The 62,577-nt window shown below is 45.9% G+C and overlaps 6 protein-coding genes across 6 annotated transcripts; 2 read left to right on the top strand and 4 right to left on the bottom strand.

The window, feature by feature from the left end:
- The first annotated feature begins 3,461 nt into the window (after positions 1-3,461).
- On the top strand, positions 3,462-29,010 carry igsf9b (immunoglobulin superfamily, member 9b). The gene is given in 23 exon segments (XM_030104483.1): positions 3,462-4,053; positions 9,356-9,451; positions 11,035-11,241; positions 18,232-18,378; positions 19,227-19,378; positions 19,584-19,701; positions 20,035-20,176; positions 20,625-20,770; positions 20,859-21,001; positions 21,108-21,248; positions 21,329-21,454; positions 21,549-21,699; positions 21,773-21,884; positions 21,962-22,137; positions 22,233-22,471; positions 22,642-22,726; positions 22,878-23,048; positions 23,166-23,202; positions 23,347-24,735; positions 24,737-26,701; positions 26,855-27,000; positions 27,333-27,529; positions 27,729-29,010. Coding segments are annotated over 21 exon segments (6,039 nt in total). The 5' UTR covers positions 3,462-4,053; positions 9,356-9,390; the 3' UTR covers positions 27,518-27,529; positions 27,729-29,010.
- A 753-nt stretch (positions 29,011-29,763) lies between these two features.
- Positions 29,764-31,835, bottom strand: gatd3l (glutamine amidotransferase class 1 domain containing 3, like). Its single transcript, XM_030104475.1, has 6 exons — positions 31,804-31,835; positions 31,609-31,722; positions 31,334-31,465; positions 31,158-31,250; positions 30,073-30,238; positions 29,764-29,977 (listed from the first exon to the last, which is right to left on the bottom strand). The coding sequence occupies exons 2-6, from the start codon at positions 31,716-31,718 to the stop codon at positions 29,843-29,845; spliced, it is 636 nt and encodes a 211-aa protein (XP_029960335.1). The 5' UTR covers positions 31,719-31,722; positions 31,804-31,835; the 3' UTR covers positions 29,764-29,842.
- Positions 31,836-32,766: 931 nt separating this feature from the next.
- Positions 32,767-35,847, bottom strand: tmem127 (transmembrane protein 127). Its single transcript, XM_030104472.1, has 3 exons — positions 35,121-35,847; positions 34,278-34,442; positions 32,767-34,190 (listed from the first exon to the last, which is right to left on the bottom strand). Exons 1-3 carry the CDS (start codon positions 35,362-35,364, stop codon positions 33,880-33,882), a joined length of 720 nt encoding a protein of 239 aa, XP_029960332.1. The 5' UTR covers positions 35,365-35,847; the 3' UTR covers positions 32,767-33,879.
- A 713-nt stretch (positions 35,848-36,560) lies between these two features.
- On the top strand, positions 36,561-39,014 carry ciao1 (cytosolic iron-sulfur assembly component 1). The gene is made up of 7 exons (XM_030104466.1): positions 36,561-36,936; positions 37,313-37,461; positions 37,553-37,664; positions 37,745-37,833; positions 37,923-38,124; positions 38,235-38,304; positions 38,632-39,014. The coding sequence occupies exons 1-7, from the start codon at positions 36,798-36,800 to the stop codon at positions 38,864-38,866; spliced, it is 996 nt and encodes a 331-aa protein (XP_029960326.1). The 5' UTR covers positions 36,561-36,797; the 3' UTR covers positions 38,867-39,014.
- A 28-nt stretch (positions 39,015-39,042) lies between these two features.
- Positions 39,043-51,187, bottom strand: snrnp200 (small nuclear ribonucleoprotein 200 (U5)). Its single transcript, XM_030104424.1, has 44 exons — positions 50,916-51,187; positions 50,565-50,728; positions 49,631-49,802; positions 49,344-49,536; positions 49,203-49,258; positions 49,004-49,102; positions 48,755-48,907; positions 48,569-48,668; positions 48,328-48,464; positions 48,159-48,236; positions 47,844-48,017; positions 47,598-47,735; positions 47,354-47,509; positions 47,085-47,255; positions 46,802-46,995; positions 46,548-46,671; positions 46,276-46,425; positions 45,934-46,176; positions 45,655-45,843; positions 45,372-45,569; positions 45,112-45,264; positions 44,930-45,010; positions 44,731-44,814; positions 44,426-44,532; positions 44,223-44,341; positions 43,981-44,135; positions 43,706-43,895; positions 43,443-43,616; positions 43,195-43,355; positions 42,855-43,082; positions 42,571-42,762; positions 42,295-42,473; positions 42,064-42,215; positions 41,854-41,962; positions 41,653-41,761; positions 41,381-41,570; positions 41,136-41,300; positions 40,929-41,050; positions 40,694-40,837; positions 40,431-40,607; positions 40,182-40,342; positions 39,822-39,903; positions 39,645-39,737; positions 39,043-39,560 (listed from the first exon to the last, which is right to left on the bottom strand). The coding sequence occupies exons 1-44, from the start codon at positions 50,958-50,960 to the stop codon at positions 39,411-39,413; spliced, it is 6,411 nt and encodes a 2,136-aa protein (XP_029960284.1). The 5' UTR covers positions 50,961-51,187; the 3' UTR covers positions 39,043-39,410.
- A 3,310-nt stretch (positions 51,188-54,497) lies between these two features.
- Positions 54,498-62,230, bottom strand: zfand5a (zinc finger, AN1-type domain 5a). The gene is made up of 6 exons (XM_030104476.1): positions 61,987-62,230; positions 58,426-58,587; positions 57,516-57,618; positions 57,294-57,379; positions 56,688-56,816; positions 54,498-56,510 (listed from the first exon to the last, which is right to left on the bottom strand). The coding sequence occupies exons 2-6, from the start codon at positions 58,583-58,585 to the stop codon at positions 56,362-56,364; spliced, it is 627 nt and encodes a 208-aa protein (XP_029960336.1). The 5' UTR covers positions 58,586-58,587; positions 61,987-62,230; the 3' UTR covers positions 54,498-56,361.
- Positions 62,231-62,577: the final 347 nt, after the last annotated feature.

The following is a 62,577-nucleotide window of genomic DNA, read 5'->3' as shown; positions in this document are numbered from 1 at the left end:
ACACAGTGACTCACAATTAGATCGATTTCTGGATAACATTGCCTGCCGCGCTCTCCAATTAATGCCTCCTTAACTCTGTGGAGTTGATATTTCTTGAAGGATTTCGTGTGACTAATTCCAATCCTCTGATCTCCATATGGTGCATCTGGCCTGTGAGAGTAAACATTGTTAAACAGGGTGAAACGCAAGCAATTAAGACCTGACGCCCTTTTCACCTGCATCAACAAACCTTCCCCCTTTTAATTTCCGCCATCAACACGGCAATTTCAACCTTATTTGAGAGCAAGCTGGTGAAAGATGAGGCCACCACCTCAATATCCCTTCCAGGATAATGTCATATGTAAAACAGTCTCCCAGTAAAGACTGGACCTCCATAATCCCTTCAGATGCCTGGCAACCCGCTGTGGATATCTGTTCTCTTTGCTTAAATTTTTCCTCTTTGCAAATGTACATACTTAATCCAGTTTCAGTCATGAGCTACCTGGTATTAGTTGGATCAGATTACACTTAAAATCAGCTTTTCCCTCTAAATGCCGCCTGTCTTTTTATGGAAAAAAGACACAAAACCTCTTAAAGAAGACGGAGATCATTCCTGGTAGCCATTATATTTCAACATATAATTTCCAGGAAGAATATTAACACCATAATGCATGCCTGATAATGACCATTGGCTTTAAATATTGCAGTGACAGATATTTACCCTGCTCCTAATTATAGACAGTCACATGATCTAAGTGCTGCTGAGCAGACACTTAATAACACATGCAGTAGCAGAGATATTGTGGACATAGTTTAACTACAGGTAAGGTCCCAAACCTGACTGTACCGGGCAAGACATAAAAAAAGACTATCGATGAATTTACTAAGGTTTTAAAGCTTTTTATTTTGTGACAAAGTTATGTTGAACCAGATTAAAAAAAAGCTTTGTGCATTTAAGGGAGTGTGGCTTCTGGATTTGCTGATTCAAATGAAAACCTGAACACAAGACCCTCCCCCTTAATAAAAAAACAAACCCTGGAGCACATAGGAGCTGATCTGAGAGGTTATTCATTTGAAGAAGGAATGCAAAGGTAAGACGATAAAATAATGAAAATATTAGTGATCTCTACTTGAAGAAATATGTCTTTATATTAGTATTAATAATAAAGATGTTAGAAGGGATTTTTTACTGTTACAAGTCAAGCATCAACTTATAAAACACAAGTGAAACAGTTTCAGTTTGTTTTTGAGAAAATTAGTGAAGGGATGGGCTATAGTAAATTTTAGCATTAGCAATTAGCACTATTTTCCAAAGTAAGTTTAAAAATTTAATTTAATGAATTCAAGCAAATATATTCAGAGAGTGGTAAAACAATGGTGTCAGGTTGTTTTAGAAAACAAATATTTTCCCCGGCTAGCAAACATGCTAACACTACTAGCCATTCTGACACTGCAACATGGGATCTTTTAGCTAAAACCTGTTTGACATTTAATCTAAAGGCTTAGCCCTGTCTGAAATACATTTTTAGATTCATAAAAGTGTGATTATGTTTTCCTGGGTTAATTTTGTTTGAATATAAACCAGACTGGACCAGCTCCAAAGTGACAATATTACATATTCAGCCTGTTTTTAAATCTGGGACAAATCAGACAGATCCAAAACTGTGTAAATATTCTGATATTTGCCAACATGCAAATACTCACACATATAAATCCATATTGGACTCTTTCCATGATGTAAACAGCTAGACTCAGCCTGCGTGAACCTGTTGCCACAGAGGATAAAAACTCTTTAAAATGTCTTTAATGTGGAGAATGTCTAATCTCTGTTGAAACACTCCCAGACTGGGTCAGTATCAACAGGTTTTCGGTGTGATGCAGTCTCTGTGGTTTGATTTTATATCCACTACAAGTCAGAATAGAAAATTGTCCTAATCATACTCTATTTTTTGAATGTGGGTTAATGTGGCAGCAGTCATGATGAAGTGTATTTGTTGGATATTTGCGGGAAAATGAAACTGTGTGTGTGTGTGTGTGTGTGTGTGTGTGTGTTTGTGTGTCTTTTGTTTCCCACGCTTTTGTCTGAAGCGCTAAAAGCAGAACGTTCGTCAAGTGACGCAGAGACAGAACACAAGTTCACCGGAAGTACCCAGGACACCTTCAACATAAGAGCTGCGTCACTGTTATGTTTGGTCAATTTCTGAGCTAAAATACTCTTTCAGCATCACGAACATGAATATTTTCAATTTTCAGATGATTGTAATAGTTTTAAAATGTTTGAAACTTAAAATGTTTGAAAAACTGAAAGGGAAACACACCCAACAGGTTTTGCTTTTGTTATATATGTATATATTAACAATATCCAACAATATTAGGTTTAAAAATATCACCCAAACTATGGTTGTTAAACATAAGAATAAAACAAGCAACTTTAAGTGCACAAACTGCATTTGAATTAATATGATAATGTGTATCTATTTAATTTAAACGAAACACTGATAGTTTCACTTAGAGGACCAGTCATTAAACCTCTTGCCTCATATTGAGATTGTCATGGCTTCAAATACCGGTCAGGCATTTTTGTATAGAGTCTCTATGTCCTCCCCTCGTGTGTTTGTGTGTGTGTGTGTGTGTGTTTTCTCTGGGCGCCACGTTCCACATGGTGAAAATCATGCCTGTGAAGTTAATTGTTGATCCTAAATTGCTCCTTGGTGTCAGAGCCGGCTGTAACATTATGCAATATAGGCAAATGTTAAGGGTGCTGTGGCCTCCAGGAGACGGAAAAAAAAAAAATCTTTTACATAATTTTATACATATAAAAAAACAGTGCTGCTATTTCTTGAAATGGAAAAACTCACATTGATGTAAATGCAAAGCATTGCTCAGTTAATATCAGGACAAATGATAATATGAAATAATTCTTTTTGAAGGTAGTTACTTTATATAGTCATTGCACAGTGTAAATGTAGCTTATGTATAGGGTTACTTTGTGCAAACTGTAGTTTTTTTAATTGTTTGATTTTGATTGTTGTGTTTATAATTCATTATTATCGTTATTATATATTCACATATTTACAGGATATTTATTTTGTGGTTAGATTCTTCATACTGTATTTCAGAGGTTTTTTGTGTATTTTGTTGGTAATTTGTTAAGCGTGAATAATTGATGACATGTTTTCTTATAAATCCAAGAAAATGGAAGCGTCAGCTCTGCTTACTGTGTGTCTGAGTGTGTGTGAGTGTGTGTGGATGTCTGCCTCTGTGTGTTTGGACTGGTTTGTCCAGGGTGGATCCCGGAAGATGGATGGATGGATATTTGTGCATCTCATTGCAGTGAGAGCTTTATTGTGATAGGTGGGTCAGGAAGTGTAGTGGGTGTGCTGTTTGTGACTTGATGTGTCTAGTAGTAAGAGGAGGAGGAGGAGGAGGAGGAGGAGGGACCATGGTAGTAGGAGGAGGGACGCCACGGGGAGAGTATCAACAGCGGGGTCACAACTAAGCGTGCAGTCTGCGCTCTTTCTGCGTGTTTCTTCATAAATGCGCACTGGATCGACTCCACAGTTATTTCTCTATATTTATAATCTCATCCATGAACTGTTAAAGGGACTTCCGGAAAGTTTACAGTAAGAAGATTGCGCACTAAAAAAAAAAAAAAAAGAAAAGAAGAAGAAGAAGAAGAAGAAGAAGAAATCCAAATCGTGGAAAGTTTAAATGGACTCTAAATGGTGTCGGCTGATTTAAAGTGAGCTGGATTAATGGGTGTTTCTGAAGCCAAAAAGAAGTTTTTAGGAGGTCCGCCATCCATGGATCTCCAGGATTAATCTCATTTTCTTTCGCTCCATCCACGTAAAGACTGAGAAGAAAACATGTGACCACCTGCGCTGTGATCAACACCTCCTTTTTTTTGTTTTTGAAGTCGTTTTTTGTTTCCATCCCTTCTATCCACGCTTTTTTTTTATATCCAGAAAGGAAAAAGAAATGGAGAGTTGAAACTGGAAGAGGAGTCTAAAAGAAGAGCATCCATGGATTGAAAGACTGGACTTTGAGCTCCAAGTGAAAAGTGCCTGAAGCAAGGTAAGGAGAGAGAAACCTCCTCCACAGGACGCTCTACTTCAGTCTGGTAGAACATATTCATAATAATATTATTATCACTTGCCAAAATCCATTTGGACACACCGCTGTGATTTTCTTTTGTGTCCTGTTTTCTGATTTTATTAATAATTCAGGACCCCATAATTTAATCTGTGGCGTTAGAGTAGTTTCTTTGTGAAGCACGTAAATAATAGCAGCTTCCTCTTTTTTTTTTCTTTGCATCATGTGTTTTTGTTGTGGTGTCACATGCGCCACATGACTGTGTTTTTTGTTTTCATTAAAATGTAATGTAAAAAAAAAAAAAAACACCCTGAATCAGTAAAGTCCCCCTAGATTAAAGTAGTTGTAAAAAATAGTGTATTCTGCCTGTTTTTTTTAGGATTCCCTCATCTGGGCTGGCATCATACTGCTGGTGTCAGACAAAAGATGCACCTGTTATGTTTTATAAGCCATCCGGGTGGTGACAGGGAGGGATGTGCATCATAATTCACTGTAGGGGGTGCATGAAGAAAAGGATCAGGGTTTGTTTGGTGTGAACCAGACAGTTCATCAATCTGCTGCTCTGCATGGTGCAATGTGCCGAAAGGAAAACAGCTCATTTTATTCTATTTTATTCTATTTGTGCAGAGCAGTGCAGCCGTCCCGTGTTTCTGCCTCATGTGTAGTTCTTCCTCTGCTGTCCCCTCTCCTTTGTTTTTGTTGTGCTTTTTAATGCTGATCCATGAGAAGGGGGGGTGCATAGAGCCCCACATCATGATGCCTGTAATCCCCTGTGTTGGAGAGACCCTCCACCTCACCGCTTTCATCACTGTAAACATGCCTGTCTGACCCTCTTTCCCCCCCCCACTTTCATTTGACATCCTTAAAATATCATGAAACATGGAGGGAAAGATGATTTTCTTTTCATAGTGAATATTTTCAAGAAAAAAAAAACATAACGAGTGTTTTTCAAAATTGTTTTTGCAGTATTCAAGTCTGAAAGCACTTCTGCATTTTTCTCAGAATATCTTTGAAGTTGATATTGAGCAGTGACGCCCAGACTTCACAAAGTGACAGATACCAGGGGTTATATTACACAGTGGTATCCCTTGTTACTTGATACTTAAAAGGCCTTTACGTTTCGCTGGCGTCTGCTGCGTTATTGCAAAAGCTCCGTGGTAAGATGTCCTCTGACTGCAGACTGACGTGCTGGGGGAAATTGATGGCGCTGCAACACAAATTATTAATGAGCTGAAAGTGGTTTCTCCAAATTGCTGTGTCAGTTTTAGTGCTTAGATATTGAATGTACCAGCAGAGCTCTTTGGGTACTAAATAAAGATCTACATGTAAATTAAGAGATGTGGTTGAGAATAGCTTATTGCCATTCCATCCATTGTATGTTTTGAAATGATTGCACGAGCCATTTGCGTCTCGGTTGCTTCATTGAGGATGATATCAGTAAAAGCTGACTGTCTGTTCAGCTCAGGTCCTCTGGGCCTTATTTTCAAATAAATCCGGAGCCATTCTTCCACGGCGGACTCGTGAGTTCGCGACCTTGTCTCGAAAGTAGCTTTATGGGCCTGACCTGCCCCTCAGAGCCGGGGCCACGGAAGGACAGACACCCGGCACTTAGATGAACAATGTTAGCAGCTTTGTTTTCATTAGACACTTGTAATTCCCCTCTCCCCTGGGACGTCTGAGTTATATGAGAGTGGATCGTACTGAGAAAAGGGACATTTAATCAGTCCACTCATGCGTGAGGCACATAGGTGATTTATTTGTGTAATTTGTGTCCGATTTTAATGGCTGAAAATGTGTGCCGTCAAGGTAGCCCATTCAGAGAGCGTGTGAGTATTCTAAAAGCACTCAGCCTTTACTCACAGTCAATATATTCATACCCGGTAGTTGTGTGTGTTAGCTTGCCAACAATCACTGTGTTAATCCATATCCAGTAGGTTTTCCCCACCAGACGAGGACTCCGCCGTTGTCGCGTGCCCAGTGCGTGCCCGCCTCATTTCCTTTAGTGAAAGTTAATGTCAATAGAGTCCCTAAACTAGGTTGCTGTGCCACAAACAAAATCCATGAATTGACTGCTGAGCTGCGCAGACTGGTCCAACCAGTCAAAGGCTGGATTGATGGTTTTCAGCTCATTCCAGTGTCAATAACAGTGTTTCTCGCTTCCTCTCTGCACAGATATGCTACCTCTTCTGTCGTGGGTTTGTGTGCGTTTTTTTTTTTTAATCTCGTGTGAGAGTTTTCTGTGCACCTGTCAAAGATTTTGGCCCACAGACACTTGGAGTTCCTGCTTCAGGCTGGTTTGTGCAGAGGCTACAGCCTCTTGGGATTAACAGGGATTACTAAGAGAGTAATGCTACTGCTTATCAGGCCTGTATCTGTCGCCAGCATCACTGATGGATCTGCTCAGGTCCTGAAGGGTAACACTCACACACACTGAGTCAAAAGTTCACTTTTTGTGTGAGTTTTAAAACGGGCCACAATAAACCACTGCTTTTCTCTCGGCGGCTGTTGTCCAGTGTTACTGCTTGTTAACTTATGTATTATTCAGGTATGGCTGAATAATGTAATGCTGTGATACAGAGATGCATATGGAGGCTTCAGGCTGACCAGCTGTTTCAGCTGACAGGGAGAAATCAGCTTTTCAGACACATTTGATTAAAAAAAAGAAAACATTAAGAAACCGCTGATGTTACTGGACCATGTGTTCATTCTTTTGGAAACTCATTTGTTGCCGGTCAAATATGTATTTAGGCGTTCTAAGAGTATTTGATTTTGTGTTGCATAGATTGCTGTAATCACACTCGTCTCTAAAGCTAATGCAACTCTTCAAAGATTTCTTATCCAGAGTGTGCAAATTAATCATGTTGGAAGGACTTTTTTGGGTTATTTGCTGCGTTTATTGTATTGTGTGAAAACACAAGCTCCTCGCTTTCACCAAGTGATTCATTCCTGTCGCTCCCACCAGCACAAAGTGACGAATCCCTGATTTGATTTCAGCGGCAATTCATCACATCGCCGCGCCGCTGAACGACAGAGTGTCCTTGATTTGTCTCACCAATTTGATCTCTAATTCAATTACACTATTAACACTCGAAGCAGCAGGGCGGGATTAGACTGGGTGTTACAAATGTACTGTCCAGAAGGCTAAGTCATGACTAGATCCAAAGCAATTTGTGTCACTGGAATCCAGTGAAATGCTCGACTGATAGATCCATTCATATGAGTGTTATGGAGTGAGCTGCCTTGTGCTGAAATAAGATTTTCATGTTTTAATCCAGTTTTCCAGTCCATCCTTCACCTCTGCAAACTCAAAAAGTCCTTTTCTTCTCAGTCATATTCAGTTCACCTTGCTTGTGAAGTGGCAATTTTTCAGCGTTGAGACCGTTTAGCTTTGAAAATGGCCTGTTCACCTTCCCTCAGATACCCTTGTGAGTAGATTAGTGTGCAGAAGTAAGCCCCCCTGACCTCTCAAGCACATGAGTAGATATGGTGCACGTCCTCAATTTTGGAAAGAAGCTTCTCTGCTCACCCCCCCCCCCCCCCCCCCCCCCCCCTTTAAGTTAATTATGATATGTCAGTCACAGTCGCATCGAGTGTTTGTTGCAGTCAGATAAATAAAGCAGAAGATGCTGGTAAATGTTGTTACAGATTAAGTGTTCTAAAATGAGCGCTCCATCTGAGTGCCTCTGCGTGCACATGCCAATTATGAAGGCCTAGCTGTGCTCGACTGCCTGAGGAAATAACCTGCTTGTCCTTTCCTGCACCTGCAGACAAAAAAAACCCCTCCTCCGGGCTTTCTCTGTCTGTGTCCAGGAGACGCTCATATCTGTATGGGGAGAGGCACGGCGGGGCAGACGGGAGCAGGTCGGGAGATTTGCGCTGTCCTCAGGCTGTCAGGAGTGACTTACTGTTGAGTTATGAGCTGAAGTCATGGATATGATACAGGACTGGCTCGTCACGTTCGGGCTGTTGAAATGACTGTGAAGATGGCGGGCGAGGTGATGCAGTGATCTGCAGTCTTCTCCATCATTTCTTTGACTGCTGGAGGTGACAGACAAATGATTGGACTGAACAGACTCCTTCCTTCCCCTCTGAATCCATTGTTACAGTTAATAGAGTGTTGCTTATTCCAGCGTCTCTACTGAGTGAACATTATTTGCACAACAGGAACGGCCCCTCACCCTGTTGGCAAACACTGTACTGAAATGAGTCTGCCCCGCCACCCACCATCTTTTTCATTAGCTTTTATTGTAAAACCAATGTGTTTTTGTCCCACTTCTCTTTAGAGGCTGTTTAACCTTGCTCTCTTCTTCTGTGCCTGTTACGGCGCAACGCAAAATTCCAGACAGTGCTTCTCTATTCCGGCCAACACAGACAGTACCTGTCGAGTCAACTGTGAGGAGACAGATTCATCTTTCTGCTGAGGTTTCGCTAAGAGAATAAACAGTTTGTGAAGACATTTGTCTTTCACTTCAGGAGGACGTCATGCACTACGTGAGAAACTCTTATCAAACACCGATCTGCTCTCTGAGAACAGCCGCCGTCCCGTATTCCACCAGAATTGAATGGGAGTGACTTCAGGAAAGGGTGTGAGGGCTTTCTTTATGTTTGAAGGGCACGCGACTTAAAGTTGTGCCTCCGATTCAATTTGAGGTGGAGGGCCTCACGAGTTCCTGCAGCTGTTGGTGTCACTCGGGCGCCGGTCTCCTGAAAACGAGCGGGTTTGTGTTGGTGCCTGTGTTGGTAGAACAATAACATCTGGAGTTGGGAGACACACCTTCCAGTGTCGCTCATGCCGGCTGTCAATCGCCGTTAGCCTATTTAACATGATGGAGAGACCTTATGGATGAGCTGGACCAATCACAAGCATCAGGATAATCTGTATGTTCTCTTAGAGCCTAGTAGAGGTCTTCACTGTGGCCCCACACACACACACACACACACACACACATACAAACACTTCCACAGGGTGCATACTTTAAAACAGTCTCACACCCCACGGTCTCTTCGCAGCACTTGTTGGAGTACCTTATTTCACTTAATCCAGCGACAGCTCAGACATGCAATTTTCCGAGGGATTATGCGTTTTCAAAGAATACAGTTATTTATTAACCCAAGAAGCATCTGGAATGTGGTGTAGTTGTTGGATAATGAGTTGATGTTAACTCGAGGGATTACATTTGTCTGAGGGGGGATGTGAGGGATGTCCCAGTGCAGCGGCGAGTCTGTGTGTGGCACAGCATCACTCTGCCGGGGAGTAAACGGGATGTGTGCGCTTGGTTTTCAGGTTGGGAGATGTGTGAAGGAGTGTGACGGACGGCCATGGGACTGGGGACACGGTGGCTTCAGGCTGTCACCGCTGTTGTAGCCATCTGTCTGCTAAGTAAGTATGCTAATACAAATATGGATCCATTGCATATTTTAAGACTGTATTTTAGCTTCTTGCAAATGGTTCAGACATTTCTCAGCGTTTCTCTGCAAATTAAACATAATAGTGAAGTGACTTTATGGCAAATTTATTGAATGCATTAGTAAAAAGAGCTCAGAATTGAATCACTGAGTTGCAAATGAAACCGAAACCAACAAATTAAAAGTGTAAAAGAGACATCATCATATCACACTGCCTTAAAACTAGTCAAACTGTTGGCAAATGGAGCTCATTCAGTGAAAATTAGCGACAAAGTCATCTCTTTTCTCATTATCACGATTAAAGAGTCACAGTTTCATTGTATGCTTTTTGTTTCTGAAAGTTGACATCATTTTTACATTACATTGTGTCGTGTGTGAATATTCATATGAAAGTAAACGTTATTTTCAAACAATTGATCTATTTGTGGAAAAAAATTGTTTGAAAATGATCCTTCAAAAAGAGCAGAGGTCGCATTGAAAAGTGAGATAATCCACCCTGTATAACTTTTTGTGGTGTTTTTGGATTCTTTGAGCTAAATTGATATTTGCTTAGCATTTGTTTCTTTATTTTTTTCAGTAAATGTTTATATTTTCACCAGCATTGCCAAGAATTATCATACGTTGTGGTAAATCTGAGCAGAGCAGACATATGCCGTTCGGCTGCCTACAAACAGTCTACAGGACTCCATGATGAATTTGGCACAGATCCTCTTGCCTCACACAGGAGAGAGTGAAGAGGCGGGGTTGAAGCGCAGACGTGAGTGGACGCGGGAGAATGGGGCCAAAATCCAACTTAAATAATATTCTCTGGGTGTGGATTTAGATCAATCCTGGATTTATGCAACCCCCAACCCCAGGCACGCTTCAGTGTGTGCGTGTGCGTGTGTGTGTTTGTGAGGGGGGGGTGGTGGTGGTGGGATTGATTGTGCTGGTCCGCAGACCATGTGTGTACCCCAGGGGGTGGAGGGAGGGAGGTCGGGCTGGAGCGAGCACAGAGGGTCCTGCTGTCCTGCATCAGAGTATCACCACCATCACCACCACTCCCCCCCCACCCCCCCCCACCCCCTCCACCCCCAACCGTCTGAGATTAAAGTAATCACAAGGCCAGATGAGTAGCAGAGCAAACACTGGCACCCAATTGCGCACACACCCACGTGAGCACATGGCTGTGACGGTAAGAAAGGAGCAACTGCTCCAGGTGTCACTAATGGGATTGCGGTGTGTTTGCAGGATTTGCATCTATACGAGCCGGTTGCCAAATGGCACAAGACCGTTTTACATGTCCTCCGATGGCCCAGCTCTTTACAGCCTGCGACTCATATTCGCTTCTTAGTTCAGGATCTTTGTATGATATCCTGCAGTCTTCCCCTCTCACACCCTCTGCTTATCTCAAGTTTAGTAAACAATTTCCTCGGATATGTAACATTCCATAGACAGCTGTAGCTCTTTAAAGGCCTTATTAAAAGATAATTTGTCGTGTTTATTACCTTTTGGGTTATCAGGAATTGACCAAAGCAAACCCTTCGCTTTATCTGTGTCACGCTGATGTCTTTCCAGGTGTGTCTCGAGGCGCAGCGTCGTTGGTTCGGGCCAGAGTGGGGGGCGCCGCTGAGCTCAGCTGTAGTCTCAGTCCCACATCCAGAGAAGCCACCTCTCCAAACCTCTTTCCGTTGCACGTCGTGGAGTGGGTGCGTCTCGGCTACAACGTTCCCGTCCTGATCAAATTCGGGGTGTACGCCCCCCGTGTCCATCCGAACTATAAGGGTAAGAGTCATTCATTTGCTTTCAGTCATGCATTTCCTGCCAAAAACTGGACAGATACTTGATCCTAAATCAAGCAGATCTTGTTTCAACCTTAAAATGTCTTTTAAAATTATTTTTCAGGAGATAAAAGCAGATACTAAAGTTTGAGCTTGTATATGGACAGCCCTAACTGTCTACAACTCCTCTGGTCATGCTTGAGTACATTTTTGTGAGGGGAGCGGGACGCCTGTGTGGCAGGTATACTTTTCGTAGCTCTCCTGGCATGTGCACGCAAAGTTACTTAGAAGGAAGGTAAACTAGTATTTATGAAGATTCCAGGGAGGGGGCATTTAGAGGAAACAATACCCCGAATAGATAATCCATCCACAGTACAGTCCCTGTAATTACAGCTGCTGCTCAGTCTGTGTGATTTCTGTGCGCTGTTGTACTGCCGTGAAAAGGGGAAGGGCGAGAATGGATGTGTTTTAATGGAGGCAGTTAAAAGGGGGGGTGGGGTAGCCTAGCAAGAAGAAGGGGGATACCAGCAACGCTGCTCATAGGGGGATTAGAAGAGTAGGTGGGGGCCTGGTGGTCTGATGACAGTGTTTTATTAGTATGCTGAGGGGTGACCCAGTAAGGGGAGATTGTTGTTGTGCTGGAAGGAGGATGGATGAAGCATTGGGAATAATGGGAGTTTTCTTGCTGGAGACCTATAATCCCGTCATTGTCTACCGGAGGACAAAAGACAAAGAGGGGTATCACAACCTCCTTTCGCTTTTGCCAAAGCCAACAGCACCACTAAAGGACAACCAAAATCCCATACTGTCTCATCTGGGTCATTAAAATGTGCAGGGACCCTCTCCTCCAATCTCTCTGGGTCTGCAGCGTGACAGTACGGAGGAATTACTACCGAGATTGCTGCAGAAAGATGTTTTGCAAAAACTCCGGACTCTCACTGAAGGATTGCGCGGCCCACGCCATAAACAAGCTCCCCCTGCCACCACCAGCCAGTTGGGCTACATGTGTTTGGCGTGTTAACCCGGTTGTAGACGGTTAACCACGCCATTGTTTCGGAGCAGTCATCTGATGCATACGCTGCCATAATGATGTGAATAACACTGCGGCAGCGTCGCTGGAAACACAGCGCTGTTTTGGTTTTTCCCGGTGCTTTGCCATATCTCGTTCTTGTGCATACATGTCTGATGTGGGCTTTGCCCCCGTCTGTCTCAGATCCTCATATCTCCCTCCCAGTGGAAGCAGATGGCAGCATGTGAAGCGTGTCAGTGCTGTGGGGTCTGATGTATTCTGCCCTCAAATTAAAATGTAGTGGGATTTTAGGTTTAACCATAAGACAGTCGAGTTGCCAACCATTTCCTGATCTTTGTCTTGACTTGTGTAAGACCAGGATCAAAAGAAAAAAGGGTAATTGCCATTTCAAGGTTTAGAACGCAGAGGCAGGTAACAGAACACGAAAAGGAATTGTGAACATTCCAAGCTGTAGCATTGCTTTACAGCACAGTGAGCTTTGACCAGTGTATCTCAGCTAGACCTGAAAATGCTCTGCTGAATCTGTTCCTGCTGAAATATTGTCAGCTGCACTGCAGATCCCACACAGTGAAACACCGGTAGGTAAAAATAAACCATTAAATGCATTCGAGTCGAGTCAAGTCGAGTCTTGTGCCTGGCCGGCTGCTTTGCTTCATGCTTACTGACGCTATTAGCAATTTTTAGAAGCTGAGATGAAAGAATCAGAGCGAGTGATATCTGGGGTCTCCGCGTCAATCCATTAAACCGACTGTTTTTGATAGGATATCAGGTGTACTTGAGATTGTACCCTTCATTTGAGGAGTGTCACGATGACGGCGCAGCGTCCCTCAGTCGACCCCATTACCCAGCGGCCTCAGACACGGTCTCATGTCTGCTCCAAAGGAATCCGGAGGATATAGGTACCTCTCAGCCTCTCATCCTTCTTCCTCTCCGTTTCACACACAGCAAGCCCCCGAGGGCTGAACATTAGTGGACTCAGAACAAAGAGGAAACAGCCAGATAAACTCTTGACTGACACTCTATTATAGCCTGTCGGAGTTGTATTTGTTGAGACAATATGCTTGAGTATTGCGGTGTCAGGATGGTTTACTGTCGCGGGCCCAGATCAAATGTTTCCTGTGTGCTGAAGTGAATCAGTAGAGACTGTGAGCGGGAGACTTTGACCCGAGGTTAGGAGGACAATGGGCAAGCCCCCAGATCTCAGCAGGCCTCCATCACACTCGCAGTGTGACCACTGAACGCTGAAGAAGTTAAGTCTGCATTTGTTCCACACTTGCACAAGTCACGTACACATCTTTCTGCTTGGGAATATCAATGCACACACACACACACACACTCTGCTTATGTCCTCTTATATTAGTAAACTTCACAAAGTGAAACATAATTTCAAGTTAAATATTAAATACAATCATGTTTTTGCAGGCATCAGATCTACTGGCAGGTCTAGAAGTAGAAAATATCCCGGCTGATAGGGGAAACTGATCACTTCATTACCTCCAACCAGTTTTTCTGCTGCAACTAGACCAGAGCAGAGCAGCAAACAATGACACAGTGTAAGAAGAATAGGTGGCTGCAACTTGGGAATTTTATGTTTGCCAGTCTGACGCAGCCCCATTACCTCATGCCGTAGGTGTCCCACTGCATCGACTCATAAAATATCCTGTTCCACCGGAGAACTGGAGTCCAAGCACAGCCTTTGTGAGCCAGAGGAGCATAGTAGCTCAGATAACAGTTATTTTGTGTTTTCCGTTCAAGTGAAAAAAACCTCCTGTGACCCCACCGCACCAAAATCCAGATTTCGATTATTTTTTAAAGACTTTCATTTCAAAACTAATACTTTGCTTTGTGATCATGCACAAGAGCTCACGCCTGCAGCGAGCTGCTGCGGCGGGGAAATCCAGCACGTGAGCTGAGTGTGCTTGCTATTTCTGAGGGTTAACGGGGCTGGAACAGAGCGAGAGGGACAGAGTTAACTGTAATCTATCTCACGACAAAGAGCTATTCATAAGAGGGTTAAACTGATTAGGGGGACAGGAGGATTGAAGAGAGAAATTTGGGGGAATGGGAGGGGTGAGCTGTCAGGGGCAGGGGGCCGGTCCCAGACTTATGATTGTATTCAAATCAAAACACATCCCACAATGCACCACTGCCCGGCTCCCTTATACACATACGGATGGACAAAGAAAAGCAGTGCCGATGCTTCTCCAAACAGAATAATCTGTCTTCCTGCATCGTGACCCCTGCTATTGTAACGCATAAACTCGTACTAGCGGGAATACAATGTGCAAAAAATACATTTTGAATTTATTACTCTGAAGCCTTGAAGCACTGCTGTGGTCGCCACAAAACTGCAGTGCATGCAAAAACATGTCTGTGCATCTTCACTGTAGAACAGAGGTGGACTCGTGTGTGTCCAGACTGTTGTCAGAATTCCCTCAGCTTGGTTGCACTTCAGTGGTTTCACCTGAAAGGGGAAAAAAAAGGTGAAGAAGAGGAAAGAAATGGGAGATCAGATCAATGAGAGCAAACCAGTTGGCGGCCAGCGGCTCCGCTCTGAAAGATGAGTTGCTCCAAACCTGCCGCCCGCTGGGCGAGAACCCGACTCTCGCTGATATGGAGAAGGCGCTTCTTTAGAGGTTCAAGCGACGCTGCTGGATTAGCGTTTCCATTTTCTACCCTTGGCTGCACTGCAGCTCAACCTGTTGGAAACAAGGCCTCATTTTTACGATGGACTGGAGCTGTCATGCGATCTGCCTCTGGAGGGAAAACAGCGAGAAGCTCCAGGAGGAGGGTGGACACCAGAACGGAGCCGCAGCTATTGTTACAGCTTTTCTCTCTAATGATGTTTGTCTCTTGAGGAAGAGTCGTGGACATCGTTCGTATGCAGGACTAGGGGGAGTGATGAATGTGTCTGCGAGAGCGCAGAGGTCACAAAGGTCAATTTCTCATTGGTTGTCAGTGGATTATCGATGCACACAATTCAAGTAACCTCTCTGTAACCTCGCCTTCAGTTCGGCTCGGATTAAAACACAGGATGCATTTTAACTCGGATCGTTTTCTGTGAAGATTTTGTAGCTTTTTCTGATTTTTTTTTGCACGCATCAGGCCTTCAGACAGTAAAATAGACTTTTTATTATCAACATCCTCGGGCTGCAGCACCTGCCGCCTGAGTTCAGTTCTAGAACCCACAATGCAACATTCAGATTTAAATAAAGCAGCATTTGTCACACAGCCAGTGTTTTGTCTGCTTACGGGGTTAAAAAGGAAAGTCTACTCTCTTGTCCTCCTCTCATTAATTTCTCTCGCTCTCCCTTCCTCGCATGTCACACAAGTGACTTGTTTTTTTCTTTTTCATCTTGACATGTTTCCCTTCTCTCGTGATTTTTCAAACGTGTGACAGTAGAAACCCACCCCCCCCCCGCACCATCGACCCGCCTCTAGCCACGTCTGGCCACGCCGCGTTTCTACAGCAACTGAATTCAAATCTTGAGCGCACAGCCCGGGCTTTCCTTGGTCTCGTCTCTATGGTAACCCGGGAGAATGAGAAATGGGGGGCTGCCGTCTCTTTGTAGTGATGGACAAGAGGGAGGCTGCGGGAAAGGGTTAAGTGTTGGACAGGGAAGCCACGAATTCCCCTGCGAGTCTCAGGGGGGCAGGGCACTCGCCAGATTTTGAAAATCAACATGTATACACACACCCACGTGCTCCAGGGCCCACCAGATCGGTGCTCCTGTTTCCATCCCAGGGATTTCCACAGGCAGCATTTCAGAGCTGCAATTAGCCGGAGTGATCTTTAAGTATCCCATAACATTTCACCGCACGAGGATTAGCCGTGCACTAAAAGACTGATGCTGCACGTGAAAAGGTTTTTCCTCTCAGCCCGTGGGTTGGCAGTCCCACGTCTGATTTGAAAACGTTGCATCGGAAACAGGCCCTTCAGGGAGGGGCCCTCATGGAAAAATAAATGGAGGATGCCTAATTCTATCCTCATACCTGTTATCATCTGCCTGCACATTTCCCATCTCTGATCTTCGCTCGGTTGTTTGAGAGACACAGGACCCAAAATCAGAGGCTTCCATTTCACGGAGGCTCTCGGTGAGCACCGCCCATCAAATGCTTGTCTGCTGTCGTCGTTTCAGAGGTCAGTCAATCATTAAACTTAACTATAAAGCACAGCAACACCCCCGGTCAGGAATGCAGGGTTAATTGTTAGCCATTGTTGCCTGCCTTTACTCTGTGTGTGTTTCAGCCTGTCTTGGGCCCATATACACACATCCAAGTGAATTTCATAGCTTCCAGGTGTTGCTGCAGACTTTGTTGTTTGGGAGGAGACTGCTGTGAATAGTGAAGATATTGTGTTTCTTCTGATATTGTTGCTACATAGTTGCATGACATTCAGGTATTATGATGCATTGTATAAAATACACTGGCCTAGATAGATGCCTGTGCCCCCCCCCCCCCCCCCCAGGGAGGGAGTGAATCTTGTTAAATTATTATTTTGATTTCGGGCTGCACACTTATCATTATTACGTCAAAATTCACTATATTCATGTTGTGTTTCATGCACTGTGCTGCCGTTGTCAGCATATTTGGTCAATCAGACGGAGCCCTACTGCCCTAGATGGCTCTGACAACAGATCGTATTTCACTCAATTATTCCTACATTACATAATACTCGGTGGCAACGAGCCGGACAAACAGAAGTGAAATGCTGTTAGTGGGAACTGTAAACCTGCATATGATATGAAAAAGAAAAAAAAAAAAGATGTGGATGCATCTGATTAAAAATAGGCCAAGAGAGAGAAGATTTTAATTTACAAAAGTGTTTATTTATTCCAAAACTCAATACTGTTATTTCATCTAAAACTAATATAGCACAGCTCTATTTTTTTATGCTGCAGAGGAGTTTATACCAACTTTTTTCATTGAAGTTCCTCATGAATAGTAGATGGGAAGGACAGATTCTTGGAAGCTTCTCTCCACTTCCCTGTTTACTTTCAAACTGCTCTGGCAGGGCCTGGTATGAGCAACGTGTGTGTTTTCCCCCTGCATGCATCCTCCCGTCGTTTAAAGCCCCGAGAGTGAAGGGCAAAAAAAAAAAAGGAGTTCATTGAGAGGCCTGAATAAAAGGAAGGGGGTGCACCCTGAAAAACCAGGCTGCAGTCACCAGGCAACCGCCAGATCAAGTTTCAAAGCCTGACAAGGAGTTGTAAGAAGTACAGCGAGGACAAGAGGGCGCAGGGTACTGGGTGCGTGTGATGGGAAGATGTTTGTGTGTGCTTGTGCATGAATCCATCTGTGTTTGGGCAGTGTCCACACACACACACACACGCACACAAGTTCAAAATGTGCATCTGCCGTGCTTCACTTTGTTTCCCTCTTCCCATTGAGCACACTCATTTAAAACTGATGACTCATTCTGTTGCACACTGCAGAGGATTTTTTTTTATTTTCATGCTGAAAACTAGAAAATATCAAGAAGTTTTTTTTTTTTTTTTTTTCAGTTATTCAAGTATTCCTGGCATGCACGTCTTTGTTCTCCCCTCCTCCTACCAGAGCCTAAATGACAGGACGCTGTCTTCATCTGTCATCTCGCATATCATTATAATCTCCACTTGTGATTCATGTGTTTTCACTCTGGCACTGCTCCGCTCGCCTCTCATCAGGGCGCTGCGTATTTAGTCTACCACCTCGACTGTTCCCAGGCGCGCTCATTATGTGGCTTTGCCATTTGTTGCAAACGTTAGAGCTGGAATTGCCCTCCGCATTATGAGTGAATTCGTCTGTTCGCAAAAAGCCAATGACTTTGTGTCCTTTGTGACACTGGATGCCTGTGTCCTCTGCATGATAAGCCCTCTTCCTGCATGTGCTGACTCTGCCTGTCTGACTGTGCGAGTGCTGACCCTCTCTCTCTCTCTCTCTCTCTCTCTCTCTCTTTGCCCACTCTCACCCCTCCTGCTACAGGGCGTGTTTCTCTGACCCGGGGCGCCTCTCTGCTGGTAGAGCGACTCACCCTGGAGGACGAGGGTTGGTTCGAATGCCGCATCCTGCTCCTGGAAAGCAAAACGGACGACTTTCGCAACGGCACATGGACGTTCCTCTCCATCACAGGTGCAGCACTGCGGGGATCTGTTGGCTTGGGAGCTGCTCCTGTCGATGCCTGCCACTGGCACCATCCTTATTTAGACCGGCTCCTGCGTGGGGCCTGGCTCGCCCTTTAAGTGCTCGGCAAGCCGAACATCCTGGGAATTATTGTAGTTGTATAAAGAGTATCTGTATCACGTGTTGTGATCGTTTATTCTCCCTTCTGCACAGAATCTGTTGTGCTTGATCAATGGCTACATTTTATGTACCAAAATCTGTTTTTCAAAGTTCTTCTCACATGCAGTCGGTACCTTATAAACTACCGTATGACTGGTAGAAAGTGTTTAAAAGTGTGACCAACATGTCAGACTTCAACCACGCTCTGGCTTCCGGAGACGGAGAAATCATAAACAGACCAGTGTAACTCATTAGTGTTCAGCCCCGCTGTTCGCTCAGCCGCCGTCCCACCACAGACAGCAGGAACCCAACAGAATTAGCAGCAGACACCTGAACACATGGCTTCACCGGGATGTGGTACAGTGGATCTGTTTGGTCATTCTAAAGCAGGCAGTTTGCTCTTTGCGCCGCGTCAGGTTGCACCTTTACACAATAGTGTTGCACCATGCAGAAAGTGAGTGTCACTCGAATTATGTAAGAATCTGGTGGATTACGCCACAGAAGAGTGAACTCCAGGTGGTACCGCAGTCACAGCAAACCTCATGGAACTGAAGTTTCAGCCTCGTCGTGGATCAGCTACATCTTTCGACAGTCATGTCGAAGCTGTCCTTCAGCCGTTGTTCTTTTCGGATGAACTCTGAACGTGTTCTGTTTCTACCTGCAAGTGTTGATTCAGTTTGTGGCACCTTTGTTTCCAGCTCCACCTGTGTTTATAAAGACGCCACCAACCTTCGTGGAGGTTCTTCTGGGAGACTCGCTGACTCTCAGCTGCGGCGCCCATGGCAATCCTCGGCCAACTGTTGTCTGGCACAAAGACGACAGCCCCATCGAGAAGCATGAAAAAATAAAAGTGAGCAGGATTAACAGATGGCACTTTCAGCATTCAAATGTAATACTTCATAATTAGCATTTTCTGCAGGAATTGCGGCTTTGATGTTTCGCTGAAGCATGGCGGCCTTGTTGTCCCGTGCACGACCCCCTCATGACCCCCCTGAACCTCCCCCCCCCTTTGTGTCTTTGATCGTCTTGCTCTTTCACCTTCGCCCCCTTCTCAGGTGCTCAATGGGAGCCTGTCTCTGGGCTCCGTCACAAGAAATATTTCAGGAGTGTACAAATGTCACGTGTCCAACTCAGAGGGGAACCTCACCCACTCCACGCAGCTGCAGGTCAAAGGTCAGTGTCGGGTTGTCAAGCATTAGAAAGTGACAGAATCTTCTTTTTTTTTTTTCTTCGATAGTTCAGTCATGTTTTTCAAAGATCAGATAAAATAAATTAGCATCAAATTCCCGCGCAAAGTATTTCTAAACTCACTAAGATACACAAACAGGTGATACTAGACTCTCACATCTGTACTGTAGTTTATACTGCCACCTACTGGACAATCACTGCTTTGCTTTATTTTAGGACTTCTAACGCTCAGCTTAAATCTGCTGATTAATCCCAGCAGCCCGTCGTGTGATCATGTGTATAAACACTTCCTTTGTTTTCTTCCTCTTTGCCATGAAGGCCCTCCAATCATCATCATTTCCCCGGAGGACACCACTCTCAACATGTCCCAGGATGCAGTTCTGGAGTGTCAAGCTGATGCCTACCCTTCAAACCTCACATACGAGTGGCTGAAGCAAGGGCAGAATGTCTACCACATAGAGTGAGTTCAGACTTTCAGTCAGTGAATCATCAACATGTTTTCACAACTCACAGCAGAGTTGGAAAGAAAAAAGAAACCACCACGAGAAAAATAAAGGCTTGAGTAAAGACACCTGAAAAAAAATCTAATTAAGTAATTGAGCGTAACCTCTTATGAAGATCACTGTATAAAGGAATCAGTGAAGTCTTTTAGCTAAGCATACCGCTAATGCAATAAGTTCTAATTAGATTATTTATAAGACAATTCTATCGTGTGGTCATGAGCACGCTATGAGCCTGACACGGAGGAGGCAGATGTTGGAATTAGAATCACCGTCTCCATCTTAATCTTAGATGAACAGCCTTTATATTTAAACTCTGTTTTTGTTTTGTTTGTTATGAACATTTGAGTTATTCGCCCCGGCTGATTGTTGTTAAAATGCTCCATATTTTGTGTCTCTTGGCTTCAGGTCACTTAAGTCCCGAGTGAAGGTTTTGGTGGATGGCACGCTGCTTATCCCTAATCTCATCCCAGAAGATGCTGGCAACTACACCTGTGTCCCAACTAACGGCATCTTGACCCCGCCGTCTGCCTCTGCGCATCTGAAAGTGAAACGTTAGTCTGATTTTTGACTTTGGGCGAACCCTCTGTGCCAGGCTGGTGAAAGCTTCAACTGAAAAGTTCTCCCTCTCTCTCATCTCAGACCCCGCCCGTGTCGGCCGAATGCCTCGGGAAACCTATCTGCCTGCGGGCATGGAGGGGTTCATCGTCTGCCCTGTGCAGGCCGACCCCCCTGTGCTGTACGTCAACTGGACCAAAGACGGCAACGACCTCAACCTCGACAACGTGAGTTATTTCATAGGGGAATGAAAAAAAATTGGCACGATGTAGGAATTTTCACACATTATTTTTCTCCTTTTTTTTTTTTTTTTCTTTTTTCCCATATGCTCAGTTCCCAGGTTGGATGGTGAACTCCGAGGGCTCGGTCTTTATAGCAACAGCCAACGACAATGCCGTGGGCATGTACACCTGTACACCGTACAACAGCTACGGCACCATGGGTCAGTCTGAACCCACTAAAGTCATTTTACAGGTAAAACTGAAATATTATCGACTCTGCACTAAAAGAAATGTGTGGAATGGCGTGTGACGAAGCTGTTCTCCCTCCTCCAGGACCCCCCGATATTTAAAGTGCCTCCTCGGCCTGAGTATCTGCAGGAGGTGGGCCGTGTGCTGGTTATTCCCTGCGAAGCCACTGGAGACCCTGCTCCAAACGTAACCTGGAGCAAGGTAGAGAAGGTCTTCCTCTCCCAGAGATTGGTGCGATTTTAATTTGATAGTTTTCATTATTATTATTTTTGCTTTAATTTCTGCTTCTGGTCTTGCTTGGTAGATCGGTCCCACCCCTCGCTCTCCGTATACGGTGCTGGAGAACGGCTCCCTCCTGCTCCAGCCCCTCAGCAAGGACCACCACGGCGGCTGGGAGTGCCTGGCCACCAACCGCGTAGCGACTGTCAGCGCCGGCACCGTGGTCACGGTGCTGGGTGAGGAAGCCAGACTCTTTCCTGCAAAACGTGAGGTTTACGGTTCAGACTTACAGATGCTTCTCCTCCTCAGGCACCAGCCCTCATGTCGTGTCGACGGTGTTTGTCACGACAGAGATGAACCAGGCCAACGTGTCCTGGGTGCCTGGTTTTGACGGTGGATTCACCCAAAAGTTCACAGTGTGGTCAGTGGAGCTCCTAACAGTCGATCATGGCAGCGACAAGCGATCTTGACCTTGTTGTGCTCTTATTTGTTTTCCAGGGTCAAACAAGCGTCCCGAGGGAAACATGAGTGGGCGTCTCTGCCTGTTCCTACGTCCAAAAACTACCTGTTGGTGACCGGATTGCTTGCTGGCACCGCCTACCAGTTCAGTGTCCTACCTCAGAACAAACTCGGCTCTGGACCGTTCAGTGAAATTGTTTCTGTGCGAACACTAGGTTTGTGTATCCGCTGTTCCCCAAACTTTCTGTAATTTTTTTACTTTTTTTTTCTTCTATGTACTCACTGAGTTGTGGTATTTTTTTTAAATCAGCTGTGCCAACAGAAGAGCCTACAGCCGTCACCTCACTCCCACTCCTGGATCCCCCCGTCTTCCTGTCAGCCAACCGAACAGAGGAAGGCGTTCTCCTTCAGTGGTCGCCACCTGAGGCTCCGCAGGCCTCGCTGACGGGTTTTGTGCTGCAGGCCCGCCGGGATCAGGGCCAGTGGGTCATTCTCAGCAGCACCATCAGTGCCAATCAGAGCGAGCTACTCGTGCAAGGACTGCTGAGGGTAATGAGCCCGTTCAGTTTTTTTGCAAAATGCTGCACTGCGGACAGATCAATCAGCTTTTCTTGTCTGCACCTCAGATGAGATAGCTGACTCAACATGTCCTTGTGGTATTTTGTTAAAATGTAAAGTGCTATATTCGACAAAATTATCTTCGATCTGTGTTTTTTCAGGATTCCACGTATGATCTGAGGCTGATGTCTCGCAGCAACAAAGTGCTCAGTGAACCGAGTGAGTCTGTCAACGTATCCACTAAAGGTAAGTGGCTTTGTATTAATTAATTACAAACTGGGAGCGTAGGGCACAGTGGAGCAGTGGTTAACGCTGTTTAGCTCACAGCAGGAAGTTCAGACCTATTGGTTGAAGGCTCTTTGTGTGTGAAGCTTGCTTCCATCTGGTCTGATTGCAGGGATGGAGATGTATCCCGTACAGCCCGGCTTCCTGGAGGTCATCCCTGAGCCTCTGTTGGCGGGTGTGTTAGGAGGAGTGTGTTTTCTCTTCGTGGCCATCGTCCTGTCGTTGGTGACGGCGTGCTACATGAGCCAGAGGAGGCAGCGTCGGCGCAGGAAGAGAAGACAAGGTGAAACATTTTCACAGTGACGTGGATCTGATGCTGAGATTCGGCTGGTAAAAGTTGAAGACCAGAACTGAAGCTGAAATGTATTAATCAATCTGTACTTTTTTTTTATTTTTGTAGATCTCCCATCTGCTTTCCAGAAAAGCCCATCACAAGAGTAAGTGGGAATATTTGTTCAACCATGTTTTCTGTTAAATATTGATTACTTCCTCATGAAACTCTAAATCTATTACAAATAATTATGCCAATGAACAAATTGCGGAAACACTGTTGTGATTTTCCGTGTCTTTGTTTTTCACAGAGCTCGCTCGCCTCCTCGCAGTCCTGACAGCGTCCTGAAGCTGAAACTCTGTCCTCCGCTCCCCTTCTTTCCCAACTCCTCCTCTTCCCAGTCCGATCGATCCTCCTTTGACAAAGGCAGCCGCGGAGAATACCACGACCAGAGGAGGCAGCTCCTGTCCAACTCGTCTCCGCCTCCTCACTACACACTCTTTGAAAGTCACCTGGGCTCCCAGGCGCCCTCGCCAACTGCGCTGGAGTCCATTTCCAGAGGCCCAGACGGGCGCTTCATCGTCCAGCCAGTGCCGGAGGATCCCAGTCCCTCCAGTAAGAAGGACCAGAAGAGGGATGTCTTGCAGAGTAACGGCGTGGCGAGTGGCTCGGGGAGCAACAGGACGTCGTTCAGGGACTCGCCAAAGTCAAGCATTTTGAGCTCAGAGAAGGACGAGAGGAAGGAATCTCCTCTGACTGTGGATGTCCCCGAGCTGAGCCGGCCCCCCTCCTCCCCTGGAAGGGTTCGGGCGATGGCCAGGAACTTCTCCCGTCACGGGTGCTTCTATTCTGACGACGAGCAAGGCTCGGAGGCGCTTTTGGAAAGAGCCAGCTTTTATTCAGACAACAGCGAGAAGAAGCCCAGTGATTCGCTGAGGAGGTACCGCATGCCGGGACACGCTGAGGATCTCTTCCCCAGTTTGGGCAAAAGAACAAAGCTTCTCGATCGGGACAGAGACAGACTGCACCAGGCAGGCTACCAGCCTATGGACAGTCAGCTGACCAATGAAGACACGGTGGTCTCACAACTTGACTGTGAGCTCGAGAGAGACAGCATCAACAAATGTGCTCAATTGGCAAAAGAGCGGGAAGAGATGGAGAGGGAGTTAAAAAATTATACCGCTGAGCAAAGAAGTCGAGGTCGCCTGAGAAAGGATTGGCCTGATAAAACAGAAAGCCCTCAGGCGGACACGGAGGACGACCCTGTGTGGAAGCCGCAAGATGTTATCATCAGACAGAAAGGCAAGCCGTCGGGCCAGACCACCCGGGTTTCTGACTACAGGAGGGCGTGCTACTTCGGCAACACCAGCAGCCCGATGGACCGGCTCCCCGCGTCCCGCATTCAGTGGGACATAAGCCCCGTTACCTCCGTCACGAGTCTCATTCCCGTGCAGACCCCTCGAGAGGCCTCATCGCCCAGATCACAGCTTCTCCGAAGATGCAGAGAAACGACGGAGGACTCGCTCGTTGTCGACTCGTCGAGATCTCCAGTCACGCAGAACACGTCTCTCCCCATGCTCTCCCCCGACGTCACGCTCGAAAACCCGGCAGGCAGAGCACGGTCTCTGAGTCCTCAGAGTAATCCGGATATATGCTTGAAACCTCGGGAAAAAAACGCAGCAGGGAGATGCTGCTTCCAGGTCCAGACATTCATACGCTCATGCAGGAACTCAGCCCTGGGATTCATCCGCACCGAGTCCCTCATTCACCAGCGAGAGGCCTGAAAGTTCGGCTTCTGCACCTTATCCACTGACTGAAAGGGGTGTGGAGGTAGATCACACTGCCACGAGGGATCCTAGTCCCTCTAGTTACTCTACGTTACCCTATGAACATCACGAATCAGGGGCGAAGGTCAAAGACAGAGACGCTCAGGTCCACGGTGACCGACGGACTTCTGAATTTTACTCAGAGTTAGAGAGAGAAGGCGTCCGAGCACGCTCCAGGAAGAGCGACAGATGTCTTTTCTCCGATAGCCCGAGCCCCGTCACCACCTTAACTCTTGTTGAAGAAGTGGAGAGCGACCAGTCGCAGTTTTCTGTTCCCAGAATGTCCGAGTCTTTAAAGGCCAAGCCTGCCGCGCCATCTCCCAAAATGTCCCCTCTCCAGACAAGTGCAATTCTTGAGTACCTGAGCCTTCCAGGATTTATTGAAATGAGTGTGGACGAGCCTGTGGAAGAAGCTGAAGAGACGGACTCGGCTGTGCAAAGCTCAGAAGTGAAGCCAGACAAATCTGGAGTCGCTAAGCCCGATGTCGTTCCTAAAAACTGGGAGGTTCATGTTCAGGAAAACCGGGACCGGACTGCTTTGAACCAAGAGGAGGTTTGCTTTCAGGGAGCGAGTTCTGCAGGGAGCGCACAGGCCAGTGTTGATAGGAGTAGAAGCAGACGTTCTCCTCATGTTCAGACGAGAGTTAGATTCCCCGACGACACTCGATCATCCTCACCCGGTCCAGAAAAAACTAGCAAGCAGCTCTATGATGAGAAAACGCAAATCCGACTCGGGAGGAGCGCAGACAGGCCTGAATCCAGGCTGGGATCGAGGTCGGCTCACACGTTGTTCAGCGCAGCTAAAGGAATGGCGGACATAGTGTCAAAGCACTCGCAGAGTTTTTTAGGCGGCAGTGAGTTTTCGGAGCAGTCCCAAAGACAGCCTTCTCAGGGCAGCAGGACTAACAACATTGCGTCGCGGATATGTCAAGCCCCGGTGCCGTTCCTCAAGAAGTCCTTAAGCATCGGCCCTTGCAGGACTCTTTCGGGAATGGGACAGCCTCGTCCGTTTCTGAAGAAGTCCATCAGCTTAGGCCCGCAGAGGTGGGAGCACTTCGAGAGCCCGAGGCCGTACATTTCTGAGAGGTGTTACTGGGACGAGTTCCCGAGCCCCGACGTCAGGGTCAAGTCCTACAGTCTGGGCCGCATGCCTTCCTCCTTCCTCGCGCCGGGCCCCTCCTGGAGAGAGTACATCCCGATTCGGCGGCCCAGCATGGGGAGCTTAGAGAGGCCTCATCACGCACAGAGATCTCTAGCCAGTCCTCCCTACCTCGCCGCCTCTGTGTACCCCCCCAGACTCACCTCGGTCTCCCCAATGCTGGAACCCGCCGACCCTCGACGGCAAGCCGCGGTTTTCCCAGAGTCCTCCAGGTGGTCTCCTTCTTATCCCTCTTATCAGGAATCTCTGAGGTCAGTCCAACATAAATATGTCCCCATGCACCCCCGAATCCCCGCCCCCCAGTACCAGCAGTGGCCAGGATCCAGAGGAGACTGTATGAGACCCGTGGACCCCAGAAGAGGTCCGCCGAGGTCCTACCTGCCCCGGGGCATCAGCTGGCCCTCCCCTTACTACGCCCCCTTCCCCCCCAGAGACGGAGAGAGCTACAGGCAGCCAGAGAGGATGATGGTGAGGGGCGGGGAGACGGAGCTCAGGGAGGTCAGGGAGGTCAGGGAGGGCGGCAGGGCCAGCTATGCCAGCCAGAGCAGCGGCAGAGGAAGCGCCGGCCTCTTCCGACAGTCGCTGTCCGTCACCCCCACGCTGCTCAGCTCCCCAGAAACCACAGAGGAGAACGAGCGGCACAGAGCGGAGGTGGAGCTGCCTGAGAGGAGAGCGAAAAGGTGAAACCCCCCCCCTCAGCAGGACAACAACAAACACGCCGGAGGTTCCTCTGAGCGGAGGGATCCATGCTTCTGTTGCCAAAATAACATTGTTTTTTTCCTTCTCGTTTGTGTTCAGCGTTGTTTGACCTGTTCTCCTGTGTATCTCATTAGAAGGAACACATCAGTAGATGAGAGTTATGAGTGGGACTCTGCTGATGCCTGCGTGGACTCGGAGGTCCTGGAGGCCACGAGGTTTGGTCAGTCTCAAACACCGAGACACGATCAGGCTCATGGCCTCCAGGACCAGCTGCAGAAAGGTGAACATCTACTTTTACTCCATCCAGGCTTCTTTATTCTTTAACTCGATGTTGCATGTGTCGTAATACTGAGCGTAATGCTTGATTTGATGGTGCTGCATGTGTTCATCCTGTAGCCTTTGTGCTGTGAATTACAGTCTCCAAGGAAACGTTTCTGCAAACTGCAAATGCATCGTTAAAGCTCTGGAAATTTAACAGTCAGCATATTGGATGTTTGCAGAAACACTGTTTCCTGGCAGACTGGGCTGTGAAGTGAAAGATATAAGCTTGTCCCATGACGTGCCCATCCATCCATGCGTGTCCTGTCCCTGCCCCCCCCCATCCCTCCCCAGGCCCATCTCCCCCCGTCAACCCACCTCGCTGCCAGCTCACCCGCTCCCTAAGCGAGGCGCGTTTCAACGCTCTCCGCCTGGAGTACCAGGAGTACAGGCGGGCTCAGGAGTCCGTCTGTCCCCGTGAGCCCCGCCTGGCCCCCGGCCACGATTCAGACTCGGACTCCAGCTCAGCTCTGCTCTAGCAGCTGAACCCGGTCCGTCACTCGACCCGCCCTCTCGCCTCTTTCCTCCTTTTTTTCCATTTTTCCCGCCTCTCAAAGCTCGCCTGCCTGCTTCTCGCCTGCTTCTGTTGCAAACTGTGACTCGTGCATGCGAAACATTTGAACCTCAGCTGTTTTAGCTTTATCCTTTCGGGGTGGTTTTCTAATTTCCCCTCTGTTTTCCGCCTCACAGGTCGGTTAAAGAGTCAGCCCAAACAGCGGTTTCAGTGAAGCGACGGCGGCGCTGCGGTCCCGGACACCAGTCTGGTGCTTTCATACAAGAAAGAACTCGTTCTTTAACAGTTTGACCACTGCTGAGAGACGTGACGCTGCTGCTGCTCCTCCGCCGCCGACGTCTTCGTTTGTTTGAGAAGCTGAGAAGGTTTTATTTATTATTTTTCAGGAAGCTTGTGTTTTGGGGTTTGGGGAATCTCGACAATCAGGCAGACAGAAATGAGACGCTCAGAGGATTTAAAAAAGATGCGCTTTATAAAAGCAGCGGTATGCTGAATAGTGAGGGCTGTATTTAAAAAAAAAATGCCAGTTGAATTCAAGACTTGACCCTTTAGTGATAAAGGGACGCTTGTGACAATTATTACGGTTTTGCGCATAAGATAACATCTGTGTGCGTCTGTGATGCCAATCAAACTGTGCTTGAAGCATTTTCACCAAAATCCCCTCAACAAGACCTAAGAACAAGAGAAAAAAAATCAGAAATCTAAGAAATTCCGTCGTTCGCCCCCTTGGTGTGTCTGATTTAAACATCCTAAAACTGTGATTAGTCTATTTAAGCAAAGCATTTATTCACCTGCTGTTGGCCTGAAGTCTTAATTCTGTTTCATTCCTGCTATCTGACCCATTATCAGCCTCTCAGCCGAGGCTTTCTGTCGCTCCCAGTATTTGTTCAAAGTGTATAAATGTTCATATATAGTCTGACGTGACTGAATCCTGCTGTTGTATCGTTTATTCTTCATTTGTTCATCAGAAGACGGAAGGCGACTTTACTCCACCTCTGTGATTCAACACTGTAAAACTTGATGAGAAAAACAGGGAAAGACGATTCTGCCTTATTATTTGTCGCATTTTGTTCGTGTTGTGCTTGTTTGACAAAAGGGTCGACAAGAGGCGAACAGGAGGAACTGAAAGACGCCGAACTCCTCTGTTTTCGTGCTGACATGAGTTTTTCTGTGTATTTATTGAGGCGAGTTTCGATATGCAACAATGTTTACAACCACATCGCCGATGTGAAGGCAACACTGTGAATTTTTCCTCGACTTCTGATTCTGTGTTTGAATCGCAGGAAGTCTGTTGTTATGAATTTTGTGCCCATTAGCCTACTTGTTCATGTTGGTTTTCTACTGAATTACAAATGCAGCGCTTTGGGTTTTTTTGTGCGTCACCTGACAAACAGAGATCTAAAGAAAGTCTTTGTAGCTTCACTTTGCAAAGAGTCAACATTTGTATTATATTTACTTAAAAAAAAAACGATGAAAAATCCTCATGTGGAGTTAGTATGCATTTCTGATGATGGCTTTGGAAGCTTTGTACAAACTGGAAAAATTTTATATCTCGACACCTGGTTGTTTTTGTCATTTTTATATGTTTGTAATGAATAAATTGTTTTATTCTGAAAGCAAAAGACTGAAAGACTGATTGTTTCGGGGCTTAAATGAGAGCATGCTTGACAGTTTTATCTGCATTTGATTTAAAGTGATGCTGCTGTGCGCCGTCTGTGAGGTGAGTGTTCAAACATCTGGATCTCTGGCTGACAGGAAGAAGAGAGACGAGCTGGATCTCCTGTCAAATCTACAAAGAAAGTGTCTTCAAAATATATTTTGGAATCATTTATGGGCTGGTTCCTCACGCAGTTGTTCCCTCCCAGGTTCATCAGTGTGTGGGACAATCATTCAACGCCAGCCAGTCGCTTTCAAATACTGCTTTATTTCAAATAACATGACTCACTGTACGCCTAGTCACAAGGTGTAGCTCCTCACTGATTTAACCTGTTGAATTCTTTGAGACAGAGTTATGAACTGTTTCTGTGCTTCATTATAAAACCTGACAGAATATCAGAACATCAACTCGTGGCTATTGATCAGCGTCTTCCAGCCAGTCGTAAAGACACGGTGGATCAAATCAGAATCCCTGAGATGAGCAGATCTGCTCTTTGTAGACATTATCTGGACTCACAGATAATTTAACTCACCTACAGTCTCTTCCACATTAACCATCACTCAGCAAACCTGTTGCTCTTTAACTAAAGCGCTGACGTTACTCCAGGTAAAAGTCTTTCCCCGGCTTTACGTCTCACTTGGTCGACATACGCATGACGTGTTTGACCATGTTGCCGATCCCGTCGAAGATGTAGTGATAGTGCTGCTCCGTCTCCCACAGGAAGGCCGGGGTGCTGACCACCTTGTTCTTCTCGTCCACATAGGCCTCGTGAGACGGAGGGAGACGGTCAAGGTCGAAGCAGAAGAAACCTCAGGATCAAGTCAACTCGTGTCCCACTGACTGGACGGCCTGTGAAAGGATATGTAAGGCTCCCGGACGTTGTGGCGAGCGCCCATGCCCTTCACGGCCTGCACCAGGCTGGTGTGAGGCCAGCTCCCCCAGCGGGTGTTGTCGTCCCGCTCGTAGCCCATGGTCACCTCGATGCCGGGAAGCACGCGGCAGGCCAGCAGAGGAGCCATGCTGGACAGTCTGAGACGAGGTGAAAACATATGAAGAACAAAAACACTATTTTCACATCAAACTCAACCCAACTTCATTTATAAAACACTGCAAACAACTCAGTTTTATTTTAGTAAAGCAGGCCGATGGTGAAATGTTTTTAGACGTCCTGCTGTTTTACACTCGACACACATCTTTCAACCACATTCTGAAAGTGTAAACTTCTGGTTTGAAGTCCTGTTTTTTAAACCCCTTGCTGCCATCAGATCCAGTCCGCCCTCCTCAGGCTGCAGCGCTTTGACCTCTGTAATCCTGCACGTCGCCTCAGACGCCTGACAGGCGCCTTTCTGTTCACCTGCTGCTCGAAGATCATCCTGGCGTGTTTCTTTGTGCCAACGTGGGCAAAGCGTCTCTCATTTCCCAGCAGATCACACACGCCGCCAGAGCACTGCAGCCTTCGTCTTGCTTTTGGATCATGGGTGAAAACAGGAGTACACTCAGGGAGAAAATGCAAACTCTACACAATAAGACCTCAAACTGGGGGTACGTTTCTACTGAGTCTCACTGAAATTATTAAACTGAGGCTCCCTAACAAAAAATGGGATGACATTACAGCAACAAGGGCTGGCAACAAAAACATTTATTCAAATATGTTATTTTATTTTATTTACATTTTTTAAAATCTATTTCTCTGCTTGTCTCAGCAGTTCAGTCGTCTGACATTTGCCCTGCCTCCAGCTGCTCCACTGTCCTAATTCCATTACAGGGATCGTTTAAATCTGTTATCTACTTTAATGTAATCTGATTTATACTGTGGCACAACTCAGACGCAATCTGCAGCGAGGACTCACGCTTGAATTTCAAATCCAAATTGCAGGTGAATGTTGAGCCTTTGGTCTTCTGTGCAGAGTGGGCAGCGTGTAAGAACCGAGGACTGACTGATTCTTACCCAATAGGCTTACGGGAACGGTGGAAATCTTTCAGCACCCTTTCTACATCGCCGTGCAGCTTGCAGTCCTTTCCATCCTTCACGAAGGAGGATCTGAATAACAGAGACACGAGCAGAAGTGAGAGCAGCAGCGTGGATCTGGGGTTACCTCACACCGCGCTCCTCCTCCTCCTCACAGGTTCTTGGTGACGCCGTGGCCTCCAGGGAAGATGACGGCATCGTAGCCGTTGGCTTCCAGCTTAGACAGGTCCTGCATCTGAGTCATCCCCTGACCGTGGCTGAAGCGAGCTGACTCGGTCATCAGGTTCCTGGATGACGGCCAGAAATAATCATAAATGCTACCTTGTGAAATTAGTCAAGTCAGCTGTGGAATCATGCAGAAGTTAAATAAAGATTCGCTTTAAAAACCTGATGCATGAGAGAGAGTCCCGGTGAGTCCTGATGGGCCTACCTGTTCTCTCCGGAGGACGGCTGCTTCTTCATGTGGTCCATCACGTGCATCTGCTGCTGATTAGGAGCAAACATCTGGAAGCGGGCGCCATTCCGGCTCAGGTGGTACATGGTGCTGAGGACAGAGGTGTTTTTAATATCCACACAGTGAAATGTCAGTGCAGTGACGCAGATCTCATGATCCGGCTGTACTTACTACACCCCCTCATGGACATCAGTCCCATCCCACCATCCGCATCCTGAGAAAACCTGGAACACATGGATTCATAGATCTCACACACAGTGACAGAAGTTAATGCTGCTTCCTCTCGTATCTGTCACTTGATTCACTTACCACTGCTACATTGGTGTTTCCCCAGTTGCCGTAATCTCCGTGGTGAACAGAGCAGGCGGGCTGACGGAAGAGAGTGGCCATTATCTGTTTTGACAGCAGAGTCCTGGTTGCCATCATGACTTCGCTTTAGTGTCACTTTGTAAATTTAGTTCAGTCTGAGGAGACGTTAGATGGACGGGATCTCACACAGGACGTCTGTTTATATAGTGCCAGTGTGTGTGTGGGTATGTGTGTGTGTGTGACGTGGCCACGTAAGCTCCGTTTTCTGAGAACAGCATCTCTTCCTTCCCCCTGACTGACCTGCTCCCCTCCAGAGCGCACCTTCCCCTTTAATACCTTGTTGATTCAACTGATTAACTTAAGTCATTTGGCCAGAGACGACGCTGCGGCTTGGGAGAATAATCTAAACATGTAGTGCTTCTGTCCCATAAAACATACTGAACTTTTCCAGGTTTCTACCAGGCAGGAGAGTCCATGACGCGAGAACTTAAAAAAGCACAAATAAAAATCACAGTTTCACCTTATTGCACATCACCATGCATCACCGTGCAGTCACTCAATCTGTATATTGTATTTCTTTTGTGCGGCAGCAGTGTAATCAACGCCCTTTAAAGTCTATTAAGTGGTAAGGCTCTTACTCTCTGTAATGCCATGTTGCGTCTGCAGCGTCTAGACGGTGAGCCCAGAAATACTCCGTGCAGACGGAAATGTCAAACTCAATGTACCGCTCAAGAAAAATGAAAGCTTTTTGCTGCAAGCTGTGGAGGAAGACGCTTTGAGAAGAGACCGTTGAGATTCCAGTGACGTGACCAAACAGGATAATGTGACCATCATTTTTTTTTTAATGTATAAACAATCAATATTTACATACTGGTGATGAAAGTATAGTGAAAATTTTGGGGGGAACAAAATGCAGAAAATGGCATCAAGAAAACAATTTACATCCACCTAGAATCACGTCAGTCACGGTTTCAGACCTCAGCGGCGGCAGCGAGGGCCATGAGACCGACAGAAAGTTCTAAAATCCGAACACGAAAAGAACTCATGCATGAGAAACACATACCCAAACTGTAATCACAAATAAGGTTTCTTTCTTTAAAAATAAAGCTCAAATACAATGTGACACCACCTTATGGTGGAGGTTTCTGATTCCAAATGCCCCCCCCCCCCCGCCATTCACTGTAAAATGCCGGTCTCCGTTCCTCTGTGACCACCGAGTCTGAACACTAAACACTCGCAACACCACAAAGATCTGTCTCACATTTTTGACGATTTCAAGTACAGAAGTGAACAAAGAAGACTATACCAGTGACAAATGCGCAGAAAGCAAAAGAAAAACAAACAAAAAAAGACAGTACAGACAATAAATAAGGTCCATTTAGTATTTTATATAAAATAAAAAAAAAAAAACAATCTTGTCAGTGTATTTTTGCATCTATAATGTATCAGTAAAATAAAATCATACACATGGCAAGCACATCAAATTAAATTCAAACGCTGCTTTAAACAAAAGCTCCATCCACGTCCAATCAAGAGCAACACGGCCGCTGACAACGCGCCAACAGTCTGGATTCAACAGTCGACCCGACTGTGGCCGATTTCATCAACTACAGGTGACGAGCCGTGCTGCGCACTCTTCGTTCTTTAGTTTTCTTTACATGTAAGGTCCGAATCCTAAAAGCCATTTACATGCAAATCGCTAACCACTTCAGCGGTGAAAGTAAGAATTACCTCCTAATTTTCTGTCACCACTTAAGAAAGCTTTCATGCACCCAAGCACTGTCATTCAAGGAATTCTGTGCGCCAACCACGCACACGCCGCTTCCACTGCGGACAGTATTTGCAAAAGTATCCGTTTGATAGAGTGGGGATTTTACTCATCAGGCTAAAAGCTGTGCTGAGAGACAGAAATGTGTTAGCAAGGCCGGCCTGGTGGCTTTAGGGTGTGTAGGCGGGCGGAGGTTGAAACTGATTGGCAATGTCATAATCAGCAGGAAAAGTCTCACTGCTGTCCTCCATCTCTGAGAGTAGCTCCAACGCCTGCTCCTCCTCCTCCGTGGGGTAGTGGCGCAGGAGGTTTGCAGCTGTGGCGAGGATCGAAGCTCCGCCCGCGCCCGCCACAAGGTAGAAGCTGATGGCAAAAGTGACGTACACGAGGGAGCCGTGGTGCATTTTGTGTTGCTGCTGCAGGGATAAGATGAGCTCCGAGGCCCAGTAGCAAAAACCTATGACTGTGGCACACTGCAGCACTGAAAGAAGACAGCGACGGAAATTAGATGGAAATAATGACACTTGTTTCAATACAGAACTGAAGAAAAAACTTTAACGATTAATACCTGTGAGGATGTGTGCAAATGCATATCTGCGTGTGATCTTCAGGGCAGGATGCTTGGGTCCAAACACATCCAGGAGGAAAGCAGTCAGACTGCACAGGATGCCGAGGAAGCAGAAAGCAGCGATTACCCTCAGCAGCAGTATGGTCTGAGAATTCACACAGTAATCTGGAAAAAAAGACACAGATATCAGAGAATTAACAGGCGACATTCAAATGAAAATTTTTACTGAACTGTTAACCTCTGATTTGCAGTTTCCAATTTGGCAGTTCAGGAGCAAGTTGACAGAAAACTTTAACCACAGCTAATGTCACCAATCCTGAGTTTTTGGACCCCTTGCTTTGGAAAACATCATTTGGATATTCAATGTAAGTTCATAATTAAAGTTAAAAATGGGTGTAACTTATCCCTATCACACAATAGCAATGCACGACTTAAATTAATTTTTTACGGAGACAACACGGTGGTGATATGATTCACAATCTATCCTGCGCCCACCTGGCTTTTCTCTGGCCTAATATACTCAAGAAACAAACTCACAAGGTACACTAGGTAAAATGCCTCTCAGCCCTTTCCCCAATGTTCACTGGGATAACATTATCTCATATCAGTGTTATTTATCTAGACCTAACTTTAGAAGCTCTACAATACAGAGTTCAGATAAACACCCCTGTTTATTTTCATTATCAAAATTTAGGGTGCAAAATACGAAAACTGTGGTGGAAATGTCACAGTTTTAACCTGCAACACAATAAGGAACTGACACTTCATAATACGAGTCAACTTCCTGCATTACTGCTGTATTGGAGGCTGACTTCAGGGCAGTGGGATTGGGTTCGTCCTCACCATCTAGAAGTTTGGGATCGATGTAGCCCAGGACATCTGCCACCCCCAGCTCTTGTCTGGGACAGGTGCCTCCATGGACCCGGAGCCAGGCGGGCTCAGCCAGCGCCGTGCACAACGCGGTGATGGACAGAGCCCCGGGCAGGGCCGACACCAGGCTCCGCTCCGGCTGCTTGGGTAGAGAGGTGTTCCCTCTCCTCCTCCGGCCTCCAGGGACAGCAGCACCCGGCGGGGCGTACATGCTCATCCAAGCTCTTGTTGGTCAGTTCGTTTTAGACGAAGGTTCGGTAATCAGATCAGAGCAATATAACCTGGGAGTCGGTGAAGCTGACGTTCAAGAAGAGAGGACCTGATGACAGCCGTGTTGAAGTTTAGATTATTGTTGTCCTCGATGTTTCCAGCAGACGTCCAGGCAGAAAAATGTCCACTTATAAACTCAGGATGAGTTAAATACAGACGGGAACACAATGGACAGACGGCCTTCAGGCCTGTTAGCTCTGTCGTTAGCTTAACCGGCTAACCCGCAGTTAACACCAAATAACGACAACGTTAACTGGAAAAAATAAACTTCGTATAAATAGACTAAATAAACTACGACCTATCGAAGCAATTATTGTACTATACTAATAAAAACAGGCCTGAAAGTGGTACATAAAAACAAAGAGAAAACAAAACAAAAGGGCAGCTTACGCTGGCTTCCTCTAAAACATCCACTTCCTTGTTAACAACATTCTTCTTCGTGCTTTCTGTAGCAGTGCTGATTAGTGCTTCCACCTAGCGGTGAGATGTGGAAATTCAAAATTAAAACAGACGAAACCACAAAGATGTATAAATTAATGAAGGCAGTCAAAATCAGACTGACAGCAAAAGCACAGAACTACTGTGTAGTTGTCAGTAACAGTGAGGTCTCCATATATTAAAACATTAAAATAGTTTTTTTATATTTTTCAGACAGAAGTGGCACACAACCGTCTCTCAACTATAAACCAACAAAAGGCAGATGACAAAAAATTCCACAACTGGTCAGTTTGTGCAGAATCTGCATGCTTTGCCCATGCATTTACAGGTTTACTGAAAGGCAATCCAGTTTCCTCCAGCAATCCAGAAATGTACACCTGAGGCAAATTGGTAACTCTAAATTTCTCATGTGAGTTTGTGTGAGATTGTTAGTCTTTTCAGTATTTGCTATGGAATTTACTTTATCGTCCCGTGATCCTGAGAGGAGATAAACATTATAGCAGTCCACTGAAAATAAGATGGAGGCACAAAAGGATGTAAATTGCCTAAATTACAACGGTCAGTTTCAATTAAGAGGAACTGCTGATCGTGGTATTATTCTGTGCACTTGCAGATAATAAAATGTAGCAGATGACCACCAGGGGGCAGTGAAAGCACATGGCGGCCGTTGCAGCTGCGTGACGCTCAGACACAGAAGAAGCGGCTCATCTGACGGGTAAAGATGTCTGCTCTTCCGTTACAGCTGCTCCCCTGAACTTTGGCACTCTGTTCTTTCTTGAAATTAGTTTACGTGCCAGCGCGTGTTCTCTGATAACTGCTGTTCAGGCCTGTGACAGTGCACGTGGGTGTGGCGGTGCAGGTGACCTCGGTGCCTTCCCTCTCCGCTGTGTTTGAGGAGGACAGGAGACGTTCAGGAAGCGGCGGAGTCTGATCTGAACAGATATGAAGGAAGCCCTGAGCCTGGTCCAGAGACTGAGCGCACACCCCGACTCCCGCTGCTGGTTCGTCAGCTGGAGTCCGAGCGGGACGCTGCTGGCCTCATGCGGAGGCGACAGGGCCGTCAGGATCTGGGCACGAGAAGGTGAGCTGAGCTGCCTGCCGCACGCGAGCGGAAATCAGGAGGAGGGGGGGTGGGGTGAGGTGGGGGGCAGCCTGTTGACATTTATATAATCGATGTAAAATTAACAATTGATGACCAATAATCCGTTTGGGCACTTCAGCATCAGCTAATTACCCTCTTCTTATCAGGAGACCACTGTGTCCCCATAGAAAATGACCATTTAATAAACTGTATTTAATCATTATTTAGTTTTTCTTTCAGTAACACTTGAGTTTATTTCAGTCTGGAAAGATCAGACAAAAATATCTTGTTTACATACAGTTTGTAGTTATGTTTAATATCCCATTCATTAAAAGCTGTCATAGGTGATGTGTCAAACTGTTAATTGATTTGTCAGGAGACTCCTGGGTGTGTAAGAGTGTGCTGCAGGACGGACACCAGCGCACTGTGAGGAAAGTGGCCTGGTCTCCCTGTGGGAATTACTTGGCCTCCGCCAGCTTTGATGCAACAACCTGCATCTGGAAAAAGAAGAACGACAGCTTTGAGGTTCGGTGTGAGGTTCCAGTCTGTGTTTCCGGGCATTTTTGGACATGTTGTCCCTTTTCTGGTTTTATTCAGAGTCTGTCTCTCCCTCTAGAGTTTGACTGTGCTGGAAGGACATGAAAACGAGGTCAAATGTGTGGCCTGGGCGCCGTCGGGCAATCTGCTGGCCACATGCAGCCGAGACAAGAGTGTGTGGGTCTGGGAAGGTTTGTGGAAGCTGTCGTCGTTGATCGGCTTCTTTATTTGTTCCCTCGCCTTGTTTAACGCGCTGCTTTGTGCTTCTCAGTGGACGAAGAAGATGAGTATGAGTGTGTTACTGTCGTGAACTCTCACACACAAGACGTGAAGCATGTCGTCTGGCACCCAAATCAGGAGGTGGGTCAAACCCTGCTTCAGAGGATTTCTCAGCCTGTCGAGCCTGCCAGGACGGGATATAAAATAAAGGTTAACGTCTGTCTCCACAGCTCCTGGCCTCCGCCAGCTACGACAACAACATCTGTATTTACAAGGAGGAGGATGACGACTGGGAGTGCCGCGCCACCCTGCAGGGACACACCTCCACGGTGTGGAGTTTGTGTTTTGATGCGACGGGAGAGCGGCTGGCCTCCTGCAGCGACGACCGCACTGTGAAAATCTGGAAAGAGGATCCCAGTGAAAGTGGACAGGGTGAGTTGTTTGGTTTGATACATGTGTTCTTATTATAAAAACTATAGAATAAACAGTAGGAAAAAAAACTGTCTCGATAAGATTTCTTTGTCTGCTTCACTTGCTTGAAGGTGACTTGTCGTGGAAATGTGTTTGCACTCTCTCTGGCTACCATGGACGCACTGTCTATGATGTTGCTTGGTAAGATACATTTCTTATTTCTAAATTCTAAATAAGTGCCAGTCATTGGGGCTACAGATTATCCCAGCTTGAGTGGGGGGCTTGGACAAGTTGCCAGTTGATCACAGGTTCAAAGAAGAGTCCATCTTTCATCTTTTCCTGGGAGAATTAGTGCACCACCTCTGAATCTTTGGTTTTATCAGTGCAGCATAAGGATAACTGAAACTGTTTTCCCCACGTGTCTTACATGTCTACATTCACCTACGCTTTGAACTGTTCATGGCAGAAGTAAACTCGTTCAGAGTGGAGGTACAGGCTGTGAGAACTGACCGGGCTCTTCTCGTTCAGGTGTCGGCTCACTGCAGCCCTGGCCACCGCCTGCGGAGACGACGCAGTGCGAGTGTTCAAGGAGGACGAGACCTCCGACCCCACCCAGCCCGTCTTCTCGCTGGCCGCTCAGGTGCCCAAAGCTCACAGTCAGGACGTCAACTGTGTGTCCTGGAACCCCAAGGAGGCGGGACTCCTCGCTTCATGCAGCGACGACGGGGATATCGCCATTTGGAGGTTCCAGGAAGTGGAGTAAATGTGAAATAGATGACAAAACCACTGTTACTGCAAGTTACACTGCTGTTTTTTCCCCCCGGCCAAGCTCATTGCTCAGCTTCCATTTACATTTATGTGCAGAACAGTGTTTCAGTTCATTTTGTGGATCTTGAGAATATATTGAAATTACATGTTTCTAATAAATAAAACTCATAATAAAAAGACGTGGCTTCTCTTTATTGGGGAAAAAAAAATAATTCAGACAGTACACCAAGCTTAAAAAATTTAACCAGTCCAAGAATTTATAAACTGTACCATCAACAGCTAAATGTAGTCAGAATTGAGACAGAAAAATTGAGACTTACTGCATGTATCGGTAATACATGTGATTAACGACAAACGGATCCTGTACATTTTGACTGGACTGGTGTACATCACTCACACAGTTTAAACAGAACTGAAGAAAGAAAAAGTATCACAAGTGTAGAGATGAGTAAGTCAAAGAAGATGAATATCTACAGAAGAATAAAAACCCTGATCGCTCTCTACCAAAGCCATGGTGGAGAACAGAATCAGGTCGCTGATTAATCGGAGTCGCTGTCTCCATCGCTGTCCGCTTCCTTCACGTCTGCGCTGAACTTGTACTCCTGGTCGCAGCCCATGTAGGCGTCGCTCATGAAGTACAGGGTGTAGTTGTGGACGCCCATCGCCGGAGCCACAAAGTCCAGTTTCACCTGAGCAGGAAGGCAGATCCCACATTAGAAGTGCATTTACAGCGATTTGAAGGACAACATACCGGCACTGAGCCGTTGACTGACCTTGGCCTTCTGCTGCAGAGTCAGCCTCTTGATGGAGATGAGGCTGTTGGACTTGGGGTCTCCGATCACCACCCACCAGCCCTCCTCACGTTTCTGAAAACAGTGGACAATGTTTAGGTTAAAATTGATTCAGATTTAAAAAAATAAATCACATTAGTAAACCACGGTTAAATCTACCTGAGGGAAGAGCGGCGCAATAACGGGACCGGTCACCTCCTCCTCTCGCTCCAGTTGAACCTGAACAAGAACTGGGCTGCCACTGCGGACAAAAACAGACACCTGTTAGACTCCACTGACCTTTATTTGCAACTTCAACCTTCAACAAGACCAATATTCTTTCAGATTATTTTGGTTTTTGTGTCACTGCATATTTTTGGTTCAGTCCTAATACAGCGGGGGAAAAAAGATTTTCCCCTCCCAACAATCCTCAACCAGTTTATTGTTCTGGAAGACTAAGAAAAGCAGAATTATTCACATTCTAGAGCTACAAAGAAAAACAGCTAATTATAAAATAGTTGAAGGAGACCGCATTCCCACCTCTTGATGTTGTCCTTTTCGGCCACTTCGTAGGACAGCTCGATGTTGGGGTAGCGGTTACAGAAGCGAGCCACATCGGTCATCTGAGCATCTGAGAGCTGCAGCAGAGCCGTTCTGTCTTCGTCCTCCATTTCCATGATGTCAAAGATGCTCTCCACACCCTGATGAAGACGCCAAGGGAGAACACGGTCACTCATTTATTCGTACATCACCAAGGAGGAGAGCTGAAAGCATCTGAGGCACGTTCACCTTATCGGTGCAGCGCTTGATGTGCTCCGAGGTGAAGAAGGGCAGCTGTTTGAGGTACGAGTCCTTGGACCACATGGCCTGGGTGACCATCTGAGCCAGCTCCATGGCAGCCAGAGCCGGACTCAGCCAGCCGTTACTGGACAGGACATCCACGCAGGCCTGGATCAGACGGATCGCCTACAAAGCAAACGTAGATTTGATTAATTGGAACAATTAGAGAAGTGTGACTGCGTTAAAAAAACCAAACGCTCAGAAATACCAACCTTGCTCAGGATCTCCTCGGTGTCTGACTGCAGCTCGGCGCTCAGCTGCATGCGGGACAGATGTGCCTGGAGCAGCAGGTTGGTCTTCACGTGGGGGTCGTTGAATTTGGGGTTGTTCAGTTTGTGTGGCACCTTCTGTGCCAACTGAAATAAAAACAGAAATCAAACTGAAATCCAGCTCACTACGGTGTTATCTGTGTTGGAGTTGATCATTCAGTCTGGCCGGTTGGTTTACCTGTCGGAGGAGGGCGTCCTCGTGGTGCCTGATGGGAATGTTCTTGTACTCGGCGGCATTGGAGATGATCTCGATCAGCCCGCGGATCTTTGTCTTAGCGTTCAGGGACATGCTGAACAACTCTGTGAGACGAGACAGCAAAAACAACAAGGCTGAGTCTGAATTCAACTCTGCATGAAGAATCTGAGGCCAGGCGTTTCCACGAACCGATGGTGGTGTAGTTGATGTAGTAGTAGGCGGCGATCATGCCCAAGTTGAGAGGCGCCACGTCCATTTCATCCTCGATGCTGATGCACTTGGACTGCTCCAGGTCGTGCAGCGTGTTCTCCACCAGCTCAGACAAGTGGTCCGAGAGGTGGCGGTGAGACATGCCTGCAGAGAGGAGGATCACACGTCAGCTGGAACCGACGTTCAATCGAGCATCTCTCAGCCGGCACGGCGGCCGGACTCGCCTTGCAGGTTGTAGTAGTTGGGGTTCTGGGTCATGCGTCGGTACAGGAACGTCCATGTCAGGTAGTCCACGGCGTCCTGCTTGTTCTCCACCGTCTTGGTGACCACCTCAGCGTTGAAGTGGTCGTGGAGGCAGTGGTCCAGGTGAGACTCCACCGGCAGCGGCTCGTACAGGAACTTCTTGAAGAAGTCCTGTTGAGAAGAGATACGCGAACCATTCAGCATGTTCTCGTGCAGTCTAATCTTCAGACGGCGGCAGCAGGGGAGCAGGTACCTTCTTGGAGCCTTGACACATGATGACACAGCGTCCCTCGTCGTCCAGCATGGGCCGGTTGGCTTTTCCCACCATTTGCAGGACGTCATATATGGGATAGTCCACATACCTGAACGAAACAGGAACACAGCAGAGGGATGTCAACATCTTACTTTCTATTGTGCAGACGTGTTTTAGTGGTGAAAATAATTAAAGCCTTACGCATGGATTTTGCCGTTGTAGTACTGGGTGTCCATGACGATGACGAGGTGAGCGGAGATGTTGATGCCCCAGCAGAGAGAACGGGAGGACACGACCACCTGGACGGCTCCTGTGAAGCAAGACCCACAAACATTAGGTTTCTTTTTTATTTTCTTTTACTCCTGTATCAACCCACTGAGCTGACAGATGAAGAGCAGGACTGAGTCACACCGGAGTTGAAGAGCTGCTCCACTATTTTGCGTTCGGTCGTGGACAGGCCCTCGTGCAGGTATCCCACGCCGTTGGCCAGCGTCTCCTTCAGAGTCGGGTCGTTGAGTTTGTCCAGGAACGGAGCCAAGTCTTTCTCAGAGCAGTGCAGGAACCTACAGAGATGCGAATGTTTGACGTGAGCAGGAGCTTCAGCGGGTCTGTTCTTTCCTGGCTCTCGCTGCAGCCACTGACCTCTGAGGAACCACGTCAGCGGCGCAGAAAGTGAGGATGTCGATGGCCGTGAGGCGGGTCTGTCGGCGGGATGGGACGAACACCACGGCCGGCTTGGAGGGCGAGTGCTTCATGATGGCGTGATACACCGGCTTGGCCATGGAGAGCAGGCGGGTCTGGGTGTGGCTCACGTTGAAGCCCTGAATCAAAACAGAAATCTCATCAGCGAACAGCTCATCTCAGGTATTTTAAACTGAGAAACCCGCGTGTCAGGTGACCGAGGCGCTGCGTTCACACCTGGATGTGCAGCTCCAGGGGAACGGGCCGGACGTTGGGGTGGAAGTTGAACGTGGCGGTGGTGCTGCAGCCCAGCCAGTGGGCCACGTCTTTGGCGTTGGACAGAGACGAGCTGAGGGCCACGATGCGAATGGGCCGCTCAATCTGAGAGGAGATGTATCTCATCCTGGAGCAGATGACCTCCAGCACCGGCTAGAGAAAACACACACACACACACACACGCGTCGTGTTAAAACTCATACTGCAGCCAACAGCTGGCAGTCGGAGCAGCGTTTAGCTCTTACTCCGTTCTCCCCTCCGATGAGGTGCGCCTCGTCCACGATGAACAGGCTGACGTTCTGGACGTTCTTCCTCTGCTTCCAGCGGCGGGACAGGATGTCCCATTTGTCCGGCGTGCTGACGATGATGTCCCCCTTTCCCAGCAGCTTCAGGTCGGTGCTGGTCTCTCCGGTCAGCAGCACCACCTTCTTATTCAGGATGTCCTGAAACTTCTGGTGCCAGTCGACAAACACCTGGAGGACAATTGGCCCGTTTGATAGTTTATTTGATACTTATTGAGGAAAAATATTGAGAAATGAGTCTTATCACAACAGAAAAGTATGAACAACACTTCCGTCTCCCTACCTGCTCAGCCAGCGCCTCCATTGGAGTGATGTACACACATCGGCCCTCTGCATTGTGCAGCAGCATTCTCAGAATGGCAAACTCGGCGCAGATGGTCTTCCCACTGCCGGTGGGGGCGCCCACAAACACGTTATCGTCACTGTTGTAGACGGCGTTGAAAACTGCGGGAGACGGAAATAAACTGTAAGTAACACAGCCGGGAGAGCCATTCATAAGGAAGCGGCGGCTCCTCTCGTGTTCTCAGGTACCTTGTGTCTGAATGGGGTTGAAGAAAGGGAACTTGTTCTGGTAGAGCGCCTCGAAGGCAGAGTTCCTGAGCGCCGTGACGGGCAGCGGCTGCAAGTCCAGCAGCTCGGTGGGCGGAGGGTACTTCTCTGGGAGGATCAGGTGGCGGAAGGACACCGGGAGCTGAGTCTCACAGGCTGAGGAAAAACAAACACGTTAGCTGCAAGGCTTCCTCAAATTTCATGTGATCTCATTTAAAAATTCAACTTCGGATGAATCCTCTTACAGAGCCATCGGTCCGACACCACGCGGATGAAGTACTGCGGAGGCAGAGGCTCGAACACCGGGACGAAGAACGTCACCAGATGCTCGTCCTGGGCGTACTTGGCTTTGAGGAGGAAGTACTCGTGGTGGAGGATGACCTCGCTGTCCACGTCCTCAACGAGGATCCAGAAAGCCTCAGACGATCCGTGAATCTAGGAGGGAAAAGGAAAAAAGGTGTCAGCGGGCTGAGAGACAGTCCTGTTAGAGGGCAGCAGGGTCAAGGGTTTAACCACCAACCTTGTCGTCCCACTGGAAGTCGGGGGTGATGGTGAGCTCCACCTTCAGCGTGGAGCGAGTGATTGGCTGCAGGTGGACGGCCAGGTCCAGTTTGGGGAACTGGTGAACGTATTTGTGGATGGTCTTGCCCATTTTAGGCATTCGGATCAGCTCACCTGAAACAGAAAACGCGACAGGTTTGAGAATCACAGCCAGGCTGATGAAACATTTCAGAGACGAGGAAGAAGAGGAAGGAAACCCACCGATCTCATTGTGGTTGAGGTCGTAGAGGCGCTCGAAGGGGAAGTTCTTCTTCTCGATCTTCTTGATCACTTCCTCCGGCAGCTTCTTGAACTGTCGCAGAGGAGACATGGACTGCCACCTGAGGAGGGCGAGGAAGCAGAATATTAAAGGCCTGCTGTGAAACGCAGTGTTTAAATTCACTTTAGAGGGAAACGACTCTTACATTCTCTTGTCAATCATCTTGCAGAGGTTCAGGGTTTTGTCCGTGAGCTGAGCCCAGCCCCTGTTCAGCACAATCTCGAAGATGGCTCGCATCAAACGTCCAGCACTCTGAAGGAGATGCAACAACAACAAACCTCTTAAGTTTGACTTACGTTTCTGAAAACTAAAGTCAAATATATGAGAAGAGTGTTATTATTTTATGTCAAAGGCTGATTTTTTTAAATGAAGATAATTACTCTTTATACTCAAGTTGAAAATTTAAAATCTTTAAATAACAAAATGCCAGTGAATGAGGCGTTTCTGTACCTGTGTAACATACACCATGTCAGCCATGAGAGCAAAACCTTCCAGTTTGAGCTGAGAGATGTAGGCCTGGAGGAGCACGTTGATCTGAAAAAAAACAGAGTATTACTCACTGCATTCTGGTCATTTGAAAATGGAAATCAATGTTTAATGGGAAAAAAAGCCTTATTGAACTGTTTGTAAAGTGATATCTGGATACTACCTTAGCGCTGGGCTCCTCGATGCTTTCTTTCACAGGAATAGGAACTCTTTCCAGGAGCTTCTGCAGCTCCAGTTTCTCCTCCTAAAAGACAGCGCTCTGTTAACATCTGAAGTCGCTTTTTATTGCAGATTTGCAGTGTAGCATCAGATACTTCGACCAACAGCTGCCTGGAGTTTGCTCACCTCTCTCACAGTGATGTTCCTGAACTCGGAGGACAGCGAGAACACTCGGAACAGTTCTATCTCGCTCAGAGTGGGCTTCAGCAGCTGGTTGTAGGTTTGAATCGAGTCGTGCGTGATGTAGAAGTGACTGGCAATGCGGCCCAGGTCTGTGACCTTCAAGAGAGAAGGCAAAAACAAAATCCAACAGGAATGCATCAGAAATTCACAAACGCTGGAATCACGTGAAGTATAAAACCAATGTTCAAAAGAAATGCTCAAACCTGGAAGCTTCCGGTCCTCTTGTCATATTTGATGAGGGTGTTCTTGTCCAGGACGTTGGCCGCCGTGTGGATCAGATCCATCCTGCGTCTCTCCAGCAGGGGGTCTGAGCTCCGGTCATCGTGAGACACGCCGTACAGGGTGGGGTTACGGAGCATGCGCACGTATAAGTAGGTGTAGCCGAGCCAGTTCACAGCATCCTGATGGAGAAACACGAGACAGTAATTTACCAAAATAAATAACAAAACAACCTAAAAATCTCTCCTTTATAAGCTACTAATTTACCTTTGCCGTCTGAACATTGCCCAGCACGATTTCTGCGTTCAACATGTCGGCCAGTTTTCCCACCATCTGACTCTCGATGGGCAGCTGCTGGTTGAGCAGGGACAGATAATACTGCAGCTCTCCGTGGGACGTGATCAGGATTCCTTCTCCTTTGGTGTCATACTGAGGGCGTCCAGCTCGCCCAAGCATCTGAGATTCAACAATCAATTCAAGTTATTTTTATAAGCACAAGTAGAAACTACAACTTTGTGTAAAAAGAGAAAAAAGATAAAGACAGACCTGTAGGATGTCCAGGGCTCCCAGCTCAGTCCATCTGCCCTTCTCTGGGCTGTACACCTGGGTCCCTTTGATAATGACAGTGTGTGCTGGCAAATTCACACCCCAGGCCAGAGTGGCTGTAGACACCAGAACCTGGATGTGTCGGTCGGCAAACAAATCCTCCACCAGTGTACGGTCGACCCTGGTCATACCAGCGTGGTGGATCGCAAAGCCGTAAGGAAGCAAATCCTTCAGCTCCAGATTCTAAATGAGGGGGCGAAAAGTAAAATTAGATAAATTGTTTCACCCTGAAATATTAATTTATTTAAAAATCAAGGTCTGAGAGTTGAGACGTCAGCTCACCTTGCACTGCTCTGCTTCAGTTCTCAACACCTCGGTGGACGCAGAGCCCTCTCTGAGAAACAGACCCAGAGTGTCCTTCTCCAGGCACATGTCCCTGATGGCTCTGGCAGTCTTTCCTGTCTCCTTCCTGGAGTGAACAAACACCAGCACCTACCAGGAACAAAGTAAATTCAGGTTAGAATCCAGGGCGAGAAAATTCCAGCATGTGTGAGACTCTGGGTCAAAGTTTATTCTATAAAGTATATTGATCACTGAATTTGAGAAGGAATCACCTGGTTCTTTCCAGCATGCTCCATGATCTTTTCATAGACGATCTCATTCATGATCTGGAAGCGCTTGATGGCCTTCTTCTCTGTGATCCCTACATAGGTCTGCTCCAGAGGCACCGGGCGGAAACTACAGAAACAAAAACACCAATAATTAATCACAGAAAATTATACAAAAAAGGTAAACATATTATGGAGAAATACCTCCTGACTTTATTATTCAGTCGATCATAATTTTTGGGTCATTATTAAGTACAAACCTGTTGTCAAAGTAGAAGAGTCCCTTGGCTGGGTCAACACGCAGGCAGGTAGCCACGTCCTCATAGTTGGGCAGCGTAGCACTGAGACCCAGCAGACGCACATCCTCCTGGGTCAACTCCACATTGCGGATCGTCCTCGCCACCAAGGACTCCAGCACAGGGCCACGGTCATCGTGGAGCAGATGAATTTCATCCTGCATAAAATACGATGTTTTTCAAAGTCAGATCACCTTTCACATTTACTTTAAGATAGAACCTTCTTGAGATCAGTCCCAACACTTACAATTATGATCAAGCGCACAAGCTGGGTGTAGGTACGCTCCCCGCCTTTACGGGTGATGATGTCCCACTTTTCTGGCGTGCAAACGATGATCTGAGTAGCATTTATCTCCTCTTTACACAGCTGGTGGTCTCCTGTCAGCTCGGACACAATGATTCCATAACTTGCCAAACGCTAGGAGGAAAAAAAGTGTCGTTTCCATATAAGTGCTCCTCAAGGATATAAATACCATGAAAAGGAACAAACGTCTCAAAGCTGAAAGAAAGGTTTACCTTGCCGAAACTTCCAACCATCTCCTGCACCAGCGAGCGCATGGGGGCAATGTAGATGATTTTGAAGTCGTCCACATTAATTGTTCCGTCAATGTTAATGTGCTTTCCAATCTCTCTCAGCATTGCCATCAGGGCGACGTTGGTCTTTCCAGCTCCCTGTGAGTTGAAAAAGTGTGCGTTACAGGAGGAACTAATGTCGGATAGTGTGGTTGCACTACTTATGGTTTGAATGATGTCTGCTGACCGTAGGTGCGCAAACAAGCAGGTTCTCGTCCGTCTCCATGGTCGTCTTGAACAACTTGCTTTGGATGCGATTCAGAGTTTTGAAACCCTCAAATCCAGCCTGGGCATACTTAGGCAACTTGTCAATGGCAACAAGCACCTGATGACGAAACAACAACACAGATATATTTATAAACGGCACACAGTTCAGCTCAAACTGGGGCAATGACTTTGTTTTACGAAATAACAGTAGATAAAACCAACAAACCTCATCGTCAGCGAAGGGTTTGGGTTTGAGGGCCGGCACGTGGACTTCCTCATAACCTTTACGCTGTTTACGAAAAGAGCCATCCGGCAGCTGACAACGTTTGTTGGCCATGAAGTGACTTCCCTGAGTGAAGGCCAGGTCCTCCAGGTCAAGGAGCTGCCGAGGCGCCATCGACTGTTGAAAAAAAAGCTAATTATCTTAACAGAAGGCCTACTGTAATGTAAGCATCTGCTTCTGCTCACTGTCAGTTTGACAATGTAAGGATAAAACAGGTAATAATCTTGAAAAAACGTTGACTCCTTTAGTAAGCCGTACCTCTCCATGGTCAATGTCCATTGCTTCCAAGTCATCAACACGAGACTTCCTCACCCTCTCTCGACGGGATCGCTCCTCCTACAAAATCACCAAATTTTAAGTGTCATGTACTAAACGAGAAATAGAACCTTTACAGAATACTGTCACAGTTTCGAAAACATCATCTTACCCGAATAATATCCTCCTTCTCGGTTTCCTGCAGCTGGTAAAGAATCTTTGACAGTTCCTGATCAGACTCCATTTTTCCAATGATCCTTTCTTTCTCCGCCTCGCTCTGAGCACTCGCCAGCATGGTACAATACTGAACTGTGTGTCCGGGGAAGAAAGTAATTATTAAATTCAAGCAGGTATCAAATCTACCAAACTGAAGAAAAGAAAAAAAAATGGTGGGGTTCTGTGAGACGACGTACTCATGCGACGGTGCTGACGAAGGATTTTAATAAAATCAAAGGTGTTGAAGCCCAACAGCAACACCAGCTGGTTCTCACACTCTCTGTCATCGCTGGCGGTCTGTGGAATAACAAGCAATGTGAGGAGATCGCTAACATTCATGCATATCTGCTATAAAAAAAAACATACAGACAAAAGAATTGTACCTTGAGGATTTCTAAAACTTCATCAGCTTTCTTTTGTGAGACGATGGCATCGTCATAGAAACGGCTGAGCTGACGCTGGAGCCAAAAGGCGTCGATGTCTCTGGGATGCAAATCTTTTTTCTTCACTGTCATCACATCACTGGTGGCACCAAGCTGAATTGAGAACACAGTAAAATAATGTGTGAGGTAGGTTCAACAGTTTAATAATGTTCTAAAAAAAAAAAACATTCATTGAGATGTTGCACTTACATTAGCTGAGAGAGTGCAGCCATGGTCTGCCTCTTCTCCTTCACTGTCTTCATCCGAGTGTTCATCTCGTACCTCTCCAAACTGGTCTTCATCCCCCTCCTTCAAACAAACCAAAAAAACAGGGACACTGGCTTTGTAGCGCGATGTTCAATTTGTGTTTTAATAGTTTGTCCGCAAGTATCAGAAAGAAAGAACTTACCTCCTCATCAGACTCAAACTGGACATTGACCCCGTATGTTTCATCGATGTTGTCATCTGGGAATAAAACGTGATTTGCAAATGCATGAGCAATTATACAAAAACGTGGGAGTCTTAAAGAGGATCAATAATCGCTGTTTACCCATATTCTGTAAATCCTTGTCCCCGCCATAGTCTGTAATCTTCTTTCCCAGATTAACCAAGACGTGGTATCGTGTATCATCAGCAGGTCCAAGAAGCTGCTCCACCTCACGCCGCCGTTCCTTATCCCTCATTTTGTCATTTTTCAGCACTGCTAAAACTTCATCCGCAGCTCCACAGAGAATATCACGAGGCTACAAAGCAGAATGGAATATCAGATGCTGGTCCATGATTCAAGGTGTAAGATGAGCCTTATTATAAAAGACAGTGGTTGGAGCATTCACTGACCTGATCTCCCAAAGCAGCATGGATGAAGCTAAGCAAGACTTCATAGGTCTCTCTAGTCTCTTTGGTTTTGGGCTTGTAGACGATGCCCACCATTTCATCGATGCCCTCAGACAGAAGAGTAAAGCCCTTCATTTTGTTGATGTCATGTCTGTCCTCGTCTCTTTTTCGTCTCCTGTATAGAGTGAAAAAAAGGTTAATATATAAACAAATTAAATGTTGCAATAATATCCATTGAAAAAGATAAACTGAGAGTCTGCTAGCAAACTTTAGTGCTTATTATATATCTGTTATATTGCTCACACAGGGTCAACAATATAGTAGTTACTGCTGTCAACATGAATGTTTTTGTTTATTAATCTGTATTACATTTATCTTGATTTTTTTTTTTTATTTCATCTGGCAAGCTTTAACCTTCATAGTCCACAAGAAACACAAGCATCTTTGAATCCTGAGGATCATTTTCGGTGGCCTGCTTGAGTTTTCCACCTATTTGTTCTCCTTGAAGTACATGATGGGAGAAGTAGGTGAACTGACCATCTTAAAGTTTATTTGATGCACTAAAATCCAAAACTTGAGTTCATAGTTTGTTTTTGTTTTTAAATCAAGTTGTATTCTGATAGGAGGGGTGATCGAGTTGCTTTGTTTCTTACAATAGCCATGCTGTCAGAACTGACAAATCAGCAACTATAACTTTCGAAATATAATGAAGGCAACATGAAAGAACATTCCAAAACCTCTGTTTTATTATTACATACGTATTAGACAGCTATAAATGTATTATAATTAGTGGGTTTAAATACATTCTGCCTGCATTCGTAACAATGACAAAATCATTCCTAATTCTCAGGAATAACAATCACATGAAACAATTGTAAACTTGCTGGAAAAACACAGGGGCTGTAAACTCAGGCTGAATGTTATTAAAAGCACTGACTTGTCGCGTCGCTCCTCCAGCTTCTGAGGTTTGGTCCTCTGCGCCTTGTCACCCATCTTGGTTCCCTCCAGCTTCCCCACCAGGGACAGCACTTCTCCTGTGGGCTCATCTCTCCGTGTGCGGTCGATAAGAGAGCGATCAGCTTGTAGCACCAAGTTTGAGTTCTGCAAGTTAAACACGGATTTAGAGCTGTGCTAACAGCTAAGCTAGCAGCTCGGTAGCGGGACGGCTAACTCGAGCAGAAGTTACATTCAAAACAAAAACATAGCCAACTTCCACATGTGAGATAAATTAATCCCAACAGTTTTCAATGAGTTGATGTTTGGGAGCTTTTTCTCCAAATCCACTCACCGCCTTGTACTCGTACTGCAAGCTACGAGCAGTAACATCCGCCATGGTGCCGCTTTTCTTTCAGCTCTTCAGCACGAGGAACAGCGCGCGATCGGTAAATATCCACAGAGTTCACTTCAACTCTGCCGCTTTATGGAAACAATCCGAGCATCGGTTCAGTGTTTACAGCTGTTTCAGGTCGCTGCTTGTACAAAAGTCAAAGTCTCATTGGAGTGAAATGCGTCTCCCCAACGTTACAATGGTCCCGCTGGTAGCACGAGCGGCCTACGTTCTTCTTCCTGTGTCAAGCGTGACGGACTGGGCGCAGAAACCGAGGAGCGCCCCCTACAGGATGGGCTCAGAAAACGAGGAGCGCTTTGTTTTTCGCAACTTTTACATTGTATTTAAAATAAAATACCAGTCGTTTAGGTGCTTTTTTTTTTTTTTTTTTAAAAAGTAAGATCAAACAAACAAACACACAAACTGCTCTCCTCCACAAACTTCGTGCAAGTCCGGTTGCATTATCCCTGATAGCAAAACTAAATCAGCATGTAAGTACCCTTACATTAGCATGAGTGCATATACATTCCTATGGATACATACACTTAAATAAAAATAAAAATGAAAATGCAGGAACTGCATGGTCCCTCATTCATCTGAGGGTCTGCTAAATCTCTATCTTAGTACTTCACAAAGGGTTCCTATATGTTCTCAGAGACCTGCCTGTTATTTTTTGTCCAGGGAATTTTGAAAGCATCTGTCTCAACCACTGACCGATACTTGGTCTACTCACTGATTTCCAAAGTAATGCATACACTTCTTAGCAGTATGCAAGCTGAACAAGCTATTAAAACTCTTTCGTATTTGTTAAATTGCATTTTTTGTATACAGTGACAAGAGGAACAATTTGGATTTATTGGAATTTGCTTTTAAATAATTATTTCCTATTGTCTCCCTCACTTTCTCCCAAAATACACTGATTTTCCTACAGTGCCAGACACAGTGAAAAAATGTTCCCCTCTAATCTATGCAGTTGGTGCAGATGTCTGGGATTTTTTTGTCATATTTATTTAATTCCAACTGTATGTGTTGGGAAAGTTACTTTGAAAACATACCTATTAGTCAGAGTTACTAGTTACTTCTAAAAAAAATAAATAACTGTGAAATAATTATGCAAATGAGTAAACAATGCAAATTAGCTGACTACTTCACTGATGACGTTCCCGAATGACGACTTGGCAACAATGTATCAGTTTTAGTGCAACATTGTTTTTTTTAAATACAACATTCAATAAAATGCACCATATTAAATTTAATTCTGAAGCATTTAATGTAAATATAATTATTTCACATTATGTACCTTCATTTAAATTATTACGACACTGTAATATGTAGAACACAACTCACTATTCAATTCATTTCAGCTTTATTTATATAGAGCCAAGGATAAAACAGTCACTTCTTTTACGGATAAAAAGCAAGAAGGGAGGAAATCTTCGGAGTAAAAGCTCTCCACAGCTCTGCGTCCACTGTTTATGCTGGTATTTATTTCTGTGGTAAACTACCGCCAGGGGGCAGCAATGAGCAAAGCTTGGAGTGAAAAGTCCTCTTAAAGGTCTTCTGGGCAGGAGGGGCCCTTTCTTTCTTCCCTGTTTTGCCAAACCAGCAGCTCTGTTTGCTGCCTCTGCTCTTACTCCTGACAACACAGCCACCCCCCACTGTGTACAGCAGCTTAACACTGCTCTGTCTGTCTGTCTTCATGGCCGTAAAAGATATTTCACAAGCGTCTGCGCTCACGTCTCATGTGGTTAAACATGTGAAAACCATTTTCCCCCTTGGATCACGCGTTTCCTCTCATTCTGACTAAATTTGGAGAGAGGATATAATGTAGAAACAATATTATGAAGTTTTTACAGTAACTCATAGTAGTAGGGAGAAATAAGATACAATGAATACGGGCGTGACTGTTTGTTCCTTTCATATTTACACTTTGTGGCCTCATTTGACTTCTAACCCCGTCGAACATCTGGCAATGACATCTGTCATCAAAATTTGGGACGTCGTACATTTACTGCAGCTTTTTAACCTCTCTGGTCACACCCAGTGACGAGAGAGAGAGAGAGAGAGAGAGAGAGAGAGAGAGAGAGAGAGAGAGAGAGAGAGAGAGAAAGAGAGAGTGAGAGAGAGAGAGTGGCACAGATAAATGAGCTGCACACATCAGTGAAAGAAATTATAGGTTAACGTGCATGCAGGAGATTACTGAGTCTGGGAGAGCGTGTGCATCTTATAAAAGAGTAATGTTGGATGCCTGCAGTTGTTCCAGGTCGTATTTGGAGTGTGTTAATCCTCTTCTCGTCTGTCACTGCGCCACTTATGAATCCCGCGCTCTCTGTTTCAAAGGAACCTGCAGACCGGGGGTCAGCAGTCAGGAGGACGATGTGGTCAGTCATTTATTTGCTGCGCAGGCGGCAGACTGATTTACAGGCCCCAGTAATCCTCTTCATTTGAATCACTTGAAGGACATTGGAAGTTTTCGATGTGCCTCGGTGGAGAAGTCTCCATTGTATGTCGGACTTGTGTCCAGACAATGTGATCTCTCTCTGTCGCAGGAACACCACATGAGCACACCTCAGCTGTCTGAGCAGCTGTTCCTGTGACGCCATCTGTGAAGGCACTCTGCCCCGGAGCTCCCAACAGGACTGTGAGAAAGCACATTGTCTCTGAGACACACACGCGCGCGCACACACACACACAACAAACATCCTGCGTGTGCTGCACTCGCCTCAATAGCCTCAAACAGGACTGCTTTCTTGCAAGGTGCAGGGATTAGTGATTCCTGTGTGACCCAGACGAGGCTGTTAAGGTTTACAGCGTGGGGTCAGGTTAACCTGGGTGAAGTATTACAAGAGGTGCTGACGTGCGGCTCCTGCACTGTTCACTCATTTTGCCATTCATGCTTAACTATACAGTTTGGCTTTGTTGTATTCACTAGGAGTAGATTTATTCAAACAGCTGACAAAATGTAAAGCCTCCCCTTTGTGTCTGATCATCACAAAAGGTTTTAAATTTGTGTACACTTAAATAAAATGGAATAACTGAGCACAAATGAGCAATATTGTATTGTTCAAAACAGGATAAACATTTTCAAAATATCAAAAATCCTTGCAATCACCTAGATTGTCCATTTATTTCTCCTTATTATAAATGTTATTTTATACACTACGCCTAAGCCAAAATTAAAATGTCCTCTTCCAAGTCTCAGCATGTTTTGGAGTCACATTTCACAGTACATTTATCATCGCAGCAGAGAGTGACCTCCATGTGTCAAAAAGAAAGGGGGAGGTTGTTTAGCAAAGCATTCAGAATAAACACACTGTGCAAAAAAAACCTCTGGATTATGTTTTCTGGCTTCAAAATAGGAGAATTAGGCTCAAATAGGTTTCTAGGTCAAACAAAGTGAAAAGAACAGATTTTTGAGCTTTGATATTTCTTAATTGTGACATTTTCTCACTGAAATGTTGACTAACTTCTGATCCTTTTCATGAAAAAAATATTTAACCCTGAATGAAGGAGCTGGTCAAGTAAGCACACGACAAAGCCTGGTAATGTCTCTCTGTACAGTTTTATTTACATGATACTATTCTGTTGTAATGCTGGATAGCAAGATTATATGTAATACATAAATATCAACACAGTTTGTTGTTTTTTTCATTTTTTGTACAAATTTGCATATAACTAAGAATCGGAAAGGAAAAACTCAAAACGGATACAGTTATCTCTTAAATGAAAAACACATCCTTACAGGAGGAAAAAGGGAGAAGTAACACAAGTCACAAACATACGTGTTTTTAATGTGTCAGGCAGCTTTGAAAACACACCTCTGCACAGTTATGTGCACATGCACGCCCTCAAACACACATACACACACACACACACACACTTCTCTATGGTGATCTATAGCAGACACACAGACCGATAGCTGTTTGACAAGATGAAGTTACATCTAATCTTGGAATCTATTATTTGTCATAAATCTAGCTCTGGCATGCTCCTGTAGTTCTGTAAACATGTGCTGATAAACCAGGTAGCTCCACAGTCAAAAGGGGGTTGGGGGGGGGAACGACACACACACATCCATACATTACACACACACAACCACACACACTGTGCTCACATGAATGTTGTGTTAGCACAAAAATAAAATAAAACAAAAGGTTCACATACCCTAAGTCCACAAATGCACTGATTACATGTGCTAACATCAGGATGGTGGAAGAGAAGAAAAAAAAAAAAAGTAAGTAAAACATAAAATAATTGTCTCTTAGCAATAACACATCTGAAACCCTAATGCGAGTGACAATTCTGAAAACACTAATGCAGATGAAGAGTAACTCATGCATTTATCCCATTCATTCATGCCCCTACTATAAAAGTAGCCTAAACTCACCCACCAGGCCCGTCAGGAAAGGGTGCTATCTTTCCTCTCAGGCCACACATCGGTACACACAGCCCTGCACCAGGCGTCTGTGATTACAATCTACCAGCTGGGTCCAGCTGGTCAACTCCTGAACGCGTCTGTCGTAAATGATTAGATTCAGCGGAAATGTATGCGTCTTCTCGTTTGTCCCCGTCTAGCAAAAAAAAAAAAAAAAAAAAAAAACACCTCCGTGTACAACTGAAGCAGCTTCATAACAATCGGGTCAACGCGGGCGTGCTGATCAACTACCATGACGATCTGCTGCTCTGCTGGGGTCAAAGCAGGCGACGACAAAGTAAAAAGGGAAGACGACGTAGTTTAACACAGCAGGCGTGAGGTAGGTAAAGCTAGGAAAGACAGACTGAACAACAAAGCCCCGTGTGCACAGCGGGAGACGCCGACCGACTAACTCCAGTACCAACGAAGCACACGACAAGCTGGAGGTGGAGGGACATGACTTGTATGGACTGTTTGTGTGTATCGACTGAATGCTTTCAGGAACCTATCGGGGTGTATGTGTGTGTGAGATGCATGACGGGGTCCGGCTGACACGGCGGTTGTTTACGGTTTGGCACAAAATGGCGCCTGGTATGGGTGAGAGGAGCACAGCATATCCTGGACATTTAGCCTGGTCTGTCCTTAGTAAGACGATACATATTCTTAGAATTAAAAAAAAAAAAAAAAAAAAAGAATAACAGGACTGAACGGCGGCAAATTCACACCACAGAAAATTGGATAAAACAAACTAATGAATTAATCAAAAAAGGAGAAAAGTGATCATTCATGCATCTTCCTCAGACAGGATCTTTTCATTTTTTTCTTCTTTTTGTTTTTCTTTTTTTTTCTTGAGGTTGTAATTTTGTAAATCAAGTCCTTTCGATCCTCACTTAGCCACTCATGCCAGTGCTCATTTCAAAGGTTCACACGCATACTCCAGTCTTTGTCAATGGTGTTTCCATGTTGCGGCCATGCTGTTCTTTGTCTTCATATCTATATTCTCTGGATCTTGTCAGCCACCACCACGGGGTTTTCTTTGCGGATTTTGGCGGCAGCCTCGGCCTTGTAATCGTAGGGACAGTTGTGCTTGTCGGAGTACCGGTGGATACCGCAGAACAGATTGCCGCAGCGACAGTCGAAGCCTAAAACACAAAAGGTCAAAGTGAGAAATTATGAGAGATGACCATAATCCAGACAGAGTAAACTTATATGTGCATCAGAAAAAAAGGAGAATATCATTCAAAACTGGAAAACCTTCTACATAACAATAACATACATAATACATAACAATCCATGCACGTCATCTTCCTGTTGCTCACCTGTGAGGCCCACCCTCTTGCGGCACATGAAGCACCTGTTCTTCTTCGGTTTGGGGGTGTCACCCTTGCTGTCTTCACTGCTGGAAGAAGCTACAGGAGTCGGGCTAGAAGCAGCAGGCTGGCAAACAACTGCAGAAGACATGAGGAAAAGGGATCGTCCTTGTAATTTATGTGAGCAGAAAATAAAAGGCACTTATAGATGATTACCAAACACTGGGATCTTGAAGGGCGTTCTTTTGTCCCACATGACAGTAATTACTATGTTTTGTATCTCTCAATTGACCTCCTTGTTATCGGCAGAAAAGAGTGCAGAACTCTGAGAAAGCTTCAGTCACACAGCAACAAAATCTGAGAAAGCCCTCTGGTGTAGAGATATTTTTAAACGGGTGTATTTTTAGGCACCCTCTATTTCTTGGAGGCTGTAAGTAAAACCAACAGTCTAGTTTAAGGTGCACGGCGAAGCATCAAAAATAAACTGAGGCTGGAGGGATGTTTCCGTGAAACGTGTGCATGTGAGCTGTCCAGGCGGCCATGTGTCAGATGTCCTCTGGTTTTCGTCCGCCAGCGTGCCTGCTGAGGCGAGTGTGTTTATGTTTCATGTCTTACCAGGCTCTAAGGGTTCGGGCTTGTCCTCTCTCGAAATGCTCATCTCTGTCATTTGTTGAGTCACAGGGAGAGATCCTTGAACAGTTCTGCAGGGCAAAAGACAAATGTAAGATCAATGAGTCAGCAGAGAACACCGTCTCCAGTTTCAGGAGAACAACACGAATGACCCAAGCGGGGGGGGGGGGGGGGGGGGGGGGGAAATCAATCACAGTCAATACTGACCTAGACATTTCTGGGGAGGAGGCGGGCGAGGCGTCGACCTTGGCTAGACTGGCTTCTAGTCTCTGGATTGCCGAGGCCTCTGAGGTAGGACTAGCAGTTGATCCTGCATGAAAACAAAGTGGACTCCATTAGACAATTAAATAATGACAATGGCATCTAACTGAAAATAGAAACAACCGAGACATTTTTCAATGTCATTTATTTGATCTGTTTAGTTTTGCGTTTTGCTGATGAGGGATGATTTCAACCTGCATTTGATGCCACTTATTGCTGTATTATTTTATGGTTGATAGGACTATTAAGAGCATACTTCTTTTGGGTGTCCTACTTAAAAAAAAAAATAAAAAAATTTAATTTTCCCCTTTTACAACTGCATGTAAAACTGGATTTTAGTTTTAGTTGTAGTTTTGTTGTCTTTCATAGTAAACTAAACTTGTGTTTCACCTTAAAAATGTCCAAAGGACTGGGGACCCCTTAACCTTTAAGACTGTAATGACGAAGACAGCTGTTTTTCATTACCACAGAGTGGAAAAACAAAAGGGTGGGGGGGATACCGAGAAAACAAACTGACTATCTGAGAACTGGTTGAATTTCAAAACAAACTGTGCACTTCCACAAATCACCTCTTATCTTTAGCCATCAATAAGCAGCATGAAGGTTAAAGCATTTGCATGCTGGGAACTTGCATTTAAATTTATACATATATATAAAACATTGTTTTTCGTGTATTTCCTTCATTTGTCTCTTAAAACCATTTAGTAAGTAGATTTATTTTAAGCAATTCCCTAGTTACATTTCTTTTCTGTTTTCTACCATAAAACAAACTCTTAAAAAAAAAAAACTTATAGCTGCAATAATCAATTTGAATATACAAGCTTTAAAAATTGTTTTCCGAGTGTTGCCGTCTTACCCATGGGACTGAGGGGGCTCATGCGGTCGCTGCTCTGCTGCCGTGTCAGGTGTTCCTTATAGCATACAGAGCACATGCCATTGGTTCGTGGGTTTCCATAGAAACCGCAACCCGTGGCACAGAGCATGGGCACCGGGCTCTGGTTGGTTTCTTGAGCCATTGCTAACAGATTGAGAGAGAGAGACAGAGAGAGACAGAGAGAGAATGTTTATTAGACCGACGGGCATTTTCCTGCACAAACACGTCAATGAGAAAAACAACACACAAGAGCTGAGGCACACTTTCTGTGCGCAGGTTGTTCTGGCTGCTACCCTGTCAGTCTGGTTTTAGCTAAACTCACGGTGATATCAACAGTGATGACAGATAACAATGCAGTCATGTTAGGAATATTCGGGAACAGCACGCCTTGTCTGTTTTGACCTGCCCTTTAGCCTGAATACAGTAATGAACTCCTCTCTGCGGGAAGTCTACAGAACAAACAAACACTCACTGTGTTCTGTTCAGCACCTTTGGCAGAAGCTGGACTCTCTGTTGTCCTACAGCTTTGTTCACTGTTTCCCCCCTCCTTTCCCTCCCTCCACTTCCCACATCCTTTCACCCCTTGTGGTTAAAGGGTTCATACCGAAAATCCCTACACCTGATCCTACTTTTAGTTTCACATTCATGTAGACAATTTAGGGAGGAACTATGTCTTTTCAACTGTTGCCGCTGTCTCAACAGTTACTTCCCTACAACAAGAGGAACATGTGAAAATAAACCACCACCGTCAAAGAGCAGAGCTCAACTGCCCAGACACATTCGGGATTATGTAGAGGTGCAGCGTGATTGCAGACTGATCTTACATTTGATGTTCTTTCTTTCTTTGTTCAGTAAAATGATACAGTTAGAACAGATCTAGCACCATTCTAATCTGTTCAAACGACAGACAACCTACATTTTCTCTTCCACCGCTGAAAAAAGGAAAAAAAAAAAAAAATCAGTAAATGACATTACACAAAGCTCTGACTCACGACTTGTATCCCAACCACCGAACAATAATCATGACGCACCAGGTAAAGTTATGTTCCGTTCTTTCCAAAAAAACTCAAGATAATAACCGACGATGAACAAAGTAGGTCACGAGCTACAGAAAGTACTCCACTCTCCTTCCTTGTGGCTCCCACCACACAAGGCATTTCAGAACTTCCCGAGTCATTTCTCACCACACATACGCCCTCAAAAGAAGCGTGAATGTGCGTAACTTGGCAAAACAAACAGTCCTATGACGTCGCCTGCCTCTGCTGCAACGCAATAGAGCAGGAAGTTGTGTAAGGAGAGGCTCTGACTTTGAGGCAACAGATCAAAAACACCTTGATGAATGAACAAACTGACAAGACAGGAAGCCCCGGATTAGTTGAGTAAGAAGCATCCTGCCTGCCAGTAGTGCCCTGGCCGTTGTACAATTCCCCTGATCACATCTGATAACCCCCCCCCCCCCCCCCCCCCCCCCCCCCACCCCCCCAACCCTCACACACAGTAAATACCAGTATACACGGTAACAGTATCATATTTCTCTAGTAAACAACCTTCGGCCCTGTTTTGCTGCAACATGGCAGCTGTTTTGCTTGCGTTGGTGTGTCGCTGGTTGCTCGTCAATATTCTGGTCACGGACACAAACAGGGCAGGCACAGCTTAATGTTCCAGGAGACGCTGGCAGTTATTTCCGAACGTCCCGTCAGTTCAGCTGAGGAGTCGTGACCTCGCCAACTAACAAGTGGCATTCAATCTCGAGCTAACCTCCCCCCCCTTCCCAACTACCCCTCCATTTCTCTACCCTCTCTGCATGCTATCACCACTGTGTCAACAAAGGGTTTCCTTGGAAAAGCCCACAAAGACCTTCTCTTCCATCAGTATCACGTGTTCAGCTGCTGACTGCTGAAAAATACCAGACAGGAGGACTGAGGGAGAGGCTGATCACCACCGGGTGGATCGAAAGGATTTTCTTTTTCCACACATGAAGAGCATCAATAACATCAATGTTATTATGCAAGTGCCTGCATGTGAACATAGCAAAGATAAGCCCTTTAAACAGAGACCACAGTAACACAATCACACCCAACAGTCAAAAAGAAAAACAAGGTCCTCAAAGTTAACAGAAAAGCTGACTTCCCAACACAAAAACCACGGCAGACAGTGTTGCTCAGCTGTCACCTTTGGCCCAGCTGTCAGGAAAAACAGCAGTCCTGCTGAACATTTACAAAGACCCCGTATGAATAAGTACAACTCATGTCAATCTGTACCAGTTTTCAACTTGACATCATTTTAAAGTGTTACAACAGAAAGCTTTAATATGGCACCAATAAAGTGAATGATGCCTGATAACATTCATCTAAAGGGGGGTAAGTCAGGGGCTTTCCAGCAAAGGACATAATAACAAGCCACAGAGATTAACTACAGATTCCTTTCACGAAAACCCTTGCAGTACAGAGGAACTATTAGGGCTGAAAATAGTGCAATCTGGATTCAATATGATGGACATCTGATGCCTGTGAGGAAGACGTGTGATAATCTGTGGCAAACAAAAGGGGAAGACAGACAGAGCTTCTCTATCAGCCGCAAGCTGAGCTCATATTTCAGGCCCTGCTGGGCTGAAAACTCCTGAGTCACACTGAAGGGCAGAACAGGAAAAAAGACCCTCTGTTGTTGATTAGTTACAAGCCCAGAAATATTCTCTCTAAAAGGGGAGGCAGTAATAAAAACGATCATCTGGGGCCGACAGGGAGGCAACAGCAGTGATGTTTCATGAAATAACCCACAGTCTAGACGGTGTGGTCTCTGCTCCCCTTTGTTTCTTCTTTCCTCCTTTGTCTGCAATCTCCCTTCCTTCCTGTTTGGACATCGTTTTGTTTTTCGCCTTCATGGCAGCGTTTGCGTGCGTTTTCTACTCCTTTCCAAACCGAGCAAATTTGAGCAACCACGATTATATAATCACATTTACAGGCACTTAGAATCGACTTGGTGGGTGCCACATACTTCTCAACATCGAGCAAACGTCCGTCTTCATCCCAAAAAACTACTGCAAACACAAGAAAAATCGTGGTACATTTAGACAAACCCTTAGTAGTAATTTCGGGGCAACTCTCTGGCTCTACTTGTCTATTCGGCTTATGAATTTTCTATTTCTAGACAGGAATTAGCTGGCTTTGGTTCCCCATCCCCCAGCTCAGGACAAACAGAAAAACAGACAAGCAACCAGCACTACCAAGCTCCCTCCCTTGTTTTTTTTTTCTCTCCTTCCTCCCAGACGGAGTCACGTTTAAGGACTTGTGATATCTACAGTTCGGTCGAGGATACGGTGTTAGCGGCGACAGCTTGAAGAAAAATGGGCAAGAACGCTTGTTTACCAGCCAAACCTCATCGCGCATGCAACACCTGACCTTTCAATCCACCGTTAAAGGTCGCCACGACCCACCATCGCTTATTCAAACACCCACTTTCCTCCGTGTTTACCTCAATAAAAGATGAGATCACTTCAAAATGCATCCTTGTTGTTAAGAAAAAACAATAATCCAAGATCATCACCTGCTAAAAATCGAAGTTTCTCAGAGATGAAGAAGGGGGAAAAGTGGTCGTCCGGAGGAAAAATGTCGAGCTCGGCGGCGTCGGCGGCGTCGGGGGGGGCTTTAAGCTAGCGTCCTTTTTTTTTCCCTGCGGCCCTCCGTGTCAGACGGGTTTAGTGGGGTTTAATTCTTCCTTTCCTCGGCCTCCGAGCCCTCCCTCCTCTTCCTCGCTCCGTCTCCCGTTTCTTTCTGGATGGATGTGTTTGTTTCCTTCTTTAGTAAGAGGAGTGTCGGGTGATGTCACGGGGAAAACAACGTGTCCTCATTGGCTGCCCGCGGAGCCCCCGCGCGCCTCTCACACCTCGGCCAGACGGCGGTGCTCGCGCGGTGCGCATGCGCGCGGCCAGGATGGCGTTATTACACACATATTCGTCATCCTCCTACATGGACACGCATCTTTTTTATTGAGTAATCCACCCAAAAGAAAAGGATGAATGAATAATCGCGCTGACATGACTAAATAATGAGTGTAATACACGGCGAGTGATGAACAGGAGACTGGCTTTTAGCACGAGATCATTAGAGGACAGTGCTGTGTTGGGAAACCAGCCTC

The sequence above is a fragment of the Salarias fasciatus genome, chromosome 12 (genome assembly GCF_902148845.1).
Source record: "Salarias fasciatus chromosome 12, fSalaFa1.1, whole genome shotgun sequence".
NCBI classification, from domain to species: domain Eukaryota; kingdom Metazoa; phylum Chordata; class Actinopteri; order Blenniiformes; family Blenniidae; genus Salarias; species Salarias fasciatus.
The sequence above is the reverse complement of the archived record's forward strand: the minus strand, read 5'-3'. Positions and strand labels throughout refer to the sequence as shown.

Bases quoted from the DNA above. Each gene is read 5' to 3' on its own strand.
- gatd3l (XM_030104475.1), bottom strand. From the start codon at position 31,718: ATGTACCACCTGAGCCGGAATGGCGCCCGCTTCCAGATGTTTGCTCCT. The intron at 31,251-31,333 runs GTGAGGAGGAGG...TCTGTTATTCAG, and splicing joins CACGGCGTCACCAAGAACCT to ATCCTCCTTCGTGAAGGATG. The intron at 29,978-30,072 runs ATATCCTTTCAC...CCTCCGTCTCAC, and splicing joins ACAACGTCCGGGAGCCTTAC to GAGGCCTATGTGGACGAGAA.
- tmem127 (XM_030104472.1), bottom strand. From the start codon at position 35,364: ATGAGCATGTACGCCCCGCCGGGTGCTGCTGTCCCTGGAGGCCGGAGG. The intron at 34,443-35,120 runs GTGAGGACGAAC...CTTTTTTTCCAG, and splicing joins CGATCCCAAACTTCTAGATG to ATTACTGTGTGAATTCTCAG. The intron at 34,191-34,277 runs GTATTAATCGTT...GTCTTCTTTCAG, and splicing joins ATTTGCACACATCCTCACAG to TGCTGCAGTGTGCCACAGTC.
- ciao1 (XM_030104466.1), top strand. From the start codon at position 36,798: ATGAAGGAAGCCCTGAGCCTGGTCCAGAGACTGAGCGCACACCCCGAC. The intron at 38,125-38,234 runs GTGAGTTGTTTG...ACTTGCTTGAAG, and splicing joins TCCCAGTGAAAGTGGACAGG to GTGACTTGTCGTGGAAATGT. The intron at 38,305-38,631 runs GTAAGATACATT...CTTCTCGTTCAG, and splicing joins ACTGTCTATGATGTTGCTTG to GTGTCGGCTCACTGCAGCCC.
- snrnp200 (XM_030104424.1), bottom strand. From the start codon at position 50,960: ATGGCGGATGTTACTGCTCGTAGCTTGCAGTACGAGTACAAGGCG. The intron at 42,474-42,570 runs GTGTGAACGCAG...GTTTTGATTCAG, and splicing joins CCCTGGAGCTGCACATCCAG to GGCTTCAACGTGAGCCACAC. The intron at 40,343-40,430 runs GTGAACGTGCCT...CGTCTTCATCAG, and splicing joins TCAAGCGCTGCACCGATAAG to GGTGTGGAGAGCATCTTTGA.
- zfand5a (XM_030104476.1), bottom strand. From the start codon at position 58,585: ATGGCTCAAGAAACCAACCAGAGCCCGGTGCCCATGCTCTGTGCCACG. The intron at 57,380-57,515 runs GTCAGTATTGAC...TTTGCCCTGCAG, and splicing joins TCCTCCCCAGAAATGTCTAG to AACTGTTCAAGGATCTCTCC. The intron at 56,817-57,293 runs GTAAGACATGAA...TGTCTTCTGCAG, and splicing joins GCCCGAACCCTTAGAGCCTG to TTGTTTGCCAGCCTGCTGCT.